At 37.8% G+C, this 72,089-nt stretch overlaps 2 protein-coding genes across 2 annotated transcripts; both read right to left on the bottom strand.

Annotated features, from left to right (window-relative positions):
• Positions 1 to 17,581: 17,581 nt before the first annotated feature.
• LOC120287486 (omega-hydroxypalmitate O-feruloyl transferase-like) lies at positions 17,582 to 18,864 on the bottom strand. Its single transcript, XM_039300302.1, has 2 exons — positions 18,550 to 18,864; positions 17,582 to 18,475 (listed from the first exon to the last, which is right to left on the bottom strand). Exons 1-2 carry the CDS (start codon positions 18,862 to 18,864, stop codon positions 17,582 to 17,584), a joined length of 1,209 nt encoding a protein of 402 aa, XP_039156236.1.
• A 27,362-nt stretch (positions 18,865 to 46,226) lies between these two features.
• On the bottom strand, positions 46,227 to 52,102 carry LOC120291581 (putative disease resistance protein At5g05400). The gene is made up of 3 exons (XM_039309233.1): positions 50,830 to 52,102; positions 49,077 to 49,306; positions 46,227 to 46,803 (listed from the first exon to the last, which is right to left on the bottom strand). Exons 1-3 carry the CDS (start codon positions 51,911 to 51,913, stop codon positions 46,534 to 46,536), a joined length of 1,584 nt encoding a protein of 527 aa, XP_039165167.1. The 5' UTR covers positions 51,914 to 52,102; the 3' UTR covers positions 46,227 to 46,533.
• Between the last annotated feature and the right edge of the window lie 19,987 nt (positions 52,103 to 72,089).

The following is a 72,089-nucleotide window of genomic DNA, read 5'->3' as shown; positions in this document are numbered from 1 at the left end:
AGCCCAACCTATGTAATCGACCCTCTTATATATAGCCGAAACTAGCTGGCTCTAAACTTCAGAGAAATATATACTAAAGACATAGACAGATCGCGTATATAAACATCATGTTGAGGTTTCAAGGAATCGTAGGCATCATTGTAGGGCTTCTTTCTCTGTGCACCACGGCAAGTGGTGCCACAAACACGACCATGCTAAACAGAATTTGCGATGGGCAACAATATTACCCTCATGGTCCATATGGAAATACAGTGAATGCAATCCTAGACGATTTGAGCGCTAACACGGCGACTCATGGGTACAACTACTATGGCTCGTTTCTCAATTTGTACTTTCAATTTTGGGGGCATGGAGCATGTAACGACATGCTTGGACAGTCAGACTGTACCGCGTGCATCAATTCTGCGAGACAACAACTCTTTCAAGTGTGCAGCTACTTTGTTGGTGCTCAAATTCAACTCCAAGATTGCAGAGTTAGGTATGAGAGTCGTTCATTCCCTAAATGATTGAGTGTTGCCTCTATGTAAGAGATCATGTCTAATGTAAAATAAGATAAAAATATATATATGATGACAAGATTGTCCTTCTCAGTGAATAGAGACCGTTATACATGCGTAACTATTTGCATCAGTGATGATGAGGAGGAATCGAAATATTAGGAGCATAAACTCCTAAACATCAATCGCGTATCCTATGTCAATGTAGGATATTTGATGATGACTCCTCTACTTAATTTACCCTTGTAAGATGTGTAGATAACTCTCAAGGATTTTTAAATGGTAGAATGATTGGGATCTTGTATCTTAAAAAGCACGAATCCTTATGCTCAATTTCTAATTGGTGCCACAATCACATTGGAGGTCACTTCACAAGCTTTGGACCTTAGATTCAATTATTCATCGGATATGACTCCACAAAGAGAGCGAAAGGACGATTCATGGAGAATACACGAAGAAATTGCTAATGCTATTAGAGCTAGATTGTTAGTTGTGGGATCCAACTACTTTAGGAGTATTTCTATAACAAAATTAAAAGTCTTCTAGTCCTCCTCTCCTTCAACTAGTTCAATTTGTGGCTCTTCTTCTTGGAGTTTGGCAATTTGAATTGGATGCTGGTAATTATGTCGATAAGAGTTTACGAGACTTTACATGGAGGAGAGAGGTTGAAGTCAGGGAAGATGAACAGTACAGGAAGTGAAGGAAGACGAAGAGAAGATGAAAAGAACTTAAAGAAAAGAAAAGAAAGAAGAAGAAAAAGGAAAGAAAAGAAATCATAAAGACAAAAAAAATAAGGACATCGTTTTGGCAATTGCAAGATGTTTACATCGGCATTTTCATCCCAAAATTGCTTGAAAGGATTACATAGGAATTTTGCGCATAGATTTAGGGCCACAATGTGAAAATTAAAAATTTTGGGACTAAATTGATAGTCGTACAATAGATTTAAACCTATTTAATAAAATTCCCTATAAATAGGGATTAGTGAATTCAGGAGAGAAAATAAACCATTAATTTTACTCTTAAGAAGATTCTCATCAATAGCTTGCGCAACTTTTCTTTATCAAGTCGAAAATCTAGAGAATTTGACAAATGTAGGAAAGCTATCAAGAGAAAGGAATTTACATTCTTTGTGCTCTCAGGTTTCTTATTGATTCACAACATGCAATTATATTATGTTTGATATATATTGCAATTCCATATCCCGAAACTACATGATGTAGTTCGGGTCCACTTTATTAAATAAAACTACACGTAAACTCTAGCAAAAATTTGATTGATATGAAAATATATATTGCCATAATTTTCAGTATATTGTTTCTCTAGCAAAAATTTATGTCAACACAAATATTTAGAGTAATATAACAAATATAATCTTAGACCGATGTATCTTGTTAGTTACTTAATATAGGGGACTTAATACTTGCATGATGGAGATCGCAACCAAATCGTGAGTAACGAGACTTCTCAAGGACCTCAAATTCAAGTTTTGCATGTGAGAATGCTCAACCGCTTCAATGGAGACTTCGGGTCCAATGAACAGAACTTAGTGTCGACATGGATGGCCCCTGGGCATCCAAACGAGACACAATAGTGCCCAAGTCGAGATCCACTTAACTCATACTCAGTGTTCTAAACTCAATTTGCGCTCAATCGCATATTAGTTTCATATATATCTGCATGTGTGCATGCACGTGCATGGTTAGGGATGTCTATGCCTAATTTTATAACATTAAATTTGTTGAATTGGGTTCGAGAGTGTTGAGATATAATATGCAGAAACGATAGGATCTTACAATTTACGTTAACGCGAAATCATCAGAGAAATAAACGAGAAAAATAAGGACACCATAAATTTACGTGGTTCGGTCCGAGTATCGCTACTTACGTCTACAGGGAGAGCCAACATCAAATAATCTACTAAAATCGGAGAATTATAGTTTACAATTGCTCAAATGCTCAAATATTTCTCACACCTAGATTTAACTCAAAACCCAAAGTGTTTATAAATAAATAACTCACTTTGGCATAAACTTATGACACAAAATTACCGCACGTATAAGCTCAAAATACAACGCTTTACGTACACCTGGTTCGCGTATGTACGAAATCACGTATCTCTTCAAAGCTTCGCACGACTTCTCTTTCTCTCGTACGGGTGCAGCGGCGCGGACGTGCAGCCTTTTATTGCTTCGCGCGGCTCCTCAGGTAAAGAAAAGAAGACCTGCATAATTCCTCTTTATACGTCTGCCCAGGTCAAACTTTTGACCTGGGCCCACCTATTTTGTTTCCGTGGCCGTAAAAGGGAAATCCAGCGTGGTGTGCGTGAGTGTGTGCCCATGCTTTGGGCCCCACCGTGAATAAGAAGAATTCGGCCATCCCAACTACGGAACCTCCTGGAGACTTCGGCGTAGACGTCCACGTGTGTATGTCCAAAGAAGAAATTCTTCTTTTTATCTTTACCTGAGTTGAAATCTACTTAAAGAAAAATTTTATCGACAAATTCGATTTAACAAATCGTTATCCGAATTCAAACTCGAGACATTAATTTAACAGAGAGTTTGTTGATCTGAGTATTGGTAAGCACAAGTTTCAATTTGAAACGATCCTCGAGTAGTTCGAGCTAGAGCTTGACTAGGAACCCGTCGAGCTATTTCAAATGATCATCAACCCAATCTTGAGCAACTCGTGAGATCTTGACTTAATTTCACTGCTAGTTGGCTTTCATATACGCTTGTTGTGAGAGGAAGATGGTATATATATTAAGGTGTAGGCACCAAAAAAAAAAAAAAATTCCCTATTCGACTGGCATGACAAGGGATCATATCTTGGGGTGTTGAGCATCCCAAGTACCAAAATTTGGCATGGATTGACAATTTAGTGCAAAAACTTCCAAAGTGTAAATTTAAGTGTCAAAATTGGAGAAGCAATGAACACTTAAGTGTTAGCAACAAGAATTTCCGACCAAACTGTTGACATGGTTTTTTCCAGTGAATTTTTTACTAACATGGTAATTCTTTTAACGACATGGCGCTGACGTGACTAAATAAGCACAAAACGACGTTATTTTGGGACAAACATTGCTAAGTGGACATTTTGGCGAGCCACATAGACTAGTTTTATTATTAAAATAATATCATGTCAATTTTCTAGCAAATCTCACTAGAGTTGACACTCAAGTGTCTGATTTTAAAAAAAAGTGGCATTTGAGTATTACCTTTTGGAAATTTTGACATTAAAGTTTGGCATTAGAGTGGCACGTGAGATGTACTTTTGCCTCATATCTTGTGCAAACACAAGCTGGCTATTATATATAATTCCGACTTTATAATATACAAGGATACAAGAGAGCATGGTTTGCCAGGATGTCAACAAACTTAGATTATACCATGTGTTTGTGTGTGTGTGTGTGTGACAAATCAACCGGTTAGAACGAGGAGCAAGACCCTTCTGATCCAATGAACATTCCACCAAGATTTCTAGAAAATTTGGGAAAGGTTGTCGCCCCCCAGATCATGTCTAATATTGATCATAATGAGTAAGAAAAGACTCTTAAAACCTAATGGACCAATGACTGAGGACCCTATGAGAAGTGAGCCCTTTTTATACCCAACTCAGTTTTGTGTTTTCTCTACATTAAACGCAAAGAGAGTTTGAGAGGGAAAGTGAATGCCATCATCATGGCCACATCGCAGAAAATCGCGGTCCTGCCCACAGTTCTTTCCCTTTGTCTTTGTTTCATTAGAAGTGAACCAGACGTGACTTTTATGGACGAGGTATGCAACGGAGAGGAGTACGGAATGGGAAGATTATGCCGAGGCAATGGACACCGTCCTGATCCATCTGAGTTTCGATCCATCTGAGGTTCGACACAGCGGAAAAGGGGTTCGACTACTACACCCATGCTTCTTTCTTCCATGCCGAGTGCTTCGGCCACGGTGGGTGCAACGGTGCGCTGACACACACCGAATGTACTAGCTACATGGATTTCGCCCACACGGAAGTCAAGAGAGTATGCCCATACAGCATTGGCGTGCAACTTCAGCTTCGCGATTGTAGGCTTAGATATGAGCAATACACATTCAGAGAATAACCTGAGCTTTCATTGCATCATAATACGTCACCTCTAAGAAAATCAATAATTAATAAGATCTCATCACGGTGTGATATGCACATGGAATGAGTGGCATCATTGGTGCGACTTATCTTTGTATTTGTTTGAATTGATTAATTGTCTACAATAATGGTTCAATTTGATCTGATTGAGCTTGACCACACTCAAAATTCACAATAATAGATCTTGACGAGTGCAAACTTATCTCAATTAAATTTGAAGAGGATGGATTTCTTCTCTGTTTCTTTGTTTTTTTTTTCTTTGGGGGAGGGGGTTGGAAAAAATAATAGATTTCAAATTCACATTTCATTGATAAATGTCAAGAAAAGACTTTCTGTTGTTAAAAAGTACCATAGGAAACGGATTAGATGAGATCGGAACTTAAAAAATCAAGATTATTATAAGCTAATTGCATGGATATATGAGAAAAAGAGCATACACCCTAGATGTAAAATAAAGTCCCTAGAGTTAGTTGTCGATCTAATTTAGTCCCTCCAGTTTCACTTGCATGAATAATGACTTAAGCAAATTCAAACTTTAATTACCTTTAAAGAAAAATATTTAAGAATATAAATTAACAATTCTCATTCTTTTTAATCAACAAAACTAGTTTGATAAAGGTCCCGTTTGGTTTGGCTTTTCAAGGAGCTTTGGGGAAACATGAAGTGTTTGGTAAGTGTTTTTGGGATTCTATTGACCAAATGCTAGCATTGCGAAAGTTGAAAGTCCAAGGCAAATCCCCACCTATTTTGGGCTTTCAATATTTTGGGAATGCGAGTCTTTATGTTTATTTTCATCTTCCCCGATTTGCGCGGAGGAGCTAGAGGCCGATGACTAACACCTAAGGGGTCTCACATCCCCAACAATCTGCTGCACAGGGGTCGTGCGACCTCAAGCGTCGCCCGAGTCGCCCAACCTCAGGCGGCGTCCTCTTGGTCATCTAACCTCAAGCAATGTCACTAAGGTTCCCACGACCTAGGCGATGCTTGAGGTCACTGACCTCACGCAAGGCTGCCCGGTGGTTAGATTTGACCGCGGTAGTTGGTCAGTGGCTAAGCTCCACCGGATTTAATTTTTAGACTTTTTTTTAAAGGTTTAGCAAAATTCCTTTACAAATTAGATTTTACCAAATGGTATATAAGCCAAAATTATTTTTCAATACACTTTAAAGTTATAATTTACCAAACACAATAGCATTTCAAAAATCTCTTTAACCCAAAGGTATTTGCAGTTTCCCAAAATCATTTCTCCAAAACCAAACCAAACGGGCCAAACACTTGAAATATTGAATAAGAAACTTTAGAAACCAAACATGGGACCTTCACCTTTGTTTCTAAAGAGTGGAAAATAAAAGAAGATGGCAAAGTGACATGGAAATCTCTCTTTCTTTGCAAGAATGAATTGAAGCTTCCTTTTTAAAGCTTGAATACTTGTTGTGGTTCATACGATCAATGAAGGGATGTATTTGGAAGACTTACATAAGTTACAAAGGGATAAAATGATTAACTAGGATTAAAAGTAATGATGAATTGACGTTAAAATCATGTGTCAAAAAATAAAGGTTATGTGATCAGATTAGAAAGTCACAAATGACTTAATATAGGTGACTTCCAAGTGGATATTTTGATAGTCTAGCAAGATATATTATGCTTTGATAAATGAACAAGAAAATCAATGTCCGTTCTCAATATCAATAAGTCCAAAAAAAATTTTAAACTCAGTAAAATTATGAATGAAAGACATCCGACATTTATTTCGGATCGCATCGTTCCCGTCAATAGTAACTGTGGCAACATATAAAATTCATTGCATTTCAAGTCCAACAGACTCTGAAAATCATCCGTCATACTTTACCACGTCACCGAAATTATTGACTCACTTGACATCCTACACGTGCCATCCAAAACTCCAAGTTAATTCGTAATTAACTTTATATCCTAAAAATCTGGATGTCGCAGTGGAGCTCGTTGTTCAGCCATTAAAGAGCAATGGCAGGAAAGCTTGGTTTCAGCGGGGACCAGCTGTAAAGAAGCTCACAATTTGTGGAGGATTTTTCATATCACATAATTTACAGATTGTACACACTTATAAAGAGAAGGAAAAATACAATCTTTGATAGAGCAAGAATCATGGAATACCAACTCATCTACAGTTGGTATGCTAATATGAAAATCAAAAAGATATCAAAAAGATTTCATATTCAAAAATAATATCAGAAAAAGATTTCATATCTTAACACGCCCCCGCAAGATGGACGTTCCATCGGAAACGCCCATCTTGTCTCGTAATTGTATTGTCCACAGCCTTGATAATGGTTTCGTGAGAATGTCGGCAAGTTGATCATGGGTGGAAATATGAGAGACTCGCATCTTGCCGGCTTTAACAAGTTCCCGAACGAAATGGTAATCTATCTCAATGTGTTTCATGCGGGAATGGAAGACGGGATTTGCACAAACATAAGTAGCACCTATGTTGTCGCAATACAAGCTTGGTGCCATGTCCATGTGAATGCCAAGTTCTTGAAGCAAAGATTTTACCCAAATGAGTTCCGCTGAGGCCGTGGCAATGGCCCGATATTCTGCTTCAGTAGACGACCGTGCAACCAATCGTTGCTTTTGAGAACTCCAAGAGATAGGATTGGCCCCTATATAAATCACAAAACCCGAAGTAGATGTGCAATCATCAATGTTACCTGCCCAATCTGCATCGGTGTAGGAATGAAGTATAGGTTGTGTGTCGCGTCGCAAGTGCAACCCATGGAATAATGTTCCCTTAAGATAGCGTAAAAGCCTTTTTGCAGCTGTCCAATGGGTTGTGGTCGGCTTATGCATGAATTGAGATAGCTTGTTTACTGCAAAACCAAGATCCGGGCGAGTGATGTTGAGGTATTGAAGTGCACCAATGAGGCTTCGAAATTCTGTAGCATTGGCTGGTGATTGTTTGTCATGAACCGAAAGAGATTGACCCGTGGCTAATGGTGTCGCTACCTCTTTTGCATCTCCCATTTTGAAGCGCTCAAGTAGCTCTCTTATGTATTTATGTTGAGAAAGAAGTAAACCAGTCTTTGTAGGAATGACTTCAATTCCCAAAAAGAAATGCAGTGACCCCATGTCTTTAATTGAGAACTGATTAGAGAGAGCGTTGATGAAGTCCGAAACAAACTTTTGGTTACTTCCTGTGATAATGAGATCATCCACGTACACTAAAAGATAGGCTTGAATAGCACCATGAGAGTAAATGAACAGCGAACTATAATTCTTTGAATTGACAAATGAATTTGCGAGAAGGAATGAACTTAACTCATTATACCAAGCCCGCGGAGCCTGCTTTAACCCATATATGGCTTTGCGAAGTTTGCAAATATGTGTTGGCTTTTCTGGGTCTTTGAAACCAGGCGGTAGCGACATGTAAACCTCATCCTGAAGAGTGCCTTGGAGGAAGGCATTGTTGACGTCCATTTGTCTCAATGTCCATCCACGCATTAAAGCCAATGATAAAACCACCCGAATAGTATTTGGTTTGATGACCGGGCTAAATGTATCGGTGTAATCAAGGCCCGGTCGTTGGTGAAAACCTTTGGCGACAAGACGTGCCTTGTACCTCTCAATACTGCCGTCCACACGTCTTTTTATCCGATAAACCCATTTGCAACCTACAACATTCAAAGATGGATCAAAAGGTATTAGTTCCCAAGTCCCGTTACGAATAAGGGCATTGATCTCAGCCGACATTGCTTCACGCCATTGAGGATCGCACATAGCTTGTATAATTCCCGTTGGTTCTATAGTCGGTGGGAGTGGATGTTTGGTGATGATGTGGTTGAGTTGTTTGGGCTTGAAAATATTATTTTGGGATCTAGTGGTCATGTTGTGAGTTCTTGGAGGTGGATTTTTGGGGGTTGATGTTTGGTCATTATTGATAGTGGCAATTGGGTTTTCAAGAGGTGGCATTTGTGGGGATTGATGTGAGGGTTGGAAAGTTGATGAAGATGCAGCACGTGATGGAGTGTTGCTTCGAGGGGGCACCTGTGCAGATGGTCCAATGTTTAGCACTAAAACTAGAAGTGAAACAGTAGGTTGAGGAGATGAACTTTGAGGAGTTGACAAGACACTTTTAGTATTGAGAAGTGTTTGGTACGGAAATGTGTTTTCTTCGAACACAACATGACGTGAGATATAAAGACGATTATTTTGTGGATCAAAGCATTTATATGCACTTTGTGACAATGAATACCCTAAAAATATGCATTGTCGAGAGCGGGACATAAGTTTATTTGTGTTGTATGGACGTAACCACAGATAGCAAAGACAACCAAATGTGCGAAGTTTTTTATAATTGGGAGTCATTTGGAATAATGTTTGAAATGGTGAATGCATATTTAGAACGGGTGTTGGCAAACGATTAATAAGGTATGTAGCAGTTTGAAACGCATATGACCAAAAAGAATGTGGTAAATTTGCTTTGTGTAATAGGGCAAGTCCGGTTTCAACTATGTGTCGATGTTTTCTTTCTGCAGTTCCATTGTGTTCTGGTGTGTGTGGCGGTGTAGTTAGATGGGAAATTCCATGTTTTGCAAGAAAAGGTTTTAAGTTTTGAAATTCTCCACCACCATCCGAGTATAAATTTCGAATAGCGACAAAAAATTGTTTTTCAACCAAGTTTTTGAACTGTTCAAAAATTTAAGTAACATCTGATTTTTTTCTTATAGGATAAAGCCAAGTGTATTTGGTATAGTGGTCGACAAATATAAGATAGTAACGGAAACCATCAATTGAAGCAGTTGACACAGGACCCCAAACATCGGAAAAAATAATATCAAGTGGAAAATGACTTACAAGAGTTGATACCCCAAATGGAAGTTTGTGACTCTTATTGCACTGACACGCATCACAGGATAACTTAGAACCTACGATTGACTCAGAAGACAAACGGGTTGGAAAATTGTTAAGAACATGACTTAGAATACGAAATGAAGGGTGACCTAGTCGATTGTGCCAAACCATCGGTTTTGTCTGCTCACTGACAAAGGTTGTGAATTTTGGATGAGTCTTTGTGAGAGGCATCCGATACACACCATTGCTAAGCCCTCCTCGAAGTAACGTCGCTCCTGTGCGAAGATCCTTCACCAAAAAATAATTGGCAAAGAATTCGATAGATGAGTGGTTATTGCGACAAAATTGTGAGACGGAAATCAGGTCTTTTGTACTATCAGGTGCACATAAAACATTGGTTAATTTAAAGGATTGGTTTGGATAGAATAAACTAGTAGAACCAACGTGACTAATACGCAAACCTGTGCCATCACCAATGATGATCTCGTCGGGGCCTTCGTACTCTGAGTGAGTGGTGAGGTTGTTGAGATTGCTTGTGACGTGATGTGATGCTCCTGAGTCTAGTAGCCAACCATTTTCTTGACGTGGAGCTGTTGCAACATGAGCAGTAGGTTCGCAGAGACTATTATGAATGCGAAAACAAGATTTGGCCGAGTGTCCATATTGATCGCAAAACTGACATGTCGGACGAGGCTCTCTGTTGTCCCGATCAGAATACCTCCTATGAGAAGGGCCACGATACTAGTTAGATCTGGAATAATTTTGATGACGGCTGCGATTATTGGGCCAGCGAGAGTTGCTTCCTGAGCCACGGCTTCTGTTGCTGTAGTTGGCTGTGACTGGTGCTGCTTCAAGTCTAATTTCCTCCAGTTTTAGTTGGGTTTCATAGGCTACCAATTTGTCATGCATTTCTTCAAAGCTGATTGTGTTTTCACGAGCCCTAATCGCTGCTGCGATTTCTTTGTATTCAGTTCCAAGTCCTCGAAGTGCATGAATGACTAAATCATCATCAGAGATAGGAGTGTCAATGATTGCCAATTCATCAGCAAGGGCTTTAAGTTCCTGCAAAAATTCTGAAACAGAACGTGAGTTTCGACGAGCGGTAGAGAGTTGATCCTTGAGATGCATAACTCTTGAGCAGGATTTATTTGCATATAAATTCATGAGTTTTGTCCAGGCAGCGTGTGACGAATTGCAAGAGGCAATGAGAGGAATCACGGCTTCGGATACGGATGCAAAAATTGCATGAAGCAAGAGCTGATCCTGGCGAATCCAAGTTGTTGCGGCTGGATTTGGCACCGTTTGATTTCTAGTTGAAACGGTGAGCGGCGGACAGACAGAAGTTCCATCAACAAATCCCATTAAATCATAACCAATGAGTAGCGCCTGAAATTGAGCACGCCAAGAGGGATAATTGGCAGCAGAGAGCTTGAACGGCAATTGGACGGCGGCTGAGATCGAGATCAGACCATTAGGTGCAACTGTTCCAATGGAAACGGAACTAGAATTTGAGGTGGTGCGAGCTGATTCTGAAGGGACTTCCATGGCTAAAGGGTGCAGAAGATTGTAAAAAAAATGCAGAATAGTCAGATCAGAAAGCTCTTAGGAGCAGAATGGCTCTGATACCATAAAGAAGCTCACAATTTGTGGAGGATTTTTCATATCACATAATTTACAGATTGTACACACTTATAAAGAGAAAGAAAAATACAATCTTTGATAGAGCAAGAATCATGGAATACCAACTCATCTACAGTTGGTATGCTAATATGAAAATCAAAAAGATATCAAAAAGATTTCATATTCAAAAATAATATCAGAAAAAGATTTCATATCTTAACAAGCTGGACATGTTGCCGAAGCTGCAGGACATCTGCCGAAGCTACTGAGGCATCGAGAAACCTGCAGGAAAACGTTAGGTGCTGCGGAGAAGCTGTGGACAGTTGAGGCGTGGCTATGGTGCTCTCTGGATGTGCTGGACAACCAACCAAAGCTGACGGGCTGGAAAGGCGCTGCTGCTGGTTGTACCACGAACATAAGGAGCAGATTGCAGTGGAAAGCGACGGTGAGGTGATGACAGGGAAGGACTAGTCGCAGTGACTTGGCGAAGGCTCAGGCTGGTCTGGCCATGCAGAGAAGACACTATACTGGACAGAGGCCAGCAGGGAAGCTCCGGTGGCAGTGAAGGCTAGCTGGGCGTGGCATGGGCCACCAACGTTGCGGGGAAGCTAGCAGGCATGGGGCTGGACGGGAGCAACACCAATTCGCTGGAGGATCTGCCGTCGTTGTTGGAGATCGCTGGTGGATGTTAGGCAATGGCCTGAAGCCCTGAGACTGCTGGATCTTGCCTGCAGTGGTTACTGGACAAGTCACCGAGGCTGCCGGAAGCTATTGGAACAGGCGGGGAGGCGGCAGTAAAGGGAGCTGCTACAACGTCGTCTGGATAGGGGGTGTAAATGACGCGAGTGGAGGCCATGAGAGGACAGAGGCTTCGCCCTCCTTCGCTTCAACATTTCCTTCTTTGGAGCGTGTTCTTGTATATTCTTGTCTCCCTCCCCATGAATGTCTTGATAACACGTTCATATAGACTCAATTTTAGGAGAAAATATCGTGTTCACAAGTAGTGCCACTCATTTTTACGCAACTCCATTCAGTGAGCGGCACAAGGTGGAGAATAAATATCCTTTATTGCCTTACCTTCCTAATTATTCTATTAAAATTCTTAAGAATAATTATCCTTTATTGCCTCCAAATTTGATTAAATATTGCAATATTTCTTAGTTTAGCACGCCCCGTGTGCTTATATCATGTGATTTTTGGCCATTAGGATTTTCAATGGGCTGGGCCGAACTTGGTGCTCCTGCGAGCTCAATCCAGATAATTTTATTAAGGGCGACATGGTTAAAGTATCAACCCGACCTGAATATAACCGCAGCTGAATGTGGTCCTGACAACTTAACATAGCTACTTGTAGGTACAACTACTATAGCTTGTCTCCCGAGAGAGCTTGTCTCCCGAGAGAGAGTAGCGGCATGCTTGGACCCGCGGACTGTAACCCGTGCATAGGTTCATCGAGGCAAAAACTCTTTCACGAGTGCAGCCACGCTGTTGGTGCTCGAATTCAACTCAATGATTAGAGAGTTAGGTATCAGATGTATTCTTTCGCCGAATGATGCTTGGTGGGAGAATTGTTCATTCACTAAATGATGGATTGTTGCCTCCACGTAAGAGATCGGGTATATTATGTTGAATTAATCACCGCCTCTCTCTCTCGAATTCTCTCCTCACTTCGCAGCCGCATGTTTGACCAGATTTTTATACAAGTTGGCAAGTTGCTGCACTCCACCTTTTAGGCAAGTTGCTATATAAAATAATAAAACAAATGTGTAAGAAAGATCGCAAGGTCGGTTAATGAACCGACTTCAACAGCCTATAAAAAGGAGCTAGTGCTCCATTTAATGGCATAGGGGTCTTGTGTAGTGAGTGGGGTCTTTACAGTGTGTTGTGTAGAGTGTGCTGTGTGTGCATGTGAGAAGTAAGCGTCGTGTAGAGAAAGAAGAGAGCAGAGCGTGCTGAGTAGCGTGTGGTGAGCAGTGGAGAGAGTGGTGTATAGTGTGAGGTGTAAGTGTAGAGACTCCATTTAGTGTTGGGGCATAAAGGGCAAAAAAACGCTTCAAGTGTCATAACTTAACATCAATAAACACTTAAGTGCCATAACTTGCGAAAGGTACACTTAAGTGCTATATTTTAAGAAAAGTGAGACATCCGAATACCATCTTCGGCGAAGTTAGCCGGAAATCATACGTGGCATTAAAATATTAATATTCTCATTGATGTGTCTCGCCGAGAGCCGAGTCACTCGAATTCACCCCAAACGATGTCGTTTCGGGTGTTAGCCAAAATAGAATTCTTAAATCGGCTAAAACGACGTCGTTTTGGCATAATTTGAATTTTAATATAATATAACAATTATTTAAATTAAATTTAAAAATAAATTTATTTAAAACATTTTTAAAAATAAATTTACAAAATTTAAAAAAATTAAAAAAAATTACAAAATTACAAAAACTTACAAAATTTACAAAAATTTACAAAATTTACAAAAATTTAAAAATTTACAAAATTTACAAAAATTTCAGCCCTCAGCCGCCTCCTTTTTCTATTTTTTTTTAAAATTATAAAGTTATAAAATTTTATTTTTAAATTTTTTAAAATAAATTTAGTTTTAAATTTAATTTAATTAATTTTTATATTAAATTTTTTACCATGTCAACATCAAAACGACGTCGTTCGGGTGTTGGCCAGAATAGAGCCCTTAAATTGGCCAAAACGACGTTGTTTTGGCATAATTTGAATTTTAATATAATATCAAAATTAATTAAATTAAATTTAAAACAAAATAATAATATAATTTATATTTATTAAAAAAAATGGAGGAGGAGGAGGAGGAAGGCAGCCAGCGGTTGAGGGCGAGCCCTCGCCGCTGCCGCCTCCTCGCCATTGCCGGAAGGTGGGGGAGGGGGTCACCTGGGGCCACCTCCCTTTTTTAAAATTTTTAAAATTTTATATTTTTATATATTTTTAATATTTTCCATTATTTTAATAAATATTTTTATTTTTTAAATGTTTTATATAAATTTAGTTTTAAATTAAATTAAATTAATTTTTATATTAAATTTTTTACCACGCGCACCAAAACGACACTTTTTTTGCAAATGAACTCGCCGAAAATTGACACGTTAGCGTTTTTGCCGGATTGGCATTCAAGTGATCAATTTTGCTCCGATTTTGACACTTAAGTATACCTTTCGTAAGTTATGGCACTTAAGTGTCCATTTCTGCCAAGTTATGGCACTCTAGGGGTCCGCGTGTCGGACATAAAGATTAGGGGTAAGTATGGTTTCATGGTAAAATTTAAAACCTGAGAACCGGACTTGTGGGAACATGTAGATTTCATATTCTAAAGTATGCATAGTAGGTTCTGAGTTCCAAAAAATGATGAATCTATTTGGACAGGTAGGTTCCAAGTTCTTAATTATAGGACTTGGAACCTGGAACTTGTAAACTAGAACCAGAACAAGTTTTAATGTCTTTCTTGGTGCATGTATTCGTGCGATCTTACGATATTCTATATTATTTGATGATGAGTGTATAATCTAAAAGCACTAGTTTGAGCTTCTATTTTATGACTGATACTTCTACTTTATTGATGCTCATATCTTCCATGTGTCTTTATGGTCAATGAATTATAGCAGCAAATGATGGTCATTAAAGGTTTTAATTCATTACAATCATTCAATTAATAATATAGGTGGAACCTGCGTAGACTTTGGAACTGACTGTGGAACCTATAACAAGGTAGATTCTAGATTCTAGGGTATGTAGGGTAGATTCTAATTTCTAGAAAAGAAAAGAAAATGAGGAACTTGTTCCAATAGGTAAATTTCAGGTTTTAGATGGAATTTGTATGGAACCAGGAACCGCCCACCCCTAATAAATATATGCCTATTGTGTGAGTAGTTTAAATTAAGTATTCTTGTAATATTGAGAAAGTGCTTATTATAGTCGCGCTTTCGCGAAGTCCAACAAATGCTATCAGAGCTACACCAAGCAACTCAACATAATATATGACAAGATCAAGAATAAGTATGATAATAAAATTGTCCTTCTCAGTGAATCGGGACCATTATGCATGAGCAATTGTTTGAATCAATGATGAAGATGAGAAACCAAACTATTATAAGCATAAACTCCTAAACATCAATTAGGTTTGCTATGTCAATACAGGATATTTGATGATGACTCCTATATTTAATTTCCCCTTGTAAGATGTGTAGATAATTGAGGATTTTTTAATGGTAGAACGATGATAATTAAGGATTTTTGAATGGTAGAATGATTGGGATCTTGTATTTTAAAAAGCATGAAGCCTTATGTTCGAGTCCTAATTGACGCCACAATCACTAGTGATAGGCCAAAGTCCAACATATACATGAGAGGGAATGTTAGGCCCTGTTTGGTAACCATCCAAACAGACCAGGGCAAGGTCCGGCGAGCTCGCCGGAGGCAAGCCCAGCCACCGGCGAGGCTTCGCCTCCCCAGATCTAGCGAGGCCGAGCCTCGCTAGGGCTGGGCAAGGGCTGGGCAAGCCTCGCGACACCCAGCCCCACCGGTGGCCAGGCGAGGCTCGCCCGCCCGCCCGGCAGCCTCACCCAACCCCGGCGAGGCCGGCTTGGCCACCGGCGGGCTCAGCCGCCTCGCCAACTGGGCGAGGCCGAGCCTCGCCCAGCCGCCGGCGAGCTCGGCCAACGAGGGCCGGCGACGCTGGTGAGGTCGCCGGCCCTCGTCCTGCCGATCACCGTCCGGCGACCGGCCACAAGAAGAAGAAGAAGATGAGAAAAAGGAAAAAAGAAAAGAAAAAGAGGAAAAAAGTAATGATTTGGAACAGAATTAATGAGCACGGTACCAAACACGATTCTATTCCAAAATTAGAAATTTTGGACAGTTACCAAACGGCTTAAAATACTTAGAATCAGTTCTCAGGAACAGAATAAAAAAGAATCAGTTTTGATCAAAATCTATTTCTGGGAACAGAATTGTTACCAAACACGCCCTTAGAATAGTTAAATATTGAATTGGGCATTTATATAATAGTTTAAGTCTTTACAATAGTTAATAGTGGTTTCGTAAAATTTTATAATTGCTCCATGCCACGATATCATCATTTCCCCCAAAGGACTGATCGAATTCCAATGAAAGTGCATCCATTTAAAAAATTAGAGATCTTACATTGATTGATCAAGAGACAGTTTTATGACCTTTGATAGTACACTAAATTTCAATGATCGCCGGTAAAACTCACCCATTCTAAAAGGAGCTTTTGTTAGTAAAATGGCAGCTAGCTAGAGAGAACAAGAGTATACATTAGAAATTAACTAGTACACTTGCCCATGCGGGTTTATTTTTCCAGAATTATTGCAAAATTTTATTTGTTAAAATTGTTTTTCTAGTCTTGCACCATCGCTCTCTATAACAATAATGTATTTATAGAATTTTTTTAGAAAGTGACAATAATCATGAAGTTGAATAAGCATAAGGAAATATCACATGAATGCGATGCATATCACTTGGTTGATAATTGAACTTTATGGATTCATTTGCCTTACTTATGAATTTACTTTACCGTTATCAAATATTTCTTCTTATTTTAAAGGATTGGATTATCATAGGCTATTTCTATCTAATTCAACTTGAGTTTTTCAGTCACTTTTTAAAGTAATTATTATCTTCTAAGAAACATTACTCCAATATTGCATTTTACTACATGTTGTATTGGATGGAACCGAAATAATTGTACTCTCTATACTGAATGGTATTGTCAATTTTTTCACTCTATATTAACTACTGAATACATTATTAGATATTTTCTGTATATATACCCCATAACATGTCATGCACAACAAAGCCGATCATACGTAGATAGACACATTATTTTCTGATTCTCAAAAGAAAATTCTACTAAAATAATGCACTATTTGCACTTTATGTTGTTTCCACGTCGTCGTCGGTGCTCTAGATACACAACCTTGAATTCAATAGGTACATTGCATGAAGAAAGAGAAAACCCATCAATAATCTTCCAAATGCTAAAGATATATATAGATAGTGGCTAAAAAATGTGCTTACAAAAATAATGCTACACAATGAACTGTCGTATAAATAGGGCATAGCAAAATCTTGAGAGAATTGGCCTTGTCACATAATGAATCGCTTATTTCATAAAGGAAAAAATAGAACATAAACTGCCCACGTGTTAAAATAATTTTACGTGAGTGGTCTCGTATGGCCTTAAACTACTCACTTTGTCCGATCAATTATTTGCGAAACCTCTGGCTTTTACACTGCTAGTATGTACTATAATTATTCTTTTATAATTTAACATTTAATCAATAACATTCCCTTTTTTTGGGAAAGTACATCACAATATTGATGGAAGTATCTCAAATAATACGACAGACTTAAGCATCCCAACACAGTGACATGCACTGTGTTATTTCTACTTGAAAACTAGAGGCGCAGAAACTAGACTCCACACACCTACCAAACCACACTCATAATCTTCAATTCCATGGATGAGACTAGTACTTATTCATCAGTGCCAGCTCAGACTGAATCAACTCTGAAAAAACATCCATGGCATCACGAGGAAGCCCCAGAGACACAACCACGTTGTCGCTCTCCTCGCTCTGGGAAGCGACCAAGACGAGGTTGTGGGGGACCATGGTCGGCGCCACTTGGAACGGCCTCCCGAACCCGAAATCCCTCTCGTAGAAAGAGAGCCGACTCCACTTGCTGATGCAGCAAGCGTTGCCCTCGTAGTCGACCACAACTCTGTTCAGCTCAACGTGGTCGATGGCCGACCGTATGTAACTCTCGGTGACGCATCGGAGCGCCTCTTGCACCGTCTGAACGGCAAACAAGAAGGGCTTAAAGGTCAGTTCGCCCGCACTGCACTCGGCGCATGACCAAGCAATGCCGTTCCCAAAGTAGCCCCTTGGCAACGGCGGGTCGAACTTGGGTCGACCATCGACCGCAGTGAGAAGCTTTGTTGTCTCGTGAGGATCCATTCCAAGAGCTTTGGTTCGTGCAATCCACACGAGCGCCGATATGACTTCGAAGCTCGTAGGGACTCTGGAAGAGCCATCGTGGGTTGTGATTGTTGACACTTTCTTGAGTTGAATGAGAGTGTGTGGTTCGAAGTAGAATGATCTGTAAACATGGGGCTTGGTTCGGCAGTCGACTATCTTTTCAGACGGCCGATCTATTGGAGCATATTCATGGTGGGGGAGTTCGACAAGCGGAGGTCGCCTCGGGCACAACACCGATCGATTGAGAAAGGGAAGAATCGATGGCGACCTGCCTCGAGCCACATCACTCCAGCAAGTTAGGAAGTCCGCAAGGGCTTTACCATCGACGAGGACATGATTCATCACGATGCCGACGCTTATCCCTCCGCACTTGAATGTCGTCACCTGGATTATACATACACTATACATACACTATAAGCGGGTGTTTACATCAGAAAACAAATCTCTGGAAACATTACCTGCACGGTGAGCAAAGATTCTTCCACTATGGTTTGGGCTCCTTGGCTGTGCTTCACAAGTTTTCTCAGTGTCCCAGGATTGATGACGCTAATATCGCCTAGCATCCCGATCTCGTCGTCCGACATCGCTTCGACGAACAAGACACCTTCCCCGGTGCATGTTGCTGCCATCTTCCCATCACTGCCCTTGACAAGTCTACCTACGAACGGATAGAAGTCGACCAATACCTCAGCCAGCGGCGCTCTGATCGGCTCGGTCGCAGTGGAACAGCTTCCCCTCCCTTCGCCTTTGAAGGCGAACACGATCTCGATCATGTGAGGGTAGGTCTGGTCGAGGTTAGAGAGAGCGTAGAGCCCGCAGGCCGTTTCCCTCGCTGGAGAAACGATGACCGCATTCGTGATATTCACGACGAGTTCTCGCGTAGCTCCGATGTTTGTTGGCTTCTCATTTCCTGCTTCTTTGCGCGAGTTAAATTTAATTATTTGTGGGCTTTGGTGAAAACAGAGGTATTTTATATATATTATATCAATTCTATATACCTTTTGGTTTGAACCAGAAGGAGATTTAGAGACAAGGCTCAAATCTGGAAAATAGTTGTTGGAATTTTCTTGTTACAATGCATCCGCTTGTTGTACAATTTGCTTGTTAATGCAAACAACTTCGACAAAAGCAATATCTACATGTCTCAAGCTATGGAGCTATTTGGTCAAACGGATTAGTTTAAAATCTCATTTTTCTGCGTTATCTTATAAAAATGACGGCGACATTTTGACCACGAGTTTCTTTCACAAGTCCATGCAATTGGATGGACTTGTGGAGGAATCTAATGTCGATTTTTTCTAGGGTCCGAAGTTTCACCTGTTTCATTTGTAAAAACATGATTAGTGAATTAATGACACTTTTTGGTCAAGGAAAATATTTATACATAAAATTAAAAAAGTGAATTCATAAATCTAAGGAGATGAAAAAACTTTTCATAATTGTTCATCTTGAATTTTTCAATAATTTAATTCTTTTATTTAAAAAAATCAAATTTCAAATTTTCAAATTTCTTTTTCTCTTTTACTTTCTTTGTTTCTTCTTTGCCAATCATTGGGCCTTAGTAGCCAGCCACAAGTGCAAGCCAGCAAGGCTAAAATCGGAGAAGGCTTGAGCTTGCCAAGATGGTGAGCTCAACCTCGCTACAACAAGTTAGAGCGCAACCTTGCCCGAAGTCAGCCAAGTCCACCCTTGTCGAGCCTCAGCGATGGTGCCAGTGGCTTGTTGTAGTTGTCATCGAGGCCTCGCGACTAGTGAGAGAGGAAGAAGGAAAGACAAAGAAAAAAATAAAAACATATTTAAAAAATGATTTTTTCATGAGATTGAAAACATTTTTCATTTGAGATCTAAATATTAAAAACAGCTTTGATCACATATCACCATATAAAGGAAAATCAACCATTTTCCTGAAAAATAATATTTTTAAAAGTGTTTTCCTTTTTCATGAAATTTTCTCTCAAACAAACACTCTTATTTTGAATTATATTAGTTAAGCGATGTGTTAATTGAGATTAGGGTTCGTTATCTAGACTTATCAAAAGTCAAAAATAACTTTTTAACTTTCCAGTCAAATCAAAAAATAAAAATATTCAAATTTAAAAGATTATGCAAAAATTATATATGAATATTCGTGTCAATAATGATCTATTTCATGTCAATAATTATCTATTATTTCTTAATTGCATACAAACTATTCTAAGTTAGAGTCATTTGTATAAGTCAAAGGCGTCAATCCACATGGCTTGCAAGTAGTCCATGGGCTTCCCAGTAATCGAAAGTGTACTCCTTGATTATAACCAAAAAAAAATAAAAATTGTCGGTCTCTTTTGATTGTCACTGCACACTAATAAGCATTACTTGACTTAAAATCTAATATTCATTTGTCTATATATTTACAAATTTTCACTTTCTAAGTACCTTGGCGTGCAAAAAGTTTCTCCACAAGGAAAGTCAATATACTAACACGTATTCAAGATATAACTTTGACATGTGAATTTTCTTAAATGATGGATATTTTTCTTTCATGGCTGCAAGTATGAAAAATGTTTTACGTCAATGATGCTGGTAATTGAAACCCTACGTATATTTTCTTTTGCAATAAAGATGTTTAAACTTTTTACATTAAACATAAAAAAGATTATATTGTTGTTCCAAATAAGTGTCTTTCATTTTTTATTTTTGTTTTGACTGACTCATAATTTTTGCTAATTTAAGAAATCCCACTTAGCCGGGTAAAACATATGTATTCACCATCACCCATAAGAATATATTCAGATTCACAAGTATCTACAAGTCAATTTGGTCAGATACAAGATACACAATGTTCACACTATGTACCGTCCTTGCTTTCATGCTCAAATGTTTGTTCGAGAACTTTGGAACCCACCCTGTGAATAACATTGCAAAAGAAAAAAAAATCAGTAAATTATACCAAAGTTGTAAGTAAGGTTATTTGATCATAAACCTTTTCGTTCTATAAGTTTTAAAAAAATAACCACATGCAACTTTTACTATCTATCCATAGATTCTCTACTAATCATTTAGATATAATATTAGAGGAGAAAAAATTCATCAAATTACTTAAATCAAAACGGGAGTAAATTTCACAGATAGTTATTCAAAAGTAAATAATTTTACAAAAAAATAATAATTGATTATATCGGTTTGAAAAATTAGTCAATAAAAAAATTCATTATTAAAAGCAATATATACCTAGACATTTTATTGATAATGAAAATATTTTTTGTTCATTCATTTTTCTAATCAATAAAAGTTATCATAGTTTTCTCACCCGTGGATTTATAACAAAATACACGCAACCATAGACTTTGCAATCAAGTTGCTGAACTTTGATTCTTATTGTCGGCGCTAAACTTTTTATTTATTCACAGTGGATGGCACTTTTAACGGGATCTGACCAACTTTTCAGTCAAATGCTAACTTAAGACACATAGCCCTTGGATTTACTATCATCACCTTTTTCAACGATCTTTCTTTTGACCTCATTCAACCTCTGTTCAAGGCAGTGCAATGATTCATCCCACCTTTTGTCCTCCGCCATGTATCCTGCTCCTCTTGAATTATCTTGTGAAAAAGGGTTTGACATTAATGAGAAAAGGAAGCTCCCCCTGAATCTTTAAGAACTAGTTTTCCCTTAGGCCGTTCGTGCTTCTCTTTTCAGTACCTTCTTGTCATATTTTGCTGGGGGAATTGCATTTGGCCCCCCAAGTTCTTGGGATTGTGTTAAGTTGCCCTCTGACACGTCAATTTTTGCAATTCACCCCCCAACCTGAAATTTTTTATAATATGCCCCTCAGCATTCTCTAGCTCAATTTTTCTTACATGTCTTGATTGTACGTTATCTACATATGTCAGTTCAAAAATAGGGAGTATTTATGTTTAGAATTGTATCAATATGCAGTATTGACTTCAGTCAAATTTTCTCATAAACCCGAGTCACATGCTCCTACATGTAATATATTTCTGAATTATTTTTTCACTTTTGTTTATATGTATATACTTATATAACGAATTTGTCTTCCATAATTAGGCATAGGGTAGGTATTGCAATTGATTTTTAATACCTACGAGGCTCATTGAGAAAAATTAAAATGTCCGAGGCAATTTGCTACAACAACTAAAAACTCGAGGTCAACTAGGGTTGATTTATAGTGAAGTTTGGTCTGAATAAATGTTTCTTTGTCAAACATCTCTAAATAAAAACAAGAATGTACTTATCATTATTATCAATGTATCGAATGATACATGTATTGAATAGGAGATGAGCATTCATTGTATAAGGAGATGTACTTAGAATGTATAATACAAATGTACCATAATAAGTACATTAACTAAGATGAATATAATGAATATTCATTCGTGTATTTAATAACAAAAAGTTTCTTTTTGACTTTTCAGCAAGCTTGAACAAATTGGGCCAATCTTTAAAAAAAGAAAATAACAAAAAGGAGAAAAGGGGAGCAAAAGCTTTGATCTGTACTGGAAAAAAGTTTGAAATCAAAGGCTTAACGTTCCTCAGCTCCATCCAACGTCGTCTCGTCCGTTCGCGACGCTCCCTGCCAAAAACCTCGTCCTGCGAAAACAGCCATTGCTTTCTTCGTCTTGCGCTTTCTTCAAAAGGTTTCGAAGCGAAGCAATGAACCGTCGCGATGTCAGCAGCGATCACCGGGTCTTTCCTGGTAACGCTGTCTGCTCACGAAATGTTCTGTCTTTCTCAAAACGGGGTGTCGCCGGAGCCGAGGAGGGAAAGGATAGCGTGCGAGCGAGGACGAGGGGAATGTCGCGCGGTCCGAGCAGGCTGGCGGCGACGGCACCATCCTTGGAGGGAGACGAGCTCAAAAGGGGGAGAGCTAGGAAGAGAACGGGGGGAGAGAAGAGAGAAGAAAGAGAGATCCGGTCAGTTAAACCGGGAGAGAAAGAAGGAGCGAGATCGAGAGGGCCTCTTCTTCGGCTGAAAACAGAAGGAGAGAAAGGGTGAGGGCTGCTTCTCGAGGGGTTCGGCCGGAAACCAGAGAGGGCAAGCGCTACTCGAGAAGGAGACGGTGGGGATCTGCTCGTGGGAGCCAGAGAGAGCGAGAGAGAAGCGACTGTGCTCGAGATCTTCGGCGGTGGCAGCATTCCGATGGCGAAGGAGGTGACGTTGCGGTGGTCACGGACTAGAGGTGGGGCTGGTCAAGTGCGCTCCTCTCTTGCGCGGCCGAGAATCGAACGAGGAAGGTTCGGAGAATAGAGGGAGATTCGAGCGAGAGTTGAGGAGGAGAGCGAAACTCGAGAGCGAGAAGGAGATCTCCAGCAGCTCTACCACGCTCGAACCCTCTCCGACGACCTTTGGCCAACGCCCTCGAGCACACCATCTTTTGCTCCCAAATCTCTGTGTCGCCGGTGAGTTTCTTTTTTGGTTCGAACCTCCCTTGCCTGAGGATCCCGGCTCGAAGATACCAAGGCGGCATCCCATATAGCCCGATTTGACACGAGCTCGCCCACTCGTTCGCCGTCTCCGAGCCGGACGATGAGGACCTGAACAATGTAAGAGAGGGGGAACATTGGAGAGGGGCGTGGAGGTAGAGGTGTTAAATGGGTTGCACAACCCATTTATGGACCCATTTATGGTTAAATGGGTCATTAATGGGTCAAGCTTTTTTTTTTCATAAGGCACCCATAATGGGTTTTAATAGGTCAAGACTAAGATATATGGGTTTTAAATGGGTTAGCTCTTTGACCCGTTTATGATCAATTTATCAACCCATTAAAAATGAACCCATTTATTTTCACTCAAAACCTCACAATCTCTCTCTACTCTTTTTAACTTTACAAATTTTTTTATACAAAAACTGAAATTATAATTATTTTTTTCTTTTTCTTTTCTTTCTTCTTCCTCTAGTTGCCCCGACCGGCCAGTGCAAGCCTCGAGCTCGCCGCGTTGGGCGAGCTCGAGCTCGCCGGATCCGGCGAGGCATAGGCCTCGTCAACGCCCGGCGAGGGATGAGCTCAAGCTTGCCCGATGTCGGCAAGCTCGGCAGCTTGCCGATCTGGCGAGGTGGAGGCCTTCTCGACGTCCGGTGAGGCTCGAGCCTCGCTAGATCCGGCGAGGGGCGAGCTCGAGCTCGCCGAATCTAGCAAGGCGGAGGCCTCACCGACGCCCGCGAGGCTCAAGCCTCGCCAATCTGGGCGAGACTCGAGACTCACCGGGCGTCAAGCGAGCTCAAGCTCACCGGATTTGGCAAGCCGCAAGCTCACCGGCGTCGGTGAGCCGGCGAGCTCGAGGCTCACCTGTGGCCGGCCATCGGCCGTCGTCGTGGCCGCGGCCGACCAAAGAAGAAGAACAAAAAGAAAAATTATATTTAAAAATAAAAATAAAAATAAAAATAATTAAAATTTAATTTTAAAAAATAATTTCAATTTTAATTTTTAAAAATAAAAATAATTAAAATTAGATTTTTTAATAAAAAAATATAAATAATTAAAATTCGATTTTTAAAATAATTATTTTAAAAATTATAAAATTGTCCAATGTATAAAACTATTTTAGTTTATATATATATATAAGAAAAAAAAAATTGAAAAATTATAAAAAATTGAAAAAATTATTGATTGGATTTGTATTGCTTGGAAGTTTTTTAGTAATATAATCTTAAAAAAACATAAGAATAAGTTTTCCTAAATTTAGTTAAATATGAAAATATTTTATTAATATGGGTCGAGTCAAGTATGGGTTGGGTATAGGTTAGGTCAAGTATGGGTCGAAAAATTTACATTAGACATAAATGGGTCATAAATGGGTTAATGAGTCAATTTGGGTCGACCCATTAATGACCCGACCCAAACCCGATCACTCGTTTTAACAACTCTACGTGGAGGGCGTAATGGATGAGGAAGGGAAATCGAGATTTTGGGTGACCTCTAGGCGATGGGATTAGTAGGCTTTGGACTCAAGTTGAAGCTTGGCAAATGTGGGCTGGTTTGGGTATTTAGTTGAGCTTGGGCTCGTATAATTATTTCAAAAGATGGGCTTAGATCATTTTGTAAATGCAGCTTGTTGAAAGCCTGGTTCGCCAAACCCACGAGGTGTCGAAGGCAGCCTGTTTTTGACCGAGCCCTGTGCCCAGCCAAGTCCCTATTTTCGGAATAAAAATTATTTTTATTAAAGATAGAAAATATAAAAAAAAAATGATATAAATAATTAGAATTAAAAATTCAAAAATTCCGAAAATTTCAAAAAGCTTCAAATATAGAATTCCTTGGAAAAAGCTTTAAAATAGTCTTCTTGCAAGTCTTTCTCTTAAAATTGTGGAAAATTATTGATAAAAAATCATGCTTAATATTTGAATAAACTCTTACGGTTGTGTGATAGGGTTTCAATGTTTTCTTTTTTAAGACGAATTATCATTTGATTATGCACTTTTCAATATATTGATTGTCATTTACTTTCAATCTAGTTAGGAATGGTATCTTTCTTATCTATTAGCATTAAATGCTCGCTTTGCCATACAATTTATTCGATGTCCTTGGTTACTAATTGTTATTATAATGATCACGCACACGAATGATCATTTCACATGTTAATAGATAGGTCTAAAATCGGTTCAAGCTACATGACAAATATCTTTTTGTAAAAGCAAAATTAGATACCGAAAATGCATTAATTGAGTAATTAGTGTAACTAAGTCCTTGACCCTATGGTCTAAGGTCTGTCGTGGAGTTGAAGTCGGTTCTGCTTTATATGGTCTCAAGCCTGTCGTGGAGTTTACGACATTCGATTTTGCTTTGCAGCCAATTGACTACATTATAAATTCTCCTGCAAAGATGAACTACATGTTGGGTGGTGATAAGTCAGTCCCTATAGTTTCAAGAGGAGCTACAGTTAGGGGTGTAAATGGTTCGGTTCAGTTTTTTTGAAAAGCCGAATCGAACCGAACCGATAAGGAACTTTATTGTACCGAACCAAAATATGATATGAACTGAATCGAAATCTCGGTTCGGTTCGGTTTGGTTCGATTTTTCAGTTTTTACTTTTGTGTTTGTTTTTTTTCTCTACATACACCCCTTTCTATAAACTTTTTATTTTAAAAAATTATTTTTCTTTATTTTTCTTCTTCTTCTTCCTCATTGGCCGGTTGCGGGCCGCGGCGACTAGCCAATGAGGAAGAAGAAGGAGGAAAAAAAAAGAAAAAGAAAAAGAAAATAAAAAATAAAAAAAGGGCACGGGGGCCCGTGGTAGAGTCCTTGGTTATCCAAAAAAAAAATAGAAAATATTGTCATTTTTCAGAAGCGTGATACTTTTCGCGAAACGAATAGAACCTTAATAGAAATTGGTATAAAAATTTGTTCAATTGACTCCTTATGAAGAGATGTAGCATAGATTGATTATTGCTTTGCCGTGCATATCATGAATGCTCTTTGCAGACAATTAAGGTTGTAAAGAAGAAATAATTCAAGAGAAATAAGATCCTAAAGTATCGAAGCTCTTCAAAATTGAAATGATGAAAGATCAATAATCATCATCCAAAAATTTTCCTGTGATAATGGTCCGAAAGTTTTTCTAAGTCAAAGTCCATGAGTCTTTTTGCAAATCGTTCGAGTCCAGCTCCTCCATTTTCATATAGCAAGGTTCCTCCTTGGGGCAAAAAAAGAAAAATATGGACTTTGTTATGGATAAGGGTATAAAATGGCTAAATTAAGCTCAAATAAAGATCTAAGCCAGTGACTTAAACAAAGGTAATTTTATTCGAAATTTGTAATTTAATAAAAATAAGAATATATTTCCCAAATGAATTGGCATTAGGTTTTCTTTTCAATTTCGCAATTTCAGGTCACTCTTGTCACACAACTTAGAAACTCTTCCATTTTTTTTCTCCTCCCCTTGTCACGTTTTCATTTCGAATAAGAAAATGAAATTGCCTAATCAGTATTAAATAAAAATTTGATCTCACTCACCAGCCAAATAGTTACACCACATTGTTTAGCGATTTAAATTGAGGTAATTTTTTCCGAAATTTGTGATTGGCCAAAAATAAAGAAAATTCCCCAACGAATCGGGATCAGATTTCCCTTTTCAATTTCACGGTTTTCTAGTCCCTTCCGTTGCAATTCTTGGAAACACCTCCATTGCTTCATCTCCTTCCTCTCGCGCCAAGCCATCGCCGTCACCCTCAACACCACCGTCGCCGCCGTCAGGAAGTCCGATCTCCGACGTACCCGAGGATCGGGAGCCACCTCGACAACGCCACCGCAGTCCCAACAGCAGACCGTTCCTCCTCTTTTCACCACACGGCTTCTCCTCCCTCCTCCTCCTCTTCCCCTAAGTTTTCTTAAGCCGCTTCCGATGCGAGGTTGAGGTCTTGGAATTTGACACTTGTTGATTCACTTTTGATCGATGCTAGATTCGATGGTGATAATGTTTGCCGCAGGATTCAACATCAGGGTTGCTGCGAAACCAAAGTATCAGATCAGATCAATTGGATGCGAATCGTTCTGTAGCTCGTTCCAGTGGCTTCACACGCGAACCATAGTGGTTCCTGATCTTATGTCTAGGGCTGGATTATTTAATTCTATTCGACGCGGAATCTGTAAATTCTTGGATTTTTCTGCTACCCACCAAGGAACGAATCGTGTCCATAGTGGAAATGAAATCTCGTAAGATTTTCACTTTCTAGCCTTTAACCAGCTTGTGTCTCATTGTCTTGATCTGGGCTCCTAGCTACATATATTCATCATCAGTTCTCGATATGTAAATTCTGTATATTTAGAAATGTTAGTGATGCAATCGCTTTTTTGGAGCTAGCTTTAGAACGAATCATGTGATGGTTTTGCCTTTCAAGTTTCTGGTTAAGCCCTTTCTACTTCAACCTGGCGATCATTCAGTTGTCTTTCACACCGACTGGTTTTATTATATCTCCACAAGTGCTATGTTTCACTAGAACTATAGAGAAAATAATGATTATAGGGCTACACTTAAACAAGCTTTTATTGCACACTTCTCTCTCGTCCCTATGCCCCATTTTAGGCCCAATCTTTGTGGAAGTAAGTAATATGATGATTAATGTTTATGTAGTTTCGTACATTTGTTAACTAGCATATGTTGTTTCAAAGGATTTTGATAAAGCATCTCTATTTGTGGCTTTTCAAGTGTAAGATGGAAATAGATTTTTCGAGTGCTTTAGTAATATATATCCTTTAATTTTGATACCTTGTCTTTTCTGGCTCAAATGTAATAGAATGGCAGTTTCACTTTTCTTGGATTCACTTCTCCTTAATGGTGTCCACAGTTGTGGCATTTGGTGGGAATGTAGCCACCATGTTCATGATTGCCATGCTGGGCATTACAAACAGGAACAGACTGAGAACTTGGAGGATATGTTGTGGTTCTACATGAATCACTTCAACCAAGAGGTTGTGTCATATAATGCTGTTTACATATATGTTGATGTGTGTTCGATTGCTGATGTAGTCAAATTAGAATCATGACAAACAGGGTGGTTCCTTGGTCCACTAAATGTTTATGTGTTCAGCATCTAACTCCTGTGCATGCATGAGTTTTTTACCCTCCTAACATGGCATTGTGGAAGTTACTAATGTGTTTTGGCCAGTTGGTCGAATCAAATCACATAGGCGAGGCTTGTTTTGCTAAGCTAATCTAATCATTCAGCTTTGTTGTCCATCCGAGGCATGTTCATAAAAGCAGTTTTCTGCGTGCTTCCAATCCTTGGAGCAAAGTCTTTCATTTGTAGAAATGGCTTTCTTGCCGACTGCTACATATTATGGAGGCTTGGTTACGTATCATTCATGGCTTTTTAGATGTTCTAGGTTTGCAGTCTAGGTAAGCCTCTTAGCTATGTTGGTTACCTCATTTAATATTGCAGCATTTCCTAGATGTCTTCTATAGTTCTCTTCCTTCTGCTTTACGCTCCTAAGACTGTACTATGGAAGTTATATGTGGTTTTTGATTGATTTGTTTGGAAGTACTAAGTGCATAACATTGTAGGTATGACGTGGACTGGACAAAATATCACCAGCAAGAGTGACTACCCCAAGGGTGTCATTTTCTTCATTCTCAGTTTCAAAAACTCTTAATTGAGAGACTGATATAAATAGGAAGAAAACTCAAGCAAAGAACAGGGGTATCGCTTTTGTTTATGCAAAGGAAAAGGCACCAACAGTAGCAGCCACCCACACATGCAAGAACCAAAGAAAGAGATAATGAAGTACTAGCATATACAGTAGATATCCACCATGAGGACCAACTTGTTGGAACGCAGGACGTAACATCTAGAGAATGGTGGAATCATACAGGAATAAACAAGGAAGAAAAACCAAAATTTGATAAATTGCAAGGAGTAATGTGCCACAAAAAATTCAAGAGCAACCATTCAGCGATTCCAAAAATATTGAAGCATGCAACACTGCAGTTGTATCGACGCAGTAGAAGACGGCGTTCCGATCCAGCCAAAATAGGAAAAGAAAACAAAAAAAAGAGTATGTCCACACATTTCATGTAACATAAGAAGAGACATTAATCAGAAACAGGGATACGAACAAAATGACAGAAAACAATCATAATGAAGAAATTTAAAGTGATATGGAAAGAAACGAAAATTGTAGGTACGCTAGCGAATGTCCGTTCATCGCATTCTACTTCAGCTTGATAGATGTCAAAATGAGAACACCAAGAAGTGCTACAACACCACCTTTGAGAAGCAACTGCATACTCTATCTTAGTACTAGTGAAAAATCTGGGATTGCACACAAGTTAAAATTACAGGCTTTTCAACCACCAATTAAAAGATAGAGCTTTTCCGAGTAATTTCTCAAAACAACCAATAGAAAAAAAGGACCATTTTATGCTGTCATTTCTTCTATTTTCTCCTGTACCAAGAGCATCCCAAATAATAGGAGAGATTGTAGCTTACACTGTGGTTGTTTGGCTTGCCTAGATTTCACGCTACAATAATCGACTCTTGATTTCTTCGACCAAGAAAAAAATCAACTCTTGATTTCACCTAAAAGAATCTGATCTCCTCCCTTTGCCTGCAGCAGAAACTACAATAGTTAAAGATGGAACTACAATAGTTAGAAATGGATACATGAGAAACTCATCTCTCTGACAAACAAATTAAAAAATTAACAGTTATCTATGATTCTAAAGCAAAAGCAGACTGCGTAGTCCTGCATCAAATGATTTCAGATATTTATTCTCAAAAGTTTTCCAGTCAACCTTCAAAGTTTTCAACTCAACCTTCAAAGACCGAGCCAAAATGGCCTCGAAAGATTGCATAACGCTCATTTAACAGGTTTTCATTCCACTGAAGACGGGGAGAAGGCGGTGATTGCAGCTACGAGTAGCAGCCAAGTTGAAGGGGAAAAGGAGAGGGATTGATGGGAATTTTGTGGAAGTTTGATCGGATGAGGCTAGGCGTTCAAATTTGTTAAAGAGAACAACAGGTGAGGAATCAATTGTGACGACTGGATTATATAGCGCATTTTTACAATCGGGTCTTTGAATTTTGATTTCAATCGTTGAATGAACTTCAGAATTTGTAACAAATCAAAACCCAAGCAAACCATGGCCAATTCATGGATGTATCTAGAAATTTTTCCTAGTGGGGGCGAACTTCGTTAGATAATGATTATTTCAGTAAACAAACTGATGCTCTTTAACTCAATAATATGAGATGAAAATAACAGTTGCGTCGGTTTGGTTTGTTTATAACAACTATATTTTCATGATTCTGCAAGTGCTTATTGAGGTTCATTAATTTGCCGGGGCAAATTGAAATGAAAATAGTCATTATGGACTCAGTTATATAAATCATTAGAAAATCCGATGGGGGATAAAATAGGATTTAAATACTCATGATAAATTTAGCTTGCTCCCGATCGGGTTACGCCTTGAGAACCTCCCCTCATAACACAGGGCCATGTAACCCAAATGAGATGGAGAGTTTCGACCTGAGTTGGAGTGAACGAATCCCTACCCCTTCTTTTTTTAAACTTCTATATATATATATATATTTGGTTTTTTCTTAGTGGAGACTCATATGATGCCGTGTTGTCGTTATAACATTTTTAATCAGATATGTAAGACTGCTTTGTAAATATTGCGTAGAAAATTGTTCGAAAAGTCTTCATAATTCATTGATTACATATGGAAAAAAATGATGTTAATGTATCGGGCGATTGAAATTAAAGTTTAGTGACTTGATTGTACAAAGTGATTACGTTTGACATTTACCCCACTTACGGAAAAATCTCATTTGCACACCAATTTGGTATATCAATTGTTTATACCCAGCACTTTCCGCACCATCGACTACATCGACCATCAGGTACAATGCAACTCTAAGATATTCCCACATTAAAAGCGAGGTATTATTACATTCTAGATGGATTCCATACTAGATGGATTCCATATTGAACGTGAAACTAGCTTAGCACGGAAAATATTGAGACAAAGTGAAGTTATTTGATGAAATGCGAAAACTTATGTTTTGAGGTTTATTGGAGTTGAGAGTTTTTACTCTTGGAGTCCTTAGTGGAAAGAAAAAAAAAACAAGAATCAAAACGAAAACTAAATCTTCAAGCCGACGTCGTGATAGGTGAGACGAAGAAATCAACTAGAATAAACTTTATTATTTACGCAGCACTGGGGCCCAGATCCAACTCCGAGATTGTAGAATTAGGTACCAGAAATACTCATTTTCATATTGATGAAGTGTTTCCCGCGAAGGATGGTAGGACCCCTGGACAGAAGCAGCTTTTTCTTTCCTTTTGATGGTGGCAAGGACCGTGCGACCAATGTCAACAAAAATCCGTAGGACTAATTAAGGCAAATAGTGCAGATAAACTATTGAAAGGTATTAAGCTCATTTATGCAAAACATTGTTTAAATTAGGATTTACTCCTGCTTTACTTGAAGGAGACGCAATTCCATTCATCACGATGTTAAATTTACGTCGATGACATTCGGAAATGAAATTGGTTAATTTTTCCAATTAAAGGAAACTTAAATAGAAATCTCAAATCGAAAGACTTAAGAAAAATTAAAATATTTGTACGGAATTAGAAGTTGTTTGAAACAAAAGTGGAATTTTGCTTTCACAAATAACATTAAAGCACTGTTCATTCAAACGGGGAATAGAACGCGGCAACGCGATCATCTCCACCGGCTTAGCTCTCGTCGTTTTCTCTTCAGCCTCGCCACCGATCTTCACGCTCTCGGCCTATCAGTCTCGGACGATGAGGACTCGATCGGCCTCAGATTGCGTCGGTCGATGAAGGGACGCCGCACCGGCGGGAGGACCGATGGAGTGAAACCCAATAAAATCTCATCCTTTGAATTGGCAGACAGTATCCAGAAATTCCCTTTGCCCACGAACTCTCTCCGATGAACGTTGCTTCGAGAAATCTCTGCAGACAGCTTTTCCTTGCTACATTCAGGGGATGACGGAATCCATCATTCGATATTCATCCTTACCAGGTCGTTTTCATCCCAATTTGTCTGTTTGATTTTCTGTTTCGCCTTTGTTTTCTCTCTCTCTCTCTCTCTCTCTCCCCACCCCCCCCCCCCCCCGGGCGTAATTCCATTGCCATCAGTTGCCCCGTGGAGGAGAGAGTCGAGTTTGCAAGGAAGGTGTTTGATGGAATGACGAAGTCGGACTCTGTTTCGAAGAACACCCCGTTCAAGAGATTTGGAGAATCGGCGATGTTTATCCAGCGTGATTGCTGTTTTGTTGAGAGGGGTTGCGGAAGAGTTGTGTGGCAGTGACGCCGTTACAGAGTTATGCTACTGCGGCAAAAGAGATGGCTGCAAGAGAGGCATGAAAATCCCCTTTTCCCCGTTTAAAACAATGAGGGAAGAATTCAGTAGACATTGGTGTGAAAGTTTCTTTAATTGGCTAACCATGAAAAGAAGCAGCATGGATTGGAAAATCGCTTGGCCAGGCATATCAGATTCAGTTCATTTGACAAGATGAGTTCCGAATGCTCTTCACATGAGAAGAAACTAAGAAAACTTCAATTTGTGCCGCCCACATGCCAAAAAAGGCTCGTCATAGAATTTTTATGAATTCAAAAAGGGACGATGAATAGAATCTAATGTATTTCCACATTGAGCTTGTAAAACCATGGGTTGTACCTTGAAATTTAGAGTTGGTACATGGCTTAAGGGAAGCATATTCGATGCTACTACAACTTCAACAGTTCCAATGGTTGGGTTGAGCCACCGGAAACCTTAAAGAAGCAACTAATTCGAGAGATTGCTTCCAGAAATGGAAGTTATCAAATCGACATTAGTAATCAGCTTCCTCCGTCTCATGACCCGTGGCCACATGGTGACTGCCCACACTAGGATCAAGGAAGGTATCATGTACATTCGAGACCATTCCATTCATTAGAACAAAACTTGTGCTTTTATCCAATTTGCCAAATCAGAAGCAGATTTCAGTCTAGCAATTCTGCAGTTCTGTTCTCACCAAAATTGAGCTAAAAGCAATGCTTCCTCTGCTGTGTCCATTGCATAGTATTGTTCACCCAAGTCTTCTCAGTGGTTCTGATAAAGGACCCTCCAAAAATGACATCATCCCTTCTAATAAAGGTCGAGCACACATTGCCACCTGCCTTCAGAGAAGTTTATCTTGTGAATGCGGTCCAACTGGCAGAGAACTTTCCATGATAACCGTGGCTGATGAGCATCGCCGGCCATGATTTGGCTTAAAATATGAGAGCCACAGTCTGCGGACTTTTTTTGATGCGCATTTTTGGAGTGAGCCGGTAACTCTCTGCTCAAGTAGACATTTTGCAACAACCAATGAGCTCTGAGGAAGACAGTAGGTGGATCCTTTTCAAAGCATCTGAAGGATAAAAACAGAAATTATTGACACAATGCACGCTTAACCTAGAGCTAATATATTTTAGCAACTCTGTGTGATTTAAATCCAACAGTTTTCCTTGTCATGAGGATCTTATCGCGTTGCTTTTCTTCAGATATATTTACCTTGCTGCAACTTCAGAAGAAAGGATACTCGGGCTTAAATTTGCTGGCCGGTTCAAGAGCTCTGCACAAGCTCAGCTCTTTCAGCTTACCTGCAACAGTCGCAAACAAAACATGAAAAAAGCTTTCCATTTCTAGGCATACACTATTTTGGTCATGTGAAACTCATGTCCATCGACATAACAATGCTAAATCAATAGATGCGAGCTTTTCTAATGGTCTAACTTCTGAGGCCTATATGCATAGCAATGTCATTTTCAGCACATTTAAGTCCAATATGACCAGTTCTGCTCGTCTTCATTGGCTTGACATATATGAGATCACCCAACACATACATATGCACACACTAGAGAGCTAGAGGCAGAGAACACAGTCTCTCTTAACTAGCGTCGTGGAGAGTTCCTATACAGAATTTGAATCAAACACAAGAACAACAGAGTCTGGAGGAGAATTAACTAGTGATTAAGATTCACACCTCGAAAATCTCGTGATGATGAATGTGCATAGGAACTGCCATGAACTTCACAAACTTGATCAGATTTTGTTGCCTTACAAAGCCGAGGACTCTTGGGTCAATGCACTTCATCTCCCAAGCCTCCAAGCTTGACCGAAACATCACGGCAATCGCCGGCATCTTCCACTTTTGCGAGGCGAATCCATAATTGCTGAGGCTTGGTTCCTCACATCACCACTCACTGGCAGACATTATATATCGGACACGCCTTTATCAAATATGATTACATGGAAAATGGAGTCCACTTCAGATTTAAAGACCAAAAATTGGCCCTCACAGATAGGGTAAATGCTCTGCAAATTCATTTCAACCGTTTGAAGTATGACCATCTCATCACATTTTTCCAATTCCATAGGCCAAATAATTGCACCATTTCATACTTTGACAAGCATCCTTTTTTGAGAGATTTTCACCCTATTTTCTCATGAACCTCCTTGGCAATAAAACCCATAATCTTAATAAGCCTAAGAGACTTGATTTCAAATTCAAAATGAACAACAACCAAATAGGAATGCATTAACCGAAAAGGACATCCTGAAGCAAATCCTTATCGGTTCATTAGATTCAGAATGTGGCAATAATGAGTGTGTGCATCTGGATTATTATGAACCTCACAAACCCATAGGAATAGAAGTACGCTTCCCTGATTCATCAAGACTGGAAAGGAGATACTAGTTGGAATACTTAATTTATTTTGGACCAGCCAAAGCATCACTTCCAAAGTTCATCTCGATCAATGTAAAACAAGTCCTTACGAGCACTAGTGAATTTGTAGACTCTGCACACAACATCATCGCTATCAATAAGCGTAAACACACAAACATTCTCCACACGCAGACGAGTTTCTCTTGCAAATGCGTGCCAACCAGCAAGAAAAGACTGCCCTCGATTGTGTCCATAGCTCCTCAGCTTCACCGTCCATGAACTGTCTGAATACCTGACAGTCACACATTGCTTGTTTTCCCGAATATGCTGCCTGAAGAATTGCTTTTTTTCCCGAATATGCTGTTCAATTCGTTCAAGTGCAACTCAAATAAGGTTTTATCAAACTGTTGGTTCAATTTGACAAAGTAAACTCATCTCTCTCTCTCTCTCTCTCTTCCAAATATCTGATTAATGTAACGAATTACAACAGTATCTCCTATTTGACATTAAAATATTACTCATTTGATTTACAATGAAATTTCATAATCATAACTAGCCACCCCCTATCTTTTAGGTCTTTCCCTTTAGTTATGGAGGCAACAACATTCTTTGCAATTTGCTTGTACTTATCAATATAGTCTCCTTGTGTGATTTACCTACATATATTCTAGTTTTATGACATTGAATACGGTGTCAAATTTCTCCATATAAAAAGAATTGGATTCTAATCTTAAGACTTGCCTCAGCATTGGCTTTTCCAACAATTTGAGACATCTATCCACCAAAAAAGAAATGATATTTTCTTCTCGAACCTTTGACCTCCAGCTTATGTCCCAATAACTGTCCCTTCATTCTCTTCCCTGCTTCAATTACTACATTGTTAAGATATAATCCTGGTTTAAAACATATACCCATCAACATTTCAAGGAAAATAACATGTCATGTGGTTTCCTACACAAATGAAGTCAACTTGGAAAAAACACTAGAGTATAAGCAAAGATATGTGGACCTGAGTATGTCCTAAAAGTACTTCGTTTGAATTCTAGGACATAAAATTCGGGTATTCTCAAGGAGAGGGAAGAAAAACCCTCTCTCCAATTGGGAGACAAGGCATGTGGGCACTAGCACATTAAAATAAGAAATGCATCCAAGCTAGGTGCCAGGTTACTGGACTATCGCTGAAAGCCCCTATGGGAAGCTTGCTTCCCACTGATTAGACACGTGCTTCACACAGTTTTTAGATCCGGCATGTCTAACTAGTACTCCTTGGTTTTAGACATTGTAAACAGCCTTCATATATTTAATTTTCAGACTTGCTAGTTTGAGTTGAAAAGCTGAGGTCTTACCATGCGATCATCAATATAAGCCGGCCTCATCACTGCCTTCAAAAAGAGATGCCCCGTTTGAAAGTTGTTGGCCGATTTAAGAGCAATGAGAGGACTTGGGTGGTGGGACCATAGAAAACCAACTCAGGATAAGTGCACACTGTTCAGCTCGTCTCCAAAAAGCACCTTCTCGTGAGAAAAATCCTTTCTTTTTGGATTAACGTTTCAGACGTATCACTGTTGCCTGACTGAAGGAAGAAACGAAAGAGGAGTACAGAAATTTCTCGACAGGGCTAAAGTGGAGGAATTAGCACACACGTGGCTGCCGGTTCCATGGCCACATGTATCTTGTTTATGCTAATAACTTTTGTATGGTTTTATTGAGATCACCCTCCCAATTCCATGACCACGTGTAACTGAACAATTTCACATATTTTAATTCTGATGTGCTTAGCGTACCTTTAGAAAAGATCTCCATTTTTTAGCACTCTTCCACTTCAATCTTAAACAAGGATGGAAACCTGAAACTACAACTTGTGATGGAGGAGAAGCATAATAGGCTTGGCAGATGTTGGAGTCTCAATATTCTTAGCTTCTCAAGAGAAAGTCATTTTTCCTTCTTCATTTCCATCATTTGCCACTACTTCTTTCATTCTTTCACATCCTATTATAGTCATCTCAATGAGATGCACCAAATTTGTGATCTCTGAAGCTATTGCTAGATGTACCAATCCAGAAGAATTCTTCACCACTAACTTCGTTAAATTATGAAAGGATGTCTTTGCTGGAAATAATGTTGTTAAATGAGGACAATCCCAAACTTCAAATGTTTCAATACTTTGAAGAATTTTCATCACTAAATAGTCTTCTCTCCACACACGCTTTAGGCTATGTAATTTGCTTAACTTAAGTTCTCTCAAATTTTCAAGCATAGAATTTCTTCCCTCGTGGACAAACCCTTCGTTAGGTAATATATCTTCAAAGGAACTACAAAAGACCTCAAGGCTTTTTAGATTCTGAAATCTCTTTAGGAAGAATATGGGAGGAAAGATAGCCTTTTCATCATGAAAGCATGCCAATGTTAATAATTTTGGCTTGCCAAAGATGTCATCAGTAATTTTTTTTTTTTTTTTGGTGAACGGTAATTGTATTAAACTAAGCCAATATGTACAAGCAACGGCACCGACTTACACTCAATACGAACAAAGCATAATGAGTGGAAGGGTGCCGAAATAAAAGAAAAGCCAACAAGGCAAAAGCTAGAAGGCACAAATAGCACAAAGACGGGCACCTCCTAAAGAACCAAAACAGAAGAAGGCGACCGGCTAGCCAAACAATGGCAACCCAAGCCCAAAACCCAACACAAAAACGTTAGAGCCCAAAACGGCAACCAAGAACAAGGCAGGATGCAACCAGAGGAAGAGAAGAATCCCATATAGCAAACACTCCGCAATAGGACTCCTAAGGAACCACCGAGGATGAATGAAAGATGCAAGGGTCAATCCCCCAGCTACATTGAATTCTTCTGTTTCTTGGATTGTCCTACACATTTGTAAAAGTCAAGCCTTATCCTTGACCACTTTAATGAGGTGATTCTTCAAGACTAGGACCGTGAATGTAAGGTTCCTAAAAAGGATCTCATTCCTGTATTTCCAAATAAGATGGCACAACGCTCCAAAGGAAAATCGGGCAATGGAGTGATAGAAGTCCTTTCCGGGTAAAAATTTCAAAACCCAGCGAAGGTTGTCGGCCCAACTGCTATTACACCAAGGAAGGTTGCATCGAGCCGCTCAAAGAAATGCACAACTGGCTGTAGTCATCGGTAAATTTTCCATCCGGTATAATCTGAATATTTTTATCATCTAATGAAAGTCTCTCTAACTTGGGGAAGTCCTGTAAAATTACCAACATGAAGAGAGAAGTAAATTCAACAAAGGTTTGACAATAATTCATGTGTTGTAAAAGGTAAAGCTAGTTCCTATAATTCACATGGAAGGACATTTAATCAAATCTAATGATCCTTGCAAACAAGTCTCAAGCTTTTAAAAGTCTCAAGTGGAGGTTGGTCTGGTTATGTTGGTAGAGTGAATCTAAATTCAAGAGCCCTCCAGCTCACCAAATTCATCTGATTAGAAATATCTTATCTTGTCGACAAAGTTTATCATCTTTGGAATTTATGTAATGGGATGCACCCATAATGTTCTTAAAACGTATAGTGTCCACAAACTTAAAAGTGTGCTTAAGATAAAGGGACATCTTCCTTCATCCGCAAACTTATAGATAAGGGTTTCGGGATTTTAGTGCTATAATGTGACGTGCTTAGTGGACATGAAATGTGATGAGTGAATTGAAGGATAAAGTATAATATAATGAATAAAAGAATGTTATTTTTTTAAAAAAGAAAAATGTTCTAGTTTATTATTTTATAGTTTGTAGATAATAAATAGAGAAGAAAAGTTCAAATGTGCAACATGTGTCAAGAGGATCTTGTGCCAAATGTCATTGACTTCCCCAAGAAGCACCATTAGATTAGATTAGATTATGATCAAATTGTGTTGTCAACAAAAATCTGTAATTATTTTTGTAATTCTATGTAATGAAATATCTTATGTGTGTCCACAAAGTATACTTGAGATATCAGAACTATCTTATGCAGTCGACAAATTGATGGGTAAGGAAGATAATGTTTTTCATAGTATTATGACGTGACATGATTATGCAGGGGATATGAGATTAGTGGGTGCGTTGAAGAACAAAATAGAAATTGAGGAAGAGCAATGGTAATCATACCCTCTCAAAAGAAAAATGTGCCTCTTGGTCTAAAAGGTTTTGTTGATCGTTTCTCTGAGTCCACTTGCTCATGGATGTTGCAAAAGACAATATGTTCACTTTATCACAATGAGTCACTCGCAATTCCTCCAAGAGTGGCCAGTTCAAAGTAGGCAAGTTAGGACAGAAGCTATTGAGTCGTGACATATCATGTAACACCAGAGAGGTCAGTTTTGAGAAAAGAACTTGAGCAATATTGGAGTATGAAGTGTCATCCCCACTCGCGACTATTTCTTCAATCACACAGGACTCTACTTGAAGTTTGTCAAGTTGGTTTAGACTTGTAGCCACCCAATATGGAAACAGATTTTCAATGCTCTTATAATTTTGAGCCTCCACTTTCTGTAAATGTTTACACAAGAGAGTTTCTCGAGGAACTCAAGGCAAGGAAATTGCACCTGTCATATTGACAAAATTGAAAAGTGAATGTGGTTACATTGAGTTATGGCCATAAAAAGAATTTTACAAATTTTTCAAGCTCTCAAAATCCTAGAGTTTGTTACTGAGATAAATAGGGAGAGATTGATTGATGCTTTTATTTCAGCTGACCGATGTTTAAGGCCGAGTATATTGCATTCCAATAATCATGTAATGCGGTGTGACAAATTGGATTACCCTACGGTGCTTGCCACACTTTAATACTCGTGCACACAAAAGATAGCAGACCATTTTACATTGAGTTACGGCACAAAGAACGCAATCACGAACTCAAATCTTCTTGCAATACGATATAGTCAATGTTTTCAGTTGTGTGAGAGATTTAACCATGGATGGGAAAAATATAAACTCGAGACTATCTAAGCCATTGATTTTTAATTTCTCCAATCTCCGAAAGGCAACCTGCGAAATTTGCTCATGGAATTAGTGATTAATTTAAATTTGGAATTCGTAAATATACACGAGTGCCAGGGGAAGAGGGGGATTAGTTAAGTTGCACAAAAGGAAAAAAATCATAAAAAATGGAATAAAAAAATCTCCATACTAGCATCGTTTCTAATTTCGAGTCTTTCCTTCGCTAAAAAACTTACAACGCTAAGCTTAATTTGATGAGTGAGCCAATTTTATTCCGTCCGAAGAATTTCTCCATCATAAATGTATTAGCAAGTGGAGCCTTACTTATCTCTCTCCGTACGACAAAGCAAACTTGACAACACTTTCCACCTCAAATTTTGGCCCATAAAAACTTCGACTGATATCCATGGTCAGTGTCCAATGAGAACAATGGCAAAAGTTAAAAGCCCAAAAGACTCGGCGATTAAGAAAAAGCGAAGACGTAAAGGCTCACACACACTACCTTGTGGGACCCATGACAAACATGTCCAAGACCCTCTACTGATGGGGAAATTAACATATTGCAGGAGTCTTGGGCCCTACCATCAACTTAGTGCTTACCGCAATTATGAAAATACACTAGTCAACGAAATAGCCGCCTCGACTTTTGTTGGACAAAAGAGTTGTGTGCGTCCTCAGTTTACTGACTTCTCTCTTTAATGTTAGTAAAATACTATCAATAACCAATTTAAAAGTATATCAAACATACATTAAAACTTATTTTTTATCTTGGCTATGCATGTCACCACCATATTTAATATTTTGACATAAGGTTAATCACGTACCTCATGATTGAAGAGTGCACTTTGGCGCATGACTTGACGCGATCCTAACTTCGACCTTCTCGTGCACCCGTAATTGGTATTTCAAGAGAATATTACCAATTGTATTGCACAGATGAATATATCTACAAGACAATCTTTAATGATCAAAGCAAAAATATTCTTACACTTTCCACGAGAAAAGCACGTCAAACTTTTCAATTGTTCTAAGCATAAATCGGTTAACATCGGGAATGTCAAAATTTCTACTGTTTCCATTCCCAACCCTTCTTCCTCCATAATGATCGCCTCCATCTTGTTGCAATACGATATAGTCGTGTTTTCGGTTGTGTGAGAGATTTAACCATGGATGGGAAAATATAAACTCGAGACTATCCAAGCCATTGATTTTTAATTTCTCCAATCTCTCGAAAGGCAACCTGCGAAATTTGCTCATGGAATTAGTGATTAATTTAAATTTGGAATTCGTAAATATACACGAGCGCCAGGGGGAAAGGGGAATTAGTTAAGTTGCACAAAAGGAAAAAAAAATCATAAAAATGGAATAAAAAAATCTCCATACTAGCATCCTTTCTAATCTCGAGTCTTTCCTTTGCTAAAATACTTACAATGCTAAGCTTAATTTGATGAGTGAGCCAATTTTATTCCGTCCGAAGAATTTCTCCATCAGAAATGTATTAGCAAGTGGAGCCTTACTTATCTCTCTCTGTATAATGAAGCAAACTTGACAACACTTTCCACCTCAAATTTTGGCCCAAAAAAAGTTCAACCGATATCCATGGCTAGTGTCCAATGAGAACAATGGCCAAAGTTAAAAGCCCCAAAGACTCGGCGATTAAGAAAAAGCGAAGACGTAAAGGCTCACGCACATTGCCTTGCGGGACCCGCAACAAACATGTCCAGGACCCTCTACTGATGGGGAAATTAACATATTGCAAGAGTGTTGGGCCCTACCATCAACTTAGTGCTTACCACAATTATGAAAATACACTAGTCAACGAAATAGCCGCATCGACTTTTGTTGGGCAAAAGAGTTGTGTGCTTTTCTTAACTAGGCAATTGCTTGTCCTCAGTTTACTGACTTCTCTCTTTAATGTTAGTAAAACACTATCAATAACCAATTTAACAGGATATCAAACATACATTAAAACTTAGTTTTTATCTTGGCTATGCTTGTCACCACTATATTTAATATTTTGACATAAGGTTAATCACGTACCTCATGATTGAAGAGTGCACTGGCGCGTGACCTGACGCGATCCTGACTTCGACCTTCTCGTGCACCTGTAATCGGTATTTCATTGGATAAAGAAAATATTACCATTTGTATTGCACAGATGAATATATCTACAAGACGATCTTTAGTGATCAAAGCAAAAAATTATCTTACACTTTCCACGAGAAAAGCACGTCAAACTTTTCAATTGTTGTAAGCATAAATTGATTAACATCGGGAATGTCAAAATTTCTGATGTTTCCATTTCCAACCCTTCTTCCTCCATAATGATCACCTCCATCTTCTTGCAATACGATATAGTCAATTCTTTCAGTTGTGTGAGAGATTTAACCATGGATGGGAAAAATATAAACTCGAGACTATCCAAGCCATTGATTTCTAATTTCTCCAATCTTTGAAAGGCAATCTGCAAAATTTGCTCATGGAATTAGTGATTAATTTAAATCTTGAATTTGTAAATATACACAAGTGCCAGGGGGAGAGGGGGATCGGGTGCGGCCAGAAAGTAGGGTGAGCTCGATGCACCCGTCTTCCTCGGCTCAGGTGGGGAACCTCTACGGGGGGCTCTGTTGGTCAGGCTAATTCAATGAGGTCTGAACGCTATAGTTATGAAAAACAAAAGGACGCTCTGAGCACTATATACGACATTTAGGTACGTCTTGGCTTATGCTTCACGAAAACTCTTGACCCTCCTTCTGACGGCGATGTTTCGAGAGGCATAGCAACACAAATTATCAATAGGAATTAGGGATGAGCATGGTCCATATATGGACGGCTTTTATCCCCAAAGGAGTATCCAACGGTGATCACCAAATAAGATGATCTTTAAGGTGAATCTTACTCATGAATTATTTAGCGAGACATTCTTTACTCGACGTGGGACATGGAGCTACACAAAAGTAATTTCTTTTACCATGGGATTTCAAATTCTGCTGTGTGGAGTAAAGAAATGGTGAACATCACTTTGGAACTCCAAGAACAAGAATTCTGAATTTGCAGTGACGAGTTTGTTGCGACATAATGAAAATCATATAATTGCCAAAGCCTACTTTTACTTTAAACAAAAAAGAACGATGCACAAAATTCTGTACTCTTACAATTATGGGGCTTATGCAATGATTAAGTGCTTACTTAAACGTGATACACAAAAGGCAAGCATTAATTAGATTAGCATAGCTGCTTTTATTTGAAAATTCAGTCACCCTTCCCATTCTTTGTATTGTTTTTCAAGAGAGTCACCTATGCTATACATTTTGTGGATAATAACAAATTTTGATAACTAAATTCAATGGAACACATTTCAAAAGATTATAAATTACTTTACTTATGGAATTACTTTAATGGCAAAATTCCCTTCATTTTGTTTTGATAAAACCCTATTAATATAAATATACATGCAACACGTAAATTGAGATAACTCAAAAGCTATCACAAATTAAATTTGCAAGGATTTCATACAATTAGTTTGATAACATATTTCTTTTGGATTGGAAAGTCCTTCCATGGTCAAGGACTACAAAGATGGGGTTGAAATGTAATGGACAAATCCATCAACATAGCATTTACAATTACAAAGGACAGTCAGTAAATTTACGTGATATAGTAGGTATTCTAAATGGTTGCCGAAGAAATTTATAAGCAAGATAATGTACAACCTTTAGGATACTTTTTGCACGTATGAAAAGCTATGATGAACAAAAGCTAATTTATGACCTTAAAAGACAACTAATGAACTTTACCTTTTATTTACGATATAAAAAGGGACGCTATTACGATTGATATTTGTTTGCATTTTACAAGCAATACCAGGAATTGCAATCATCAAGAATTCGCACTCATTTTGGTTACTAATAGCAATTAATTTATGCATGAAATATTTTTTTAATTGTCAAATTATATTAATTAGATGGAGATATGTACAGCTTACATCCCATTAGTCTCAGCGTGGTCAGGCCTTCTATAAATCATCTAGTTACAAGCCCAAATAAAAAATTAAACCTTGGGCGAACAATGGTATATGAATATGACTTATGGACACGGAGTTGATAGCTGAACGTGATTCTTCATCCATTTAGGTCAAGAGGAATTTTCACACACTACTATTGCCTGCTTCCTTGATAAAATCCAACAAAACGGACATTTTATTGTCTTTTCCTTCTCAAATGTCTCCAATTTCTCTGAAATGTTTAGGCAAAAGGGACCATTTTCCTCGCAAAACAACATGAAATTAGACACGTCAGCAGTTGGGATATCGCAATAACTGAGTGGTCACTAGTCATTGCCACCGGTTGAGAACCCAAATTTCCTTAAAAAATAGTAAATAACTTGAGATTATTTGGACTTCCTTTTTCCTATCCTTTGTAAATTACCTTGGGTATTCCTTTCAATTCAGACGCGTTAGTAGCCTATCCTAATTACTTAACCTTGTTGTCATAATTTCCTTAATCAACATGTCTGAAAGGTGAAGAGACCCATGGTCCCATGACAATGGAAAGCTTTATTTACTTTTTGTTGTAAAGAATAACTAGTCTTTCCAAAAATTCATTGTTACAATTCTAGGAAAGCTTTCATCTGCCAAGTTGCTCTCAATCTCCCATCTATCTCGCCATCACCCCTCGCTCCCACCAATACAACAAGTTTAACTTTTGTGTTTCGTTCATTAGTCTATTGTCATCCACAACTAGCCAACCCTAGACTTCTACTTTTGTATGCTACCACCCCTTTGTAATGTCAGAGGAGAGTTATTACATTTTTAAGAAGCATTTCATTATAAACCCGATCTTCGAAAATCTAGGTTTTACACACAAAAAAAAAGTACTAAGGCAAGAGTAACTCTTTTATGAAGATTTAGAATCCTAGAAAGTTAAAAGTTCCAAAGACTACGACAAAATAATAATAATAATAATAATAATAATATTTGAAAGCAAGCTCACGTATGGCCTGAGCCTTGGGCTCACGCCACTATAAAAGAGCAATCTTGTCTAGTCAAATGAAACCCTCTACTTGGAGTAGTCTTCCCCATAGAAAATATGGCTGTGAGCTTTCCTCAATTGGGCAATTTTTTTATCCCTAGTTTACTAATTCTCTTTCATGTTAGCAAATTATTATCAATGACCAATTTAACAAGTGGAAAATTTTTGTTTTAAATCCAATGGCTGATGTTGGATACGGGACCGGTCCCGTAGAAGTGTAGATAGAGGCCATAAAATTTATCTATCACAATGTAATATCACTTTCTTTTTTCTTTTTGTTCAGAGTAACATCACTTTCACTGATAAAAACAAATAACAAAGCATTTTTCATCTGTAACTACTCCCCTTTTAGAACTTGGAAGATATGTCATTTTCTTCAAATTTGGTGTAAAGATTATACCAAAAGGATCTCCTACTACATGTTATCACTAGAGGTAGCTAAATAGTTAACTTTTTACCTGGTAGTCTAGAATTTAATATACCATAACTAATTGCCCTCAATTTCAATTGAATATCATTAATTGTTTTTGTGATGAGCTCATTTATTAACTTTGTATGCAAAAGTTTTTCAATTACATAGTGCCTGGGACTCTTTTCTAAGTTGGATTTCAAGATGACAAAATTTTATTATACAAAATGATTAACTTTTCATATTATGAATGTTATGATCTATGGCATCGTGATTGTCATTTCACACGCTCGACTATCAACGGCATCTTGGCATGATGCTTCTAACTATGGGGTGAGATTTTGCTATGTTTTGTCTCCTGAATACTTTCATTATTTTTAATATTTTGACATAATGTTAATCACGTACCTCTCAATTGAAGAGTGCAGCGGAATGTGATTTGACACTATCTTGACTCCGAGCTTCTTGTGAACCTATCATCAGTTTTTCATTGGATGAAAAGAATATTACCATTTGTTTTATAGGAATGAATCTATCTACAAGCAAAATTTTAGTGATCAAAAGAAAAATTAGTCTTACACTTTCGGAGAGAAGCACTTCAAACTTTTCAAATAAATTAAGGTTAAGTTGGTTAACATGGGGAATGCCAAAGTTTCCAATGCTTCCAACCCCAAGCCTTCTTCCTCTATAACGATCGCCTCCATTTTCTTGCAATGTTGTACCGTTAGATCTCTCAGTTGTACGAGAGATTTAACTGTGGATGGGAAAAACATGAACCCAAGGTTGTCACAGTGATCGACCTCCAACTTCTTTAAATTATGCAAACTCACTATTCCACAAGGATTCTTGTTCCATATGTGTCTCAAGCTTCCTAATTCATTTAATTTAAAGGTGGTCAACTCGACAGAGCCCGAAGATCTTCACTAGTGCTTGGTTCATCAAGGTCAAAAATTTCTTGCACCGAATTGCAATCTCTTATACATAAATTGTGCAACTTGCGTAGTTTTACAAGCAACTGGGAGCTAATAACCTTCAACAGAGATTCGCATCGCACCAAATTGAGAGATCGGAGATTGCTCAACTCCAATGGAGATTCATCACTCCATATCTCTTTCATATTGGGAAGTCCTTGCATTGTCAAGGACTCCAAAGATGGGATTGAAATCTGAAGGACAAACCCATCAAAAAATCATTTACAATTACAAAGGACAATTGGGAAGTTTATGTGATATTGCAGGTATTATAAATGGTTTCTAAAGGAAATTTACAATCAAGGTAATGCACAACCTTTAGGATAATTTTTGCATGTACAAAAATTTATGAGAAAAAAATGCTAATTTACGACCTCAAAAGACAACTAATGACCTTTACCATTTATTTACAATATAACAAGGAATGTACCGATTATACTTTCTTTGCACTTACTAGCAAGATTAGGAATTGCAATCATCAAGAAATATCACTCATTCAGCTTACTAATGACAATCCTTCCAATATCTATCTAATTGTCAAATTATATCTATTAGATGAAGATATATGCAGCTTATGTCCCATTAGTCTCGGCGTAATTGGGCCTTCTATATATATCATCTTGTTACAAGCTATAGTAGGTTATTACAAATAGTCACTAAAGGAAATTTACAAGCAAGACAATTTACAGCCTTTAGGATTTATGATAATTAAAAAAAAACGCTTATTTACAATGCAAAAAGGGATTATACGACCCTAAAAGACAACCAATGAACTTTACCAAGCAAGACAATTTACAGCCTTTAGGATTTATGATAATTAAAAAAAAAAAAAAGCTTATTTACAATGCAAAAAGGGATTATACGACCCTAAAAGACAACCGATGAACTTTACCAATTATATACAACAAGGGATGGACCGATTAGATTTTGTTTGCAGTTTCCTAACAATTAAGGAAAATTATAGTCATCAACAATTAGCACTCATGAATCTTACCTTTACCAAAAAAAAACAATTAGCACTCATTCAATTTACTAATGACAACGAAAATTAGTTACCCATAGAGAAAAATGAAGCACTTTCAAGGTAAGTTACTCCTATAAGGTAAGCTCATATAAACCATCCTAATTATTCGTCCTTGTTGTCATAATTTCTCTAAGGGTGAGTCTAAATCCACAGCCTACATGTTTGAAACCATATCATTTTAGGTTAAAAGATCCAATTGTCCCTTATTACAATTGAAAACTTTATTTTATGTTCTTCTTTTGTAAAGATTAATTAGTCTTTTCTAAAAGTCCATTGCTATAACTCTAGAAAATCCTTCATTTGCAAAGTTGCTCGCAATCTCTCATCTACCTTACCATCACCCATCGCTCCCATCCATACAATGAGCTTAACTTTTTTGTGTTTCGTTCATTGGAAAATTGTCATTCCCGACAAGACTACAACGACAAAAAAAAAAAAAAAAAAAAAAAAAAGGCTGCCATGGCTCTTTGCAAAATTTCCCCGATCTAGTTCCTTTATCTTTGAAAGCGAGCCCTCCCCATGGAAGCTCAACGCATGGGAAGAAGATGAGTCATGTGTGACCCACAATTTAAATGTCCACTACTCTTTACTTTACCGACCGTTTCTCCGGCAAAACTAACATGTTGCCGGAATCTTGGGCCCCCCCACAATCCAATTCATGATAGTTGCGCCATGATAAAAAGGTAATTTTGTCTGGTCGAAAAAATAACCGGCAATTTTTGCGGGGCTAAATTGCCGTGTGCTATCCTTAACTGGGCAATTGTTTATCTGGTTTAAAACTTCTCTTTAATGTTGGTAAATCTCTCCATCAATGACCAATTTAACGGGATGTCAACTACAAATTTGTAAAGTACGTCCAAATACATCTGTCTATGCTGTATGCATGGATGAACATGCACAAAATTCTGTATTGTTATAATTTGGGGGCTTACGCAATGACTAATGCTTATTTAAACAAAATGCACAAAGTTCGTACATCAATTAGATTAACATAGCTGCCTTTATTTAAAAACACCATCCTCGTTCCCATTCTTTGTATTGATTATAAAAGAGTCACCTATATTATACATTTGGTGGATAATAACAAAGTTAGATAACTAAATTCGATGGAATCCACTGTGAAAGATTAGAAATTACTTTACTTATAGAATTAATTTAATGCCAAAATTCCATTCGTTTTTTATTTATGAAACCCCATGAATATACTTGCAGCATGTAAGGAACTCAGAACATATCACAAACTAAATTTACATGGATTTCATATAGTTATTTGGATATCTACCCAATTAAGAGAAACGGAAGATTGCTTTATCTAATTACAAAGAAGGCGTGAACGGAGAAGGTAGATAGGAAGAAGATATACTGAAAACAACAAATCAAATAAGCATCATAATCCATGTTGCATCTAATTAGCAAAGAAAAGAAAAGTTAATAAATAGTTACCTGTTGCCCATTGAAGAATGCAATTTGAGTGCTAGCTTTGTCATCTAATGTACTACTTGAATGAGCCGACCCAGCATTGAGAAAGTTCTTGATATCTGGCAAGTCACACAATATCAATACACGCAAATTGTGCAACTCCACTTTGCCACAATCATCTGCTTCTAAAATCCCGTGCATTAACTTGCAACTGACAACTTTGATCTCCTCTAGCTTTGGAAGTCCTCTCACCACTAAAGGAGGAAACAATACTTTCATATTGTCACAACTTTCGACTTGTAATACTTTCAATGTACTAAAGGACTTGGAGGAGATATGGCTTTGGCATATCTTCTCCAAGTTGATAAGATTCTTGAGAATTAACAACTCCAACGCCTTAAAAGCAATAAGGAAATTATATCGGAGGATGTAATGGATAGAGGGACTATTCTGGACTTGCAGATGCTTTAATTTTGGAAAACCTTCTTGGGATAACGAGCAAATACTTTGCTCATTTCCACACAATCCGTCCAACAACAAAGCGTCAATTCTATCTAAAGTAGTTCGTATGCATTCTTTTTAAAAATATCGCTAGGTGGATTCAACTGGAGGATCAATGTCCTTGATGCTTTGTACTCCCTTGACCAGAGCCTGAGACGCCAAATATCAAAATGACCTATTTGGATTTTATACTTATTTAATTTCTGGATGTTCAGATCCCCCGGAAGCATACTTGGGTCAGGAATGGATAGGTCCAAAGTGCAAAGATTCTCCATGTGATTTAACTCAATCAGACTAGCATTAGTTGGTGGAGTTTGGTCCACAGCATTCCATTGATCAAAGCTACGCTCCATGTACAACTCCTCCAATTTGATCAAGCTTTCAAGCACACCGGGATCAATTATATAAAGTTTTGAACAATAATTCAAGTCTAACAACCTTAGCTCTACTAGTTGCCCAATTTCTTTCGGCAATCGCTGAATTTCGGAGTTTACAAAGCTGAGAATTTGTAACCTCTTTAGTTCACCAAGAATGGCTATATCCTCTAACAAACAACCCTCAAGGCACAAAGTGTGTAACTTCTCCAAAAATTGAAATGACGAAGGCAGACAAGTGAGACATATCCCAGTAATGTTTAAAACCATGAGTTTTTTCATAGAGCCAAATAATGAATCTGGGACCTCAAGAGATTCTTTGTTTGTAAACAATAAGAAGATTTGCAATTCAGGACAATCTAATTCTTTGGGAAGCTCCTTCATGTCAACATAGGGAAAGCATACAGCTGTACAACTTTTGAGCTTGTCCCTCTGCAATTTTGCTACCGACTTATCATTATCTTTCAACACAAGAAAAGGGTCATCTCTTGAAGCAATCGAGGTAACAAATCCACGAACTAAATCATGTATCCCAAAGCCATCTTCTCCCTTGTGTAACAAAAGGGAGGAGGCTTGAAGAGTATGTATCAATGAGCTCAGCCTATTTCTAGCAAATTCAATGCTGCTACCTTCTCCAAATAACCCTAAACCCATGCCGTATCTCATCAAGTTTTCAAGAGAGGGCTCGGAGACATCATAAACAGCACAGAGTCGTAATAATAACTTCAGCTCATTGCCTTCCTCACCTTTGAAATGATCATAACTCAATTGCAACGTAGAATTTATCACCACACCGATTCCTTTGTTTGCCGCCATCTCAATTGGGTGTAAAGCATCCTTCCATTCAGATAAATTAGCATTTTTAAAAAATTTCGCTATTGCGATAATTAGGAAAGGCAAACCTGCACATTTGTGGAGTGCTTCATCCACGAAGGGTTTGAACTCGCTATCATGAACTTTGTCTCCCACCATCCTCTGAAATAATTCTTTTGCCTCTACCTCCTGCAGCCCATCGAGGTGGAAGTCCCTATCGCAGCCCATTTCCCTTCGCAAAACATCCTGACGTCTGGACGTTAGCAATAACTTGCATCCTCTGACTTTGTTGTCGAGTCCGCAAGGAATGCCAACTGATTTCAAGTCGAGCCGCTCCCACAGGTTGTCTAATATTATGAGCACTCTCTTTTTTGCCTTCCCCTCCTTTTCCAACCTGGTGCGCAGAAGCTCCGCTCGCACGTTGACATTTGCTTCATTCTTAATGTCTAGGTTCAAAGCATGCGCAATCTCTCCTTGAATCCTAATGATATCTGGATTTTCCGACACATTGGCCATAGTGACCCAATCGAACAAATTCTCTTCGCTTAGTTTCCTTTTGGCTTCCTCCACAAGGGTAGACTTGCCGACCCCGCCCATCCCGTGAACCCCAACCACGCTATTGCTGTTATCGGCAAGAGCGGCCATGATCTCCCGTATGATCGGTTCTCTGGATTTGCCAATGCCACCGCCCTGAAGCTCCATCGACATCAAGGCAGAAGAATCCGGAGTCGGAGCACGGTCGTTCCCCGGTGCAGAACCTCTCAAGGAGACCTCCCTGTCACTGTAATCCCGAACGAGATTCTTAATGTAATCGGTCTGGAGCTTGGCCGTCCTGCTGAACGTATGGCGACAAATGGGGTCGGGAAATGTCCCATAACAGCAAGTCTTGCTTGCCGTTTCAAAGTAGCTCAACAGGTCTCCCGCCTCCGTCAAGGCCTTCTCAGCACTTGCCAGAAACTCAGGGACCCATACGTGGATACTCAGAAGATTGTTTTCAGCCACTTCCTTGGCATCTCGGACCCTGTCGGCCTCGTACTTCAGCTTCTCGACTTCCTTCCGAAGATTGTCGGCATATCTCTTGGAGCGCATGACATATTCGAATTGAAGCTTGATGGGAACACCTAGTGGCTTCAAGACATCCCATGCAACGGCAACGACAGAATCAAATGACATTTTTTTTTTTCAAATTTTTGCCAGAGAAAAAGAAAGAGCGAACTAAAAGGGAGGGAAGGAGGGGGGAGGGAGAGAGAGAGAGAGAGAGTAGCAGATGCTGAAGACGATGAGGAGGAAGAAGAACGGTTGTGCCAATGAGAAGGAAGAGGGAAATGGAGCGAGGACTACAAGAGACGAAGAAGGCAAGATTTGAATGCAAACGAGGATGAAGTAAGGGAGCGAAGAGCAGTCAATTTAAGCACAAAAATGCTCAGTAACCTAACTATGGTTGAGGCCTTAACTAGACACTATTTAATCCGAGTCAAAACTGACCAAAAATAATAATAATAAAAAAAGTAAGAAAAGACCGCTCTTGGTCACCTCAATCAAGACAAGAATAGGATGGTGGACTTTACTCACAGTTGAGCAACAGTAATTGTTGATATTTGCATTTTTATTATTCCTTGAGTCGACCAGTCACCATCACCAATGTTTGAGCACCCACCGCCAATGCACAAACAATGATCAGGTGTGAGAAAATTGTGAAGGCAACGAAAGCGGAGCTTGCGTACTCACAAAATCGTATAGTCTATTTGCTTGATTTCTTTTTCTAAATTTATTTCGGTGAACTCTAAGATATAAGTTGCACGCACATCACGTAAAATCAAAAAAAGTCAAATTCATATATTACCAGCTGTCAAAAAAAAAAAAAGTCTCGACTTAAATCATCACATATGTAATAAGTCCTTCATATAGTGTCATTACCGGTATAACAAATTGTAATTAATAAAGACAAAAAAGGGACAAGGATGCGTCACAACCACGTTACATATACTCCTGTCTAGAGGTAGTAAGAGGGGCCAAATTCATTTTTCAACTCGATTTATTTTGCCAGATTGAATATAAATGGCTAATTTAAAAAAAAAAACTGATCAAAATGAATTTAAAATATCAAAACCCAACTTTTCGTGAGTCTCTATGGGTTAGCATGTACTCATTTCTGACTTATTTGTACTAATAGCTCAAGCCCAAAGTATATTTATGTGGAAATTAATAAATAAAATAAGAAGGAAAATGGTATCATTAAATTAAAATAGTCCACTTCTCATTGTTACATGTAGGATTATTAACAATGACTAGCTTGCTACATCAAATAAATTAGGAATGATCAGATTGTACTTTCCTTCAAAAGTTAGATTATATTGGTTCGATCAAATAATTTAATACTCAATTGGTTTTCGTACAATAGATTTAAGGCTGATTGTGTAATTATCCCAATAATGTATCTACGCAGAAGAACATAATATTAGCTGATATGGAACCTAGATGGCTACAATTTCTATGGAGAGCATGTTTGAAGTAGAGTGCTATCTGTCAACCTTAAAGGTAAAGGCAGCCTTTACAGTAGTAAATATTATTATATAATTACATAGAGCTAGATTCTCACATTTATATATATTTTGTGAAGTTAGTAAAAAAATTATGTCTAAGAGTATAATTTTTCAAAAAGAAAATTTATGCCCAACAACCGCACTGCTAAGCATAATCAAATTTAGAGCACTTTCCACACAGAGAGATGCCGTAAGTGAAAATGAAAAAAAAAAAAAAAGACAAAATAAAAGTAACCACACCTAAAAAAGAAGTATGGGGAAGGTAACTAAAATGAAATGGGTACTCAAACGTTTTGTCCTTTTCGATCTCTTAAGGAAATATTACAGAGGGACAATTTAGGAAAAAACCCATACAAAGTATCACATATGTAATTAAATTTTCTCAGTATCGGACAAAAGCAAGACCATATATTGAGGAGGGCTTCCATCGGTCGACTGACTTATACAAAAAGTTAGATATATTGCCGTTAAAATATTACAAGCAACTTTTATTTATATTACAGTACCGTGCACACGAGGTCTCCTCTTCAAAAGCTTATTTTCTCTCTCTCTCTCTCTCTCTCTCTCTCTCTCTCCCCGTTTCTTTATATGAGGGGAAATGCTGCTTTTCTTGAATCATTTGTTTACGGAGACAAAGTTTGGGAATTGTAAGTGAAGATTGACATACTGATCGTAGTATAGCATGGCCCTTGATACGTAGCATAGTTTAGTAATGGTAAGTGAAGATTGACATACTGATACGTAGTAGTATAGGATGGCCCTTGGTGTCAGATGCCGGTCGTATTGGCAGACTTGAAGTCTTTTTGACGCACTTTCTCCGCAGTGAATGTTAATAATGAGATAGTATTATGAATAAAGGGGCTTCAGTAGCGTTCGGTTTTTTTAAACAAGGGTGATTGAAAGAAACATGTGAGGAGTCTTTACACCTGACCTTTACTCTCTTTTTTCCCGTAAGTCACATTTACATGTCTATGATCTTCGGATTTTAGTGATAGAAATATCAACTTTTTGCTGGAATATTGCATCATCAGTGGCTGAAATTCAATGCTGGAGATCCAACGATTTAAGAGAGAGCAACAAATAGAAAGATGGGTGGCGCCAACGTGATAAGGACAGGGCACAGCCACCCATGCACATGATAATTAGCATCTCTAATCCTTTTCATAATATTAATACTTTCAGCGATATTTGTACGTGGCACTTTTGGGAATCACCACAGAGTGACGATTAGAATCTGAAACGTACATAACACCTTCGATCAAAACGCAATTATTAAAATGATCGGACTTAAATCATCACTTGTGTATAAAGAGAACGATAGGACGAGAACATATCAAAACCCGCGTGACACGGAGTTCCATCCAGAGGTGGCGATATGTATCAAAGAGCCATTATAACTCAATTTTAGTGTGACTGAGTGTATATAAGACAATTAAAATTTTAGATTTTACTAGCATAATAGTCTTTGGGTTATTATAAGAATAACAACTTGCTATCAATCGTAAATTCTTGAATAAGTGGACTTTATAATAATTTATAAATTTTTATTATTTATTTTTGGGTCCAAAACAGATTGTTATTCACACGGTAGATTAAAGTTGTCATTCAATCATTTTTTTAAAATTTCCAATTGAAATAAAATTAAAAAAAAAAAACATAATCAATTCCATGCGAGTCTACATGGGCTTGCACCATACTCATTTTCAACCCATAATGAGTCTAGCAAAATGAGCAAATAAATTATTACTACTACCATGGGGGAGATATCCTTTCAGTATCCCCTAATACTTTTTAATTAAAAGTTGAACACGGTGATAGAAATGGTTTCTTTTCTTTACTTGACTAGTTATCATCATCAATGTGTAAGTTTCTGCATCCTTACCTTCCTTCTAATAAACAAACATTGAATAGGTAGTAGTCCTAAACTTGCTCCTTACGCAAATCAATGAAATTGCATTTAAAATATAGAAGTAACATTATAATTAAGCAAATTGTTAGATTATAATGCCAATTGTAATTGTTAAATTAAACGTAACTTTAATTGAAATTGTTAGATCAAAACTTTCATGTAAATTAAACTTTTGATATTATTTATTAACATTTTAAACCAATTTACTTTCTTGAGTACTACTACTCTTTACAAGACACAATTAATGCGGGAACCAATTGGACTCACCACTAAGTTTGTTTCGTGCTCTCTTATTCCAATTGGAGTTTCCCTCTTTTTCTCTTAAATGCTTGGGGTTTTTCATGAGTCTTTCATTTTTAACATTTATTTTTCAAATATTGCAGTTATCACATATTAGTTTTAAAAATTTTCAGAAACATACAATTATTGCCAAGTAATGTGACCTTTCATAATTTATAAACCTAATTTTTCTTCCACTTTTAATTTTTTCAAAGGACGGGGTGGGTTGAAAAATAGCGACATTTTGCTGGAAAAGTTTATGATCAACGGCTGAGTTTTAATACTAGCTATCCAGCCATTTAGGTGTGCATGCAAACGTTTCCGTTTCTCATGGTTTACTGTTCTTTTGTTAGAACAAAAAACAGAAACATGTTTCTTAACGCCAATACATTGTTTTTTTTGTTCCTGGAATAAAAACTTAGCCCGAGAATGGTTTGGGAACGAGAAACAAGAAGCAAAAAGTTCTTCTTGTTCCTGGAACAATTGCTAGAAATAAGTGATTTTCTTTTTTAATTTTCTTTTATTTCCTTTTCTTGCCGCGACCACCGTCCAACCGCCCGAGCCACCGCCCACCGCCGCCGGTCGCCGCCGCCGCCGTCGCCGTTCGCTTGGCCGCCGGCGTGCCGTGTCCCGGCCTCCCACGTCGCCATCGCCGCCGTCGTCGCCGCCACCTCCGTCGCCGGCCGCCATCCCGGCCCGCCCGCCCGCCAGACCCCGCCGGCCATGCGGCCGTCGCCAAATCCGCCGGGCGCCGCCGGAAGCCCATCGGCCGCCCCCTCCGCGGCCGCCAGTCCGCCTCCGGCGGCCGGCGGTCGTCGGCCGATGGGCTTCCGGCGGCGGCCGGCGGCGTCGTGCGGCAGCCCGGCGGGCCGGCGGCCGGGATGGCGACCGGCGGCGGGGAGGCGGCGGCAATCCGTCGGCAAGATTAAAAAATGAATAAATACAAAGAAATTGTTGCGTTATCAAACGCATTTACATTCTTTTTCTATTCCAAGTAGAAATTTTGTGTCGTTATCAAACGGGTTAACTTTTCTCGAAATTGTTAGGAATGTAAATAGAAAATAACCATTTCTGAAAAAAAAAGCTCTTCCCCTAACAGAAACGTTTGCATGCGCTACCTTAGAAACGTAAGAATGACTCAAAAACCCAAGGAAGAAAGGGGAGATAGGTTATGGATGGAGCTCCACTTGGGAAGGTGTGTGGTAAGGGCATAGCCCCCACGTCGTCACTGCCCAAAACTAAAAATACAAAACGGCAGCTTTATATCGGTCGCTCGATCAAGACAAGAAAGATAACAGGCTCATAAACAATTCAGTGACCATCACTAACGTCCAAGAACGATGTCCTTATCATGATATGGAAATGGATGATTTTTTCTAGCAATTTACCCTTCCTTGATCAGTCACCATTGCAAATGTCCAAATCTTCACGTGCTTTCTTCCACTGCTCATGGACAGCCATCTATATATACGAAAGATTGCTTTAATTGGGGTAAGTGGTGGGAAAGGGAGAGGGAGAGAGAGTAATTGAGGGTTGTTGCAGGAGCTGAGATGGTTTTCTGCATCCTACTGTTCCTTTACTGGACTAGTCCCCATCACCCACGTCTGCCTCGGCGTCCTTTCGTCCACAGATACTGGGACAAACATCTAGGAAATCGCAAATGCATGAACTCGCCGGGTGCCCCCACTCGTATACCCTCTTTCCTTTTACTGTCGAGAAACATTGATTTCCCACTTCAACCCTCTTGAGGCAATGATCAATTAAGCAAAAGAGTCCCTAATTATTAAGCTAAAACAGACAACTCTCTCGTGAGGCCCAAGCAAGCAAGCTTTCCCTTCACTTCAATTAAACCCTTGTTGTTCCCATTAAGAGTTTAAGAGATGAGTGATCTCGATGATTTTCCATTATAGAGATTATTTATCGAATGGTATTTTTTTGATAATGTTTTTCTTTTTGACACATTAGACTTGAGCTAACTTAGATCCTTATATCTAACTAATATTTACCATTATTTAGAATTAAGTCTTGACTTTTTCATATATCATCTTTTGCAAATTTATTGATAGAAAGCCCCTCTAGGCATCCCTTTAAGTGAAAAAAAAAAAAAAAAAAAACTGAGTTCACAAAATAAAATTGAGGTTAATTAATTTTTATGCCAACCATAATTATTAGATTAGAATGTGAAACAAGTATCATAAAATTGCCATATGATGATATGGTTGGAATTTTGTTAATGTCTCTATGTTCTAGCTTTTTTAAATGTTACTTTTCGATATGAGTTTAATGTAATTTTTCCTATTATTCTCAAATGACAACATCAATCAACAATTTTCGTTGATTTTCTTCTGAGAAAGAGAGAGTGAGTCCCACACCAATAATGCACGGTGGACTCAATAATATAGGCCTATGAGGCATTGTGCAAGACAAGATGCCTTACACAGTACACACAGTGAGGTGTTTCTGTTCACTTGAAGTAACCATTGAGCTGTCAAAACTTTCGTCCTTTTCTCTTCAAATTTCCGGATGAGCTGTTATATTTCTGACTCTTCAATAGTCTATCTCGATGGATCTGGTAGAATCACATTATTGATCTTTTGAATGGACTCGATGCACTCGGATGGTCACACCTTTTGTGGATTCTTGGACAAACACATCTTCGGCGAAGACTGATAGGAACTTGATGGTACATTTAAAGGGACATGTGTTGGCATTGGCCCACAAAGTAGAAATAGTTTGCAGACTCTACGCATCATGAACGAATCAATAAAGGCAACATGTGAAATAAAGCTGTTCTAGACATTCATCAAAGATAATAATATCTTGTGAGTTGTTATGCACATTTTAGCAAAAGACCGATAAAAGAAATGGTTTTCCTTCATTGCATTTTCCAAGAAAATAGATGATGGCTTGAACAAGTCTTGGAGTGGGATTTGATAATTAATAAACGATTTAGGCATCGTGGTAATTTGTGGTAATTGAATTTTTTGCCACAATATATAATTCTTTCAAATCCTTTTTGTCAAACATGCAAACGGAGTTAATGATGATGGAACCATATACATGGGCTGTATATTGTCTAGAGCGAAATGTGCCCGCCTTGTATGTCTACCGTGTCCTTGGGACGATAGGAGGAAGGAGGAGTAGATGCTGAAGAAAAATAAGGATGGAGGAGGAAGAATGGTTATGCCGAGAAGAATGAATGAAACCAAGGAAGATCGAAGAGAGACGAAGAAGGGAGGGCTGCGTCAAAACACAGCATCTATTTACTGGAAAAAGTCGATAATGTCTGAGTGGTTGCTTGCTGCATGACGCGTGCTTGGACCTAACAATCAAACTTTCATGATTTCTCTGCATATTTTGCTGCCAAAGATCTCGTCATAACCATCTCGGCTTATCATTAATCTATTAATTTATTTCCATAATGTAGCCAAAATCTTGTGTTTGATGCTCCGCTTTTGTCTATTTAGCTTTTTCAAAAAGCATCTTGGACTCGAGAGGGAGATGGGACATCTTATGATTTAGGGCGCACATAATAACCATTCTAATTTTGGCCCGAACTACTTTTCTATTCTAAGGAATAGATTTAGAATAGAAATTCCGTTTAATAACATAATTTTCTTTTCTATTTTTCAAACAAACTTTTAGTCCTGAAATAGGTTTGGAACAGAAATAGGAAATAAAAACTCATGTTATCACTCGTTCTCGCTACAAGCCAGCCACTCACCTATCGTTGCTCGTCATCCGCCACCATCGGTCATTGCCCGCCACTACCAGTCATTGGCTGCCGTCGATGGTTGATGATCGCCGGCCGTCACTGTCGATCGCTACCAATTGATGGTCGCCGTCTACCGTTCAACATCCATCATCCGCCATCATTGCCTAAGAGGGAAAAATTTTGTGTCAATATCAAATGAGTTTTTATTCTAAAATAAAAATTTTGTGTCATTATCAAATGCATACTTTTGCTCAAAATTTGTCCAAAATAAAAATAGAAAAATATATTTCTGGAGTAAATTTTTTTTTCTGAAATAAAATGATTATTATTCACGCTCTTAATGTCTAGTCACATTATTTCTTCTTCTGGGCCTCAACAACGTTCCAAGCTATTTTCCAACAAGAGAGTTCAATCAGACAATAGAGTACTTATGGACCCCACTTTTGCATGCATGGTTCAACCATGGGATTGTGATAATAAATGCATGGCTGCCTTCTTGGAAATAATAGCTTTAATAATGATGTCATAGAAAACAAAAGTATAAACTAAGAGTTCTTAATGCTATCATCAAATCATTCACCATGTAATGCTTATTGTAATAGGAGCTCATATTTTTAAATATTTACCATTTATAAAAGATGTGATTTAAATAAACACTAGTTAAAAGATTGCAATGCGAGAAAATGAATGGTTTACAAAACTACAAGCAACACCACTAAACTTTTGTGATTGTAGTTTGGACTTAGCAGAGAACGAGGTAAATACAATTTAGACCTCATTTTTTTGACAAGATGTGATGAATCTATTGCTTCACCTTGCATGATCTATCTAAATGCCTAAGAGTTGCAAATTGATTATTTTCCTCAATATTTCCCTTGAAAAATGCAAAGAAAATTGTACGCGTGCATGCATATGAAAGCCCATAATATTAGCACATAGAATGAGAGAACACAACAACATATATATATATATATATATATATATATATATATATATATATTCATGTATTTGCTAGTTTTAAGGGTTATAACTTGCAGCCTTAACTATATGATACGGTGCATAATCCAAAAGTCATCTATCTTAGCCTGTCAAAATTTGTGCTCTTAGACTATACATTTGGCACATAATATAATCTCTAGTAAAATTACTAATGAACGAGGTAGTAGTAGATCCAGCCACATCTTTATTAAATGGAGACATGAGAGGGAGTGGGGACACCACCATCTACTTAATGTCCAGTCAAATTATTGCATCTCCTGAACTTGAGCAACATGCATAACTTTTTTCCAATGATAGAGTCTATCTGGCAAAAGAATACATGTGGACCACATTTTTGCATGAATGGTTCAATCATGGAATTGGGTCAGCAATGCATAGCTAGTTTCTTCAAAATAATAACTTAAAAAAGAATATCATAGGAAATGAAAGTACAGAGTAAGAGTTTTGAATGCTATCATCATATCATTCCCTACATAAGGAAAAAGTATTATCAAATCCCCATCTTAGTATTCACTTGTGTGCCTTTTTGTAAGCCTTGCCTTTTCATTCGCTACTTAGCAGTTTCTCCTATATATCATATAGGAAAAAATTACTAAAAACGTTATAAACCTATCGCAATTTTGTCAATTCAATTATAAATTTTTTTTGGCCAATTCAGTCCAAAATCTTTTTACATTTGTGCCAATTCAATCCATCTAGCCAATTTTGGTTAGCTGGTGCTAATGTGGCATTGCCAACACTAACGTAGACTTTTCAAATAATGTTTTAATAATTTTAGAATTTTTTAATCTTTTTTCCTTTCTTTAATTTTTTCCCTTTCACTTAGGGCCGGCAGGGTTCCGCAGGCAAGGGCTAGGATGCCCTCACTAGCATTGGGCAAGGTCGTCGCAACCCTTGCCCTATGAGCTAGGCATCAAGACCATCGTAGCCTTAAGGGAAAGGGGGGAAAATTTAAGAAAAGAAAATATAAAAATTCAAAAAATTCAAAAAATTATAAAAATATTATTTAAGAAAGTTCACATCAGCACCACTAGTGCCACGTTAGCTCTAGTCAGCTAAAATTGGCCAGTTGTATTGAACTGACACGAATGTAAAAGTTTTGGAATTTAATTTGCCAAAAAAAATTTAGAACTGAATTGACATAATTACAATAGGTTATAACTTTTTGGTAATTGTCCCACCATATAGAATCAATTGGAAACTTCCATTGATAGACTTTTTATTTCAAAAGAACATAAAATTCTAAATTAAAAACAAAGAAAACACTCAACAAAACATAAAATGGCTGTGTTATACATACATACATACGTACATACATACGTACATATATATATATATATATATATATTCAATTTATTGAATTTTGATAGTGCTCTGCCATATGTAATTAATGTTGACTTTATTGGAAAATAAGTCTTCACTCTCGATGTACTGCCTCTCCAATTTTCACATATTTGACGGAAAACCCTCAAATCATCCTTTTAAATAAATAAAAAAATCGTTTATAAGGAAAATTTGAAGTTGTTTCACTTTTTTTGCCAACAATAGTTGTAAGAATAAACTCGAAATTTCAAGCAAGAATTTTAAGTCATCATGGTATGGATTAATGCGGAATCATAACGGCGTGGAATCATACTATACTGGGCATGATTCCTTGCTTAAGCAGAGTTCGAATCAAGGCATTTGTGGAACGTGGGGATGCTGAAATTGACAAGGGACAGGGGTAAGTTTCACGAAATCGACAAAGGGGAAGAATGAGTAAGAGGTTTGACCGAAATTGAAGGTAGGGCTAGGGATCTCTGGCAAAAAAGAGAAACAGGAACGAGGCCTTTATGTTTGCTCGAAGCCCAAAAAAAAAAAAAAAGAAAAAAAAAACCTGTGTTTAGCGGACTATCCTGATTTTCCATTAATTATTTACGATACGCGGGACGTAATTTTTGGCAATTGTAAGAAGCACCATTCAGCTTCGCGTGCAAGGGATACAAAAGATCTCTCGTCCATTTTGAGGAAAAGAAGGCAGAGATCCTGTTGTGATTAGAACAATCAGCCTTTTCACTCAGAGAGACACACGACCAGCCTTATGCAGACATCGAAATAGAAAGGGAATCCGAGAAAAGCCGAGGGGGAAAAGACACATCGAGAGGAAAAAGGGACCCGCGCAATCGATCTGAGGAGGATTTGGAGCCTTTTCGCGTCTTATTCTAGATGATATCTTCAGATCAGTTGCTCGTTCTAGATAAATTATTGTTTAAATCTTTCAAATCATCATTAACTTGAAGTCTAACTTTCGACCAAAAATAAAGTTAAAAGTCTAACTCATGTATTCACATCCTTTGAAGATCGAGGACTTATACTCGGAAAAATTCCAAACTGGTACACTTGTGATCAATTTACCCAAAATTATTTTTTTTACCACAAAAAACTTCAAACTGGTATATATTTGACAAATTTATCCCAAACTGGTACACTCATGACAAATTTACCCTATGTTAGTTTTCGTTAAATTTTACTGTCAAATTATTAACTTAAATTACACGTGATAGTTGACTAGTATATCGATTTAGGATTTTACGCATCGTTGTCATAGTTTGCAATTTTTGTGATTTTTGTGTGCTATTAATCTAATTTAGTTGAGGGTATATTTTTCACAAATTTATTAGTTTAGGGTTTTTTGCGGTCGAATAAATTAGTTTAGGGTAAATTTATCATAAATGTACCAATTTAAGATTTTTTATGGTCAATCGGGGTAAATTTGTCATAAGTGTATCAGTTTGGAGTTTTTCATGGTCAAAAAAATAGTTTGGGGTAAATTTATCATATATGTACCAGTTTTGAGTTTTTTAGGGTAGTAACCCTATTTTTTATCGATTAGTTTTTGCGCATAGAGATTAAGAACTTCCTTCATATCATAGACATAGCTAGAATAGATGAGCCACAACAGGACAGAGCCTGATCTGTGACTAGGACAAGGCTAATTGTTACAACACTTTTTTGTTCTTCATATTTCAATTAATTTTTTTCATATCATTATGTGACTAGTCCGTATTGCTATTTTTTATATACTAATATGACCTTGCAGAAAGTGAAATTGAATGATGGGGTGCCATAATTTTGGAGCTACATGTCAATCTATGCTAATCTCATTTAATAAATCGCCAAAGCCATGCCAATGTTTGATTGAACTCATGCACGTATCAAGTAGCCGTGGGAATGTTCACAATTTCACCGAAGTGCACGCTTAGTTTAAATTAGTTACATTTTTTTGCAGCCGTATATCATCATAATATCTCTACACAGTCTCGTTGAATAATATTAGGTGAAAAGAGGAGTTCCCTTTATATTTGAAAACTACGAGATGAACATGACCGATGGAGTAATGTTCTGTAAATCCCGAACACCCTTTCCACAATAAGAAGATGTTATTGTTTCGCTTTTCTAGTTTTACAGGTTGAATTGACCGGAGCCTTGAGAAGTATCGAGTTAGAGAGATCATTTCCACATCTTCTCAAGAAATTTTTTGCAATTAATTCTTTATTTTACAATAACTCATAGTCAAACTGAAGTGCAGAAAAAAAAAAGGAAGAAAACTACGGTATTTTAAATTCTGCAACTTGATAATATCAGTTTCCATAAGCAGTGTGCTACGCATTGAATTTTAGTTGCAATTGCCTCATTTCAGAAGGTTAAAGCTAGAGAACCCAAACTATGGTTCACGAGTTGAATTAGCGCAATGGTGATATAACGTAGCTTGCTACTTTTGGCGTTGGATACGCACGGGGTTTGGTAGGACAAAATGGTCATGCCAAATCCAACAATCGACGTCAATTTTCTTTCATTCAATGGCTGAGATCATACAAGTAACTTTGAGCCCATTACTTTGTTGCATTAATTTTTGTGGTTTAAATCTTTGTATCCGTGCGACTACTTTTCAAGAATAGTAGATCATGGTTGAAAGGATGTTGTGGAAACTTGAATCATGTATAGTACACTTCATTACGATTGGTTCAGGACAAGCAATTGCGAATCCTTTGGAGATACTCATATCATTAAAGTCCAAGAAAGGACAAATAGATTGCTCGATGACTGAGGCAATGATGCTTGACCGTGCATCGCTAAAGTGATTTGACAAAAGGAGTGATGAGGGGTTTGAGGAACGAGCAAAGCTATTTTCCAACCACAAAGCTCTATTAGACAAAAGAGTATGTATGGATCTCACTTTGGCAAGCATGGTACAGTCATGGGACGGTGGTAATAAATAATAATGCATTGCTTGCCTTCTTGAAAACAATAACTTAAATTATCTAATCGTTCATCATGCAATGCTTATTGTTGATAGGAATTCATATTTTCAAGTACTTGCCATTTATAAAAGATGTGATTTAATTAAACAACAATTAAAAGATGGCAATATGAAGAAAAAAAAAGGACATATAAAACTACAAACAACGTTACCAAACTCTTGTGATTGCAGTTGAAGATGACAAAGAAAAATGAAAATGTAATTTAGTCCTCATCTATTTGATAAGATGGGATGGATCCTCAATTTCATCGTGCATGATGTCTAAATGACTCAAAGTTGTGATTCAATTATTTCCCTCGATATATCCCTTGAAGAATACAAAGAGAATTGTCTATCCACATGCATATTTGAACAAGTAATATATGAGTATGAAAGACCATAATATAAGCACATAGAATGAGAGAACACAATAATATGTACATTCATAGCCTTAACTGTATGAATGTGGACTTGAGAGCGAGTAGGGACACCCCATATATCTAATGTCTAGTCAAATTATTGCATCTTATGGACAGTTTGAAAACATTTTGACTAAATAGAAACAATTTAAAGTCATGAGAGACATTCTCCTTGTAATTAGATTGAGTAGAACTCACGTAGCTAATAAGGAATCAATGCCTATAAGTACATCGTGATATATGAATAATCTATCTAGTCAGTAGTGCAAAATATTAGCCTAGGTGGAGTCTAAGTGGGAACATTTTTTTAATGGAGAACGTTGCGAATCCAGTTCTTAAAATAAGGAGAAGTCTTTTCTAGCTATTTAGAATGCTATGTGTCAACCTTAGAGGCAGGGCATAGAGAAGAGACTGTTATTGCATAATTATATAGATATTGACTCTCATGTTGATTTTGGACGTGAATTAGTGAATAATTTTGTATCAAAAGTATAATTTCTCAAAAAAGAAAATTTACACCCAACATACACAATGACAAGCATAATCAAATTCAAAGTCCTTTCCAACAGAGAGATACTACATGTGAAAACGGAAAAATTAAGGAGACAAATGTGAAATGTGAAATAAGGGGAAATATAAGAGTTTGGCTATTCTAGCATTTTGTCCTTGGGTTCTCTTAAGGAAATATTACGTAGAGACAAATTTGGAATGACCCTAACAAAGTATCACGTGTAAAATGGGTGCACAATTAGCTCCACCAAATGTGTGTGTGCACACCAATCATTTTAATAGCTACTTGTCAACCAGAGGAATCTTGCTGTTTTAGTCTTGACAATTTCACCTTTCGGTGCAAGGAAGCAATTGTCAGCGGAAGATAGGAGATGCATATCAATATCATAAATGATTATGCGTCAAAGGCCAAAAAGTATTTACTATTAAATTTTGTAGCATTCCAAGAAAGACCCATCATGACTTCCCCTTTAAAAAGGAGTCAAAAGATTAATTGATGGAGCCACTAGAGAAGTGGATTGTCCGTGGTTGATGCACTCATAGTCCAAGTAGAACGTTGTAAAAAATTGCCCATGACGGAAGGATTTTTACCACAGGATAGTTCGATTCTCCTTCGGTGCGTTGTGCCATCTCATTTGGAAGAAGAGGAATGCGATTATCTTTGAGGGTGAGTCCTTGGTAATCCCTGCCCTTAAAAATCACCTAATCCAGGTGGTTAAGGACAAAGCACTTACATTCACGGAAGTTCTTCCTTCTCCGAGGAACAGAAGACTGCAAAGGGGGTGGGGATTCCACCCAATGATCTTTTCATCTGTACCTATTCCTCTTTAGGGTGCTGGTGTTTCGGTCTGCTCTTGTTCTTGTACTTACAGGTGCCTTCCTCCTCCGTTCTCCGCTTTCAGCTTTGAGGGCTTGAGGGATGGGGACGCTACGGGTTCCTGTTGCTACGGCTTGTTTGTTCGTTTCTTAGCTTTTGTGTTCTTGTTGGCGCCCTCGGGCTTTTATCGGATCCCCGTCACTCTTGCTCCTTTGTTAAGAGTGCTTGTTTGGATCCGATCTTTTGTACATTTGTCCTCCTCATTAATATTATTACCTTTACCAAAAAAAAAAAAAAAATTGCCCATGACACGGTTGGAATTTTTCTAATGTCTTTTGTCCTTGCTCGTTTAACCATAACTTAGACCCTTTAATCAACAATTACTTCTTGATATGAGTTTAATGTGATTTTTCCCATTTCTCTTGATGGTAGCATCCGTTGATGTTTTTCTTTTGAGAAAGAAAGATTGAGAAAACGATAGGACGAAAACCCTAAAAAGAATCACAAAAAAACACCACAAGTATCATGACTTTTGTAGAGTGCTCACATTTTTTTTCAATTATTTGAGTACCGTGACTTCTAAAAAACATAAGCCTAAGTGTCATAACTTTTTTTTTGATTATTTGAATGTTATGATTTCTAAAAGAAAAATTCAACTGAGATTTGTAAGAAAAGTTTTGGGAGTTTGATGCTCCTTATACTAAGCCATTGACGAATAATCAATGCTTTTGTAATATTAATACTAAGGTAGACTCAAGGGGAAGATGGGACATCCCAATATTTTATGTCTAGTCAAATTATTGCATATTCTTGGCTGTTTTAGCCACTCTCTTACTATTAACCCTTTCACGAGTGAATGACCACAGGCAAGCATGAGCAATGTGCATAGCTTTCTTCTAATGACATATGGACCCCATTTTTTACTGCATGGTTCAATCATGGGATTCCAGTAATAATCCATGGCTGCTTTCTTTAAAATAATAATTTTAATCAAATTGTCATAGAAAATGAAAGTATAAACTAAGAGCCCCGAATGCTATCATCAAATCATTCGTCATGTAATGCTTATCATTCATAGGAACTCATAATTTCAATTACTTGTCATTTGTAAAAGACGTGATTTAACTACCAGTTAAAAACAACACAATGTGAGCAAAAACATGGCTTATCAAACTACAAGTGACACCACCAAAATCTTATGATTGCAATTTGGTCTTGGCAAGGAACAAGGTACATGTAATTTAGTCCTCATTTTTCAATAAGATGTGATGGATCCTCGGCATCACTATGCACGATTTGTCTGAATGTCTAAGAGTTGTGATTTAATTATTCCCTCAAGATATTCCTTGAAGAATGTAAAGAAAATTGTTTGCCCGCATGCATATTTGAACAAGCAAAGTACACAGAATGAGAGAACACACAATATATATATGTATGTATGTATGTATGTATGTATGTATGTATGTATGTATGTATGTATGTATATTTCTTAGCACTTGACAGTTTGTTAGTTTCAAGAATTATAATCAGCAACCTTAACTATATAATATGGTGCAACATCTAAAAGACATCAATCTTAACCTGTCAAAATTTATGCTCTTGAACTATTCATGGAGTACGTAATATAATCTCAAGTCCTAGCTACGGGTATAAGGAATAAAGCAAACAAAGTGAAAACTCAAAAACAAACTAAAAAAACGAGGCAAGCTTTTCAGTTTGAAAACATGCTACTAATGAATTAAGTTGGGACCTTTCCATGAATCTCTTCATAGCAAACGGCCGCACCACCACTTTGGAATAACTCTAGAGATGCAGTGTGAAAAAAATTGAGATTGCTCAAAATGAAACTCTCACTCAATGATCTCCCAAATTTACTAGCATGATAAATTCAGAAAAACCAATTATCAATAAGAAAAATAACTTTAAATGTCTCAAAACCCTTGTCTATAACCATTTGAATAAAGAGGATAAATTATTCACTGACTTATAAGCTTGTAAGTAAAATCTTGTAAAAAAATAACTCGTGGAAATATTCTCTTCTACAAAATAAAGAAAGTTCAAACATGACAGATCAAAGAACTGAAGATTTGGTCATAATAAATTGGAAAAATTATGGCTAAAGCTTGATGAAAGCATAAGTGTAATTTGATATTTTGGAATGTGCTTATGCTCCAATCTTTTAAATAAATCAGCCTCTTTTTTTTTTTCTTATGATTCATAGGTTGAAGACGTTTTTTAGGTAAATTCTTACATGAACAAAACTTTGAAATCAAAGGAGTAGATGACAAGATTGAAACCGGAAACTCTTATCAAGTGTCTAGAGTAAATAAGAAAATAGACCAGACAATAGATGAGAGAGAAATTGGAAAAGGCAGATTTGTTTATTTTTAAATAAAAGGCAGGTCTATTAATAATTGAGTTTACTTAAAAGGATGTGATTTTAAGCTAAATTGGGAGCGTGAATAGCCTCGCTCAATGTGTGTGAATATGCATGTATCCACCAAATCATCACAACGACTTTAGAAGATCCTCCTGACTATTTTTCAAGGGTTTCGGTGGAACGGAAGGCCCACCAGAGGAATCTTTCTCTTTTAGTCTTGGGAATTTCACCTTTCGGTGCAATAAAGCAGTAATGGAAGATTGAAGATGCATGTCCATATCATCATTGATTATGTGTGAAATGTCAAAAGTATTAACTGTTAAATTTTGTAGCAATCCAAGAAAAAAAAACATCATGACTTCCTTTTTTAAGGAGTCAAGAAGACAAATTGATGGAACCAGCAGAGACGTGGATTTTCGAGGTTGATGCACTCATAGTCCAAGTAGAACATTATCAAAAAATTATCATTTGATGATATAATTGAGATTTTTCTAATGTTTTTTTGCTCTTGCTCTTTAACCACAAATACTTCTTGAGATGAATTTACTGTGATGTTTCCCATTTTTCTCAACAGTATCATCGATTTTACATTTTTCTTTGATTTTTTTTTTTAGTTGAGAAAACCCAGAAAAAGAAAAAAAGCAAAGAGACAGAGAGAATAATGGAAGAGCGAAACAAAGCAAGAATGATTAGGGACAAAGAAGGCAAAGAGATTTGAGCGCAAAAAAGGATTAGGTACTATTCCTAAGCCCACTCCTCGTGTTGGCATGAAATCATATTAAAAAATAGAGAAGTAACATTATAATCAAGCTAATTGAATAGGAAAAAATTGAGGTTTTATTTTTGAAATGGTATGCAAATCAAAATAGCTCTAAAACGTAATATGGCCGTGTTATTGATTTATATATTGAATGGCAACTTTTGATGATATTCTACTTATTGACATATATGACTTGAGCCAACTTGGAGCCTTCTACCCAACTAATGTTGAGCATTAGTTGAAAATAAGTTTTGACTTTTCATGTATCGTCTTTCAATTTTTCACAGATTTGTTGAAAGAGAGCCCCTCATAATCATCCCTATAAGTGAGAAAAAAAAAAAAAAAAAACTCACTTCATAAGTAAAAATTGAAGTTGTTTAACTTTGTTTGCCAAGCATAATTGATAAATTATAATGTCATGTTATTCCTAAATCCTTAAAGTCATGTGGGACATTCTCTTTGAAATTAAGGTCATATGGACCTTTTGCATAATAGCTACCTAGTTTATGAGGAATAAGTGTGTATAAAAAAGTTACCAAATTTAGTTAGCATTTTCCTAAAGTAAGCATTTTTTTTTTTTGTAATTTAGGGGTATGGACGTGTAGACACGTCTATTTAAAAGCCCATGAAATATCGATTCTACAATCCTCACATAAAGAAAAACCATTGTGAGCTTTCTTATCTGCTCCAGAATCTTCTCTATTTGTTTGCCATCCCTAGTTCTAGCTGGGAAAATGATTCTTGTTTCATGCGGGGTTATTCTTTGGAAATATATGCATATGTAGAGGTTGTTCGGTCGGTTCACCATTCGCTTTCACCAATTGTTTCTACCGTGCTTTTTTTCTTCTTTTGGAGGTCCCCATGATGCGCGATTTCTGGATTAAGTTTTGTTTCCAGCCGTGGTACTCTGACTTGTTGAAGGTCAGATTTCCAGTGCTTGGACAGTTTTAATTTTCAATTGAAAGATGAAACATGATCTTCGTACTCTGCTTTCATACTTATTTAAGTGAAAATGCCAAAATCTTTAAAACCTTACCTTACCGATAGAAGTCACATTTACTCTCTAATTTTAATAAGGAATTGTACAACCATCTAAAAAGTTCGTAGGTAACCAAATAATTTTCGACTGTTCACTATCTTAGCTATACCCATTTGAGTCATTATCAATGAGGCTTTGCAAATCTTAGCGACGGAGACATCCACCTTGGGATAGCTAATTGACCAAGTGCCATACATTTGATGAACCTGCCTTATGCCTTTGGCAATACTATACCAAAAAAAAAAAAAAAAAAAAAAAAGCATGCTTTATTTTCCACTAGAAAAAGTTGATGCCGACGTCCATTGTCACTTACTTTTGCTCCGGACTCCCGTAGTCTCCACGGTAAGGAATTTCAAAAAATTAATTTGAGTTGATAAAGGGATTGGGACTTTATGTGGGTGAATCTTTAAAGTAGGTTCATGGTCATTTTTAATGGATATCCTAATTGTGAAGAAGATGACTAATTCTAAATTCTAATGTGGACATTGAAGCGGTCATGTCGTGTCTAACACTTTTAGGAAAAGCAAAATAGTATACATAGGCACAAGTTCTGGAAGTGATGAGTAATGGAATGAGGTGTCGATGTTCAATTGAGCTAAGGCATGCTTTTTTCCACCTCTTTTGCTTTCTATTTGGAATCCAATTCACACTGCTTCAAAGCACTAAATCAACTCATAATCCACCAAAACCCAATCTAATTGATGGATCTCTTGACCTTTTTGAGGCGATGCCAAATAGTTATGGTCCCCACTGCTTTACTTTCATCCTTAGTTATCCTTAGCCTCTCTTGCTTTTTGAAAATGCACTCGAGTTGCTTTTTCCTTTTCCAGGATCCCCATGTAAGATGGCAAGAGTGTCTGTCCTCCCTGCTTGGAATGACAAATTCTTACACGGACTCATTAGATGAATCACAGCCATTGATCCTATAGCACTCATCATATTTTGTGATTTACATGCCCTCAATCTAAATTCCAAGGTCTAGTCAAGAATTTTTGGAATTAGTGCATGTAAGAATATTCTCATTTGAGTAATCTATTTAGTCAGTTGTGCATAATATTAGCTCAGGTGGAGCCTAAGTGGCCACATTATTTATGTATTTTTTTTTTCTTGAGAACGTTGCAAATCTAATTCTTGAAACAAAAAGAAGTCCTTTCTAGCTATTAGAGTGTTGTGTATCAATCTTAGAAAAAAGCTGTTATTGTATAATTTTGTAGATATGTATTCTCCAATTGATTTTGTATGTGAAGTTGGTGCATAGTTTGTGTCGGAAAGTATTATTTCTGAAAAGGAAATTTTACACCCAATAAACGATGACAAGCATAATAAAATTCAAAGCATACGAGATGCGGGAAGCTTTCTCCTCAAGCAGGGAAAGTCTTCCTTTCGGATTAATTGCTCCTTTGGGCTTTACATCGTCAAATAATGCCCAGAAGATAGGATGTTTTAGGAACGAGCTCACCTTAGCTTATGTTGAGGGCTAGACCCTACGGACCGATTTGGTGCTTGGGCTTTGGACCGATGTATGAAACCGGACACGAGTTTAAGCCTAGTAGAAAGAGGCAGATATCTTTTTCTATAGTAGATTTCTGTTTTCATATGGACTTTAGATATTTAGTGTTATGACGAAATGAACCTCGAAAATTTTTCACGTAGTCGATGCGGATACTTCTCTAATATATAACTCAAGCATCTCCATACAG

This window comes from Eucalyptus grandis, chromosome 1 (assembly GCF_016545825.1).
Source record: "Eucalyptus grandis isolate ANBG69807.140 chromosome 1, ASM1654582v1, whole genome shotgun sequence".
NCBI lineage: Eukaryota > Viridiplantae > Streptophyta > Magnoliopsida > Myrtales > Myrtaceae > Eucalyptus > Eucalyptus grandis.
Note: the sequence above shows the minus strand (reverse complement) of the source record. Positions and strands in the feature narration are given on the sequence as shown.

Excerpts from the sequence above, each read along its gene's own strand:
- LOC120287486 (XM_039300302.1), bottom strand. The coding sequence starts at position 18,864 with ATGATCGAGATCGTGTTCGCCTTCAAAGGCGAAGGGAGGGGAAGCTGT. Across the intron at positions 18,476-18,549 it reads AATCTTTGCTCACCGTGCAG|GTGACGACATTCAAGTGCGG; the intron begins GTAATGTTTCCA and ends TGTATAATCCAG.
- LOC120291581 (XM_039309233.1), bottom strand. The coding sequence starts at position 51,913 with ATGTCATTTGATTCTGTCGTTGCCGTTGCATGGGATGTCTTGAAGCCA. Across the intron at positions 49,307-50,829 it reads AGCACTCCACAAATGTGCAG|TGGTGAGAGGACTTCCAAAG; the intron begins GTTTGCCTTTCC and ends TTCCTCCTTTAG. Across the intron at positions 46,804-49,076 it reads CATTCTTCAATGGGCAACAG|ATTTCAATCCCATCTTTGGA; the intron begins GTAACTATTTAT and ends TTTGTCCTTCAG.